The sequence below is a fragment of the Eleutherodactylus coqui genome, chromosome 1 (genome assembly GCF_035609145.1).
Source record: "Eleutherodactylus coqui strain aEleCoq1 chromosome 1, aEleCoq1.hap1, whole genome shotgun sequence".
In the NCBI taxonomy this organism is placed as follows: Eukaryota; Metazoa; Chordata; class Amphibia; order Anura; family Eleutherodactylidae; genus Eleutherodactylus; species Eleutherodactylus coqui.
The window spans coordinates 477028028-477100116 of record NC_089837.1 but is presented as its reverse complement, the minus strand read 5'-3'; the positions used below and the strand labels follow the sequence as shown (position 1 = coordinate 477100116).

Genomic DNA, 72089 nt, shown 5'->3' with positions numbered 1-72089 from the left:
CGTCCACATATGGGGCATTTCCGTGTTCGAGAGCAACTGGGTAACGCATCATGGGGTACGTTTTTTCCTTCTGCCACTGGTAAAAAATATAAATCTGGGCCTAAAGCTGAACATTATGTGAAAAATGTGATTTTTTTGTATTGAACTCAAACTGTTAAAAAAATTCCTCAAATACCTGTGGGTTCAAACCGCTCACTACACCCCTTAAAAAATTCCCTGAGGGGTGTAGTTTCCAAAATGGGGTCAGTTGTTGGGGGTTTCAAATGCACTGGTACCTCAGGGGCACTGCAAACACTACATGGGCTCTGAAAATTATTCCAGCAAAATCTGCATTCAAAAAGCCAAGAAGCGCTCCTATCCTTCTGAGTCCTGCCATGTGCCCATACAACAGGCTACGTCCACATATGGGGCATTTCCGTGTTCGAGAGCAACTGGGTAACGCATCATGGGGTACGTTTTTTCCTTCTGCCACTGGTAAAAAATATAAATCTGGGCCTAAAGCTGAACATTATGTGAAAAATGTGATTTTTTTGTATTGAACTCAAACTGTTAAAAAAATTCCTCAAATACCTGTGGGTTCAAACCGCTCACTACACCCCTTAAAAAATTCCCTGAGGGGTGTAGTTTCCAAAATGGGGTCAGTTGTTGGGGGTTTCAAATGCACTGGTACCTCAGGGGCACTGTAAACACTACATGGGGTCTGAAAATTATTCTAGCAAAACCTGCATTCAAAAAGCCAAGAAGCGCTCCTATCCTTCTGAGTCCTGCCATGTGCCCATACAACAGGCTACGTCCACATATGGGGCATTTCCGTGTTCGAGAGCAACTGGGTAACGCATCATGGGGTACGTTTTTCCTTCTGCCACTGGTGAAAAATGAAAATCTGGGCCTAAAGCTAAACATTATGTGAAAAATTGGATTTTTTCGTATTGAACTTAAACTGTTAAAAAAATTCCTCAAACATCTGTGGGTTCAAACCGCTCACTACACCCCTTAATAAATTCCCTGAGGGGTGTAGTTTCCAAAATGGGGTCAGTTACTGGGGGTTTCAAATGTACTGCTACCTCAGGGGCACTGCAAACACTACATGGGGTCTGAAAATTATTCCTGCCAAATCTGCATTCAAAAAGACAAGAAGCGCTCCTTTCCTTCTGAGACCTACCATGTGCCCATACAACAGGCTACGTCCACATATGGGGCATTTCTAAAAACTGCGGAATCTGGGTCATACATTCCAAGTTTTGTTTCTTTGCTAACTCCTACTGTTTTATATTAAAAAAAAGGTTTTATATTGAAAATCAGTAGAAAAAAGGAACTGTTCTAATTTTTGATGCACTTTCCTTTAATTCCTGTAAAACATCTAAAGGGTTAATAAACTTTCTAAATGCCATTTTGAATACTTTGAAGGGTGCTGATTTTAAAATGGGGCAATTCATGGGGGATTCTGATATACAGGCTCGGCAAAACTATGTCTGAACTGCATTGGTCCTTAAAAAATTTAGATTTTGAAATTTGCTAGTAAATGTGAAAAATTACTGCTAAATTTATATACTTTGTGGAGTCTGCAAAAAGTAAAATAACACTTAAAAAATGATTGCTGTGTAAAGTAGGCCTATGGGAAATGTTAATTAATAACTATGTTGTGGTGTTTGACTTTCTATCTTACAAAGAAAACAATTCAAAGTTTGAAAATTGTGAATTTTTCCAAATTTTCAGTAAATTTGGATTTTTTTTCCAAATAAGGACAAAATTTATTGATGAAATTTTTACACTAACATAAAGTACAATATGTCACGAAAAAACAATCTCAGAATCACCTTGATAAGTAAAAGCATTCAAAAGTTATTAGCACAGAAAGTGACAGATGTCAGATTTGCAAAATAAGGCTTGGTCCTTAAGCTCAAAATAGGCCATGTCATTAAGGGGTTAAAGAACCCAGAAATTTAACAGAATAAAAGGAAACAGAAAGCTTTTTGCTCGTCTTCCGTTTTTTAAAAACGCCATTGAAATTATTGGTGGTAAAAACTGAACCATTTAATTCCGCTTAAATTCCATCTCTCTGGTCCAAGTATGGATCAGAGAGGTGGAGAGCCTGAACGCAGGTTAAAGACTAGTGTGAATGAGCCCTAAATCAGCAGTTAGACCTTCCGGTGAACTGCGGCCGTAGAGACTTTATACAACTAACTTCTTTTTGGATAAATTAATTTGTAGATGGGTGACGGAGATATTTTATAGTGTACATATACAGTAGGTAATTCCATTTGCACAATGCATAACTCTGATATCACACTGGAAATGGTACTTTTTAATGTATCATATAATAAAATAATATATTTAATAACTTAAAAGCTTTAAAAACATTTCTAAATTTCTAAGTAGAGTGAAATGAAAAAAAAAGAAATGCAATTCTGTCATCTTTTTGGTGAATCTTGTTTTTACAGTGTACACACTAAGATAAAAATGGTACAAAAACTTCATTCTACGGGTCAGTACAATTACAAAGTTATCAAATTTATATACTTTTTTGGCTCTTTTTTAGAAAAAATTAAAATATCTTTGGAAAAAAATGAATTTCTTTTCTGGCGTCCCTTCTGACTGCCATAACATTTTTATTTTTCTGTTCATATAGTTGTGTGAGGGCTCGATTCTTGTGGGATGGCCTGTAGTTTTCATTGGCACCATTTTGGAGTTCATATGACTTTTTGATCACTTTTTTAAAAGTTTTTTTTTTCTTGGAGATTGGGTGACCAAAAAAAAGTGCAATTCTGACATTGTGTATTTTTTTTTCCCCTGACAATGTTCGCCATGCATGTAAAATAATGCGTTACTTCGATATATTGGACTTGCGGTGATACCAAGTATGTTTTTGTTGTCTCTTTTTTTTTTATAAATATGGTAAAAGGGTTTTTTAAACTTGTATTACCTTTGCATTTTTTCTAATGATTAATAAAACTTTTTTTAAGCCAGTTTAACATATTTTTAGTCCACATAGGGGACCTGAACTTGAGATAGTTGGATTGCTCATAAAGTATAATGCAATGCCATAGTATTGCATTACACTGCGTTTTGATAGGCAGCCTATGAAGACATGCCACAGGCATGTCTTGATAGGGTACTAGTTATGGCAGCACAATGCTGTAATGGGCAGAAGTGGGAATACCGCTTTAAATCTTTAGGATAGGCCATAGCCCATGAATGTTTGGAGTGAGGGTATGAACTCTTTAATTCCCTGAGGGTTATATAGCCTAGTTTCAGTGTGACGAGATGCTATATTTAGAGGACAATTATCAGTGTTTCCTGTGAAACGTTCCATGATGGTTCATTCTGTACTTTGCATTTCTTTACTCTATCTTGTTATGCTTGAAAAATAATTGTCAAGGTCTTCCTAGTCATTTTCTCACACATTTTTATTTTATCCACTGCCTATAATCTAGACACATTCAAAAATGCTACTGAGATAAACACAGCATGTAAATACAGTTAACTTCAACCTGATATTAGGCTCTCATATCCCTAAAATTTCATTTAAGAATCGATTTAATGCATCATATTTTAACTATCATAGACAGGCCGGGCTCACACATGCGGGTTGGGTGACCGCGGAGTCACGCAGGCGGTCATGTGCACTATACTTTTCTTTGTTTATTTGTATTTCCCACACCATCGCTTAGCGATGATGCGGGTACCCACAGCCCATACGCTATGCTAATTGCACATGGGCTGCGCGTTGGGCGGACATCATTTCCGTAGCAAAATAGAGCATGCTGCAATTTTTCTTCCACTCGTGGGATACGCAATTCGTATTTGTGAGTGTGAACGAAAAATTGAAAATGCATGCCCGCATTTTACTGTGGATCGTCCGGGCAGACGGCGATTGCGGAATCCACAATACAAATTCGCCCATGTTAGCCCGGCCTGACCCTGATGAACTGTCAGAGGAAATAAAAACAACTATTAATGAAGTAGCAAAACACCAGATAACTTGAAAAAAAACAGGTGAAAACACCCAGGCGGCTTACTGATGAAACAATCACCATTGCAAATCAAAGACGAAAAGCCAAGGCTGCAGTAAACAAAGACGAAGTAAGGAAGCTAAGTGCTAATTTCCAAAGAGCAGCTAGACGTGACAAAGGACAATACTGGACAGACCACTGCAAGGAATTAGAAGAGGCTAAAACTGCAGCGCCCGAGAAGCATGCCCACAGCTGAGGAGACAGCAGAGTAGAGAAAGACCTTGTCACGGGGCTCTACCATCTCCTCTGAGGGTAGCTCAGGACCCAACCACTTTACTGCTGAGGAAGATCACAGGGATGGTAACCGGAGGTTACCTGTAGTCCAATTGTCACTCGTGACGCCACCATTCCGTCCGCAGCAGCAGATCTCTCAGATGTAATAAAGTAGTCCACACACAGGGTATTTTCTGAACGAGAACCAGGAACGGTTGATTCTGTTCGTTTACTTAAACTCTTGAAAGTATATTTAACCCCTTAACGACGGCCCCATCGGGAAACTACGTCCTCAGAAAGTGGGCCTTAATCCTAGAGGACGTAGTTTTATGCATCCTCTTTGGATTGATGCCCACTGGCCTGAGGACGTGACAGCTCCATGCTGTCGGTGCCCGCAGATAGCCGACAGCATGGAGCTGTCATCCCAGGATGCCGGCAGTCCCCCCCGGTATTGCGATCGGCGCTATAAAATGAATAGCGCCGATCGCAAAAAAGTAAATAAAACAGTGAAAAAAAGTAGTAATTCAGCTGCTATGATGGATCGGATCCATCACGGCAGCTGAAAATACTCACACGGCTTGTCGGCGGTGTCCCCCGGAGATCTGGTCCTCCCGGACCCGCCGGCGGCCTTCTGCGCATGCGCGCCTGACGATGACGTCACGCGCACGCGCAGAAGCCCGGGTGTCCCCGGCAAATTTAAAATCTCCTGGCTCCCGGCTCCTGAAGGTAGCCGGGAACCAGGAGGTGTTACCGGGGACCACTGTGAGCGGTCCCCGGGCCCGCGATCACCGCTATCCATTGCGATAGCGGTGATCGCGAAAAAGTTTAAAAAGTAAAACAAAAGTAAAGTTTCACCTCCCCTCATGGATCCGATCCATGAGGGGAGGTGAAGATACTCACCCCCGGTCCTCTGCGATGTCCCGATGTCCCGGGACCCGAAATCCCCGTCTGCGCATGCGCGCCCGATGATTGACATCGGGCGCGTGCACAGAGGGGCTCGAGCCCCGGGAAATTCAAAATTGCTCTGCTCCTGGCTGCCATGTGTAGCCAAGAGCAGAGGGATGTCACCAGGGACATGATCACTGTCATCCAATGGATGACAGTGATCATGTAAAGTAAAAAAAAAAGTGCAAAAAGTAAAAAAAAAATAATAAAAAAAGGGGTAAAAGGTAAAAAAAAAAAAGTGCAAAAAGTAAAAAAAAAAGTTTTAAAAAGTAAAAAAAAGCCTGCGTTTCATCTCCCCCCACAGATCATATCCGTGAGGGAGGATGAAATGACGTACCTAAGGCCTGCGGATTTATCCGCGGACCTCAACCCAGCTTCTGCGCACGCGCCCGTCACCAATGTGGCAGGCGCATGCGCAAAAGCTGTGGTTTTTTAAAATCTCCCTGCTCCTGGCTACAAAACTTAGCCGAGAGCCTGGAGATTTCACGGAGGGCCGCGGTGAGCGGTTCCTGATCACGTGTTCGCCGTTATCCAAAGAATAATGGCGATCACGTAAAAGTTAAAAAAAGGTGAAGCTTCATCTCCCCTCACTGATGCGATCGGTGAGAGGAGATAAAAATTTTTACCGGAGGCCTCCATATTTGCACCCCGACGCAATCTTCTTCCGTGAACTTTCCCGTATTCTGCGCATGCGACCGCTGGCAAAACACCGGACACATGCGCAGGAGTCGGGGAGCACAGGAAACGTAATATCTCCTTGCTCCCAGCGACCAACGGTCCCCGAGAGCCTGGAGCAGTGACGGGTGGCCTCGTTGAGCGGTCCCCGGTCACGTGAAAAAATGGTAGCGATCTACCTTTGGCCGGTCTCACATGACCGGATAGGAATTACGGATTCCGCATGCGTCTGATCCGCGGTAATACGCAGATCAATCGCATTGGATTACACAATTCCGCTCACATTAGCGGGTTGGAATTGCGTAATCCACTCACAGAAAAGAGAAAGCAGTAGGTTCTATTTTACCGCGGATATCCGCAACATAGAGCCCATTGTGCTCCATGGTCGTGGATATACCCGCAGCCCATACGCCCGTATACCTTGTATACGGGCTGTGGGTACCCGTGTCATCGCTAAGCGACGGTGCGGGAAATACAAACAACAACAAAAAAAGTGTACTGCGCATGACCGCCTGTGTGAGTAGGCAGTTATGCGCAGTACATTACGCGGCCGTACGCAGGGTCACGGCCGAGCTCACAGATGGGATCCGCTGCGGGCCTCCGCAAGCGGATTCCACCTACGGCTGCCTGAGCCCGGCGTTATTCAGACCGCTACCTGTAATACGCAATTTACAAGAAGCCCCTGGAACGCTCGCCTTCCTGCAGTTCCAGGAGCAGCTTGTTGAGCGCCTTCTGTGTGAGACCGCCGCACCTCATCAAGCTTACGGAGACTCACAGAGCGCCACTTTTTACACCCCATCCCTGCCACTGAGGTCAAAAAATGACTCCCAAAAAGCATGAGAGGAGGGGGGATACCCGGTTTTATTGCCCCATGTGCCCATCCCAACCAGCCTCCATAATTACCCGTCTTTGGAAATACTACACAGTTCACATTATTACTTTTATCTAAGATTTGGGGAACGCCGAAAAGGGCGTGGAGGAGGGGGGGGGGGGATTTTAGGGAGTCAATTTTTATTCCGTACAAATGAGCAATGGGGCCTGGAATTTATTCAGTTATGCCCTGCAATCCAACTGGTGTTCCCTCCATTATAGGCCTTGCCATGTTTCCTGTAAGTAGATTAGGGCCACAATGGGTATGTTTTTGAACACGGGACAAACGGGGGGGATCCAGTTTGGGGTGAACGTCTTCATTCCTATGTACACTGTACAAAAAAAAAAGTTTTTAAATTGACAAAATTGCCAATAAAATGAAAATTGTAATTTTTTTCTTCTGCTTTGCTGAAATTTATTCAAATACTGTGTGGTCAAAATACGCAGTACACCCCTAGATGAATTCGTTAAGGGGTCTAGTTTTTAAAATGGGGTCATTTGTGGGGGTCTTTATAGTTTTGGACGCTCAATGACTCTATAAGTGGGCAATGGGGCCTGGAATTTATTCCGTTGTACCCTAAAATCCAACGGGTGCTCCTTCCATTATAGGCCTAGCCATGCGTCCTTTAAGAAGATTAGGGCCACAAGGGGTATGGTTCTGAACACGGGACAAACAGGGGTATCCATTTTGGGGTGAAAGTCTTCATCCCTATGTGTGCTGTACAAAAAAAAACAGTTTTTAAATTGATACAACTGCCAAAAAAATGAAAATTGTAATTTTTTTCCTACTGCTTTGCTTAAATTTATTCAAAAATTGTAGGGTAAAAATACACAGTACACCCCTAGATAAATTCGTTAGGGGGTCTAGTTTTCAAAATGGGATCATTTGTGGGGGTTCTCTGTCGTTTTGGCCGCTCAAGGGCTCTACAAGTGGGCAATGGGGCCTAAATCACCTTCATGCTAAATTTCTGTTCTGAAAGCCACCGACTACTCCTTTCATTTTGGGCCCCGTTGTGCATCCAGACAAAAGATTAGGGCCACAATGGGTATGTCTCTGAACACGGGACAAACAGGGGTATCCACTTTGGGGTGCAAGTCTTCATTCATGTGTGTGCTGTACCAAAAAAGCAGTTTTTAAAACGACAGAATTGCCAAAAAAACGAAAATCACAATTTTTTCCTTTTGCTTTGCTTCAATTCATTCAAAAACTGTGGGCTCAAAATGGGCAGTACACCCCTAGATAAATTCATTAAGGGGTCTAGTTTTCAAAATGGGGTCACTTGTGGGGGTTCTCTTTGATTTTGGCCGCTCAAGAGCTCTACAAATGTGCTATGGGGCCTAAAACTCCTTCAAGGAAAATCTATGTTCTTAAAGCCACCGACTACTCCTTTTGTTTTGGGCCCCATTGTGCATCCAGACATAAGATTAGGGCCACAATGGGTATGTCTCTGAACACGGGAGAAACAGGGGTATCCATTTTGGGATGAAAGGCTTCATTCATGCGTGTGCTGTACAAAAAAAGCTGTTTTTAAAATGACAGAATTGACAAAAAAATGAAAATCACAATTTTTTCCTTTTGCTTGGCTTGAATTCATTCAAAAACTGTGGGGTCAAAATTGTCAGTACACCCCTAGATAAATTCGTTAAGGGGTCTAGTTTTCAAAATGGGGTCACTTGTGGGGGTTCTCTTTGGTTTTGGCCACTCAAGAGCTCTACAAAAGTGCTATGGGGCCTAAAGCGCCTTCAAGCAAAATTTATGTTCTGAAAGACACCGACTACTCCTTTCATTTTGGCTCCCGTTATGCATCCAGACATAAGATTAGGGCCACAATGGGTATGTTTCTGAACACGGGAGAAACGGGGGTATCCATTTTGGTGTGTAAATCCTCATTTTCATGGGCTCTATAGGAAAAAAATATGTCTTTAAAAGGACATATTTGCAAAAATATGAAATTTTATTTTTTGTCCCCTAAATTGGACTAATTCCTGAAAAGAACTGGTGGGGTCAAAATACTCATGACACCCCTCAGTGAATACACTAAGGGGTGTAGTTTTTAAAATGGGGTCATTTGTAGGTGTATCTATTATTCTGACACTTATGAGCCTCTGCAAACTTCGCTTGGTGCAGGAAAACAAAGTGCTCCTCAAAATGCTGAAAAGTAATGTTAAATTTGTACGTCCTCTAAATGGTTAAAAAAAACACAAAAGTTTTTCAAGTGTGCATTCAGAATAAAGTAAACAGATGGAAATACATATCCTATCAAAAATTTGTACAGTATGTTTGGACATATTTGAGATATTACGGTTGAAAATGTGAAAAAATGACAATTTTTTCAACATTTTTCCAATATTGGTACTTTTAATAAATATACACAAATTATATCGGTCTCTTTTTACAATCTAAATGAAGTACAACATGTGGCGAAAAAACAATGTCAGAATCACTGGGATATGTAAAGCCTTTACGGAGTTATGCTACGTTGAACGACGCATGTCAGATTTCCAAAATTTGGCTCCGTCACTAAGGCGCAAACAGGCTTCGTCACTAAGGGGTTAAATAAAACAGTCTTGAGGGTCATTCCGTGTCAGTTCAACCAACGCTCCCGGTCGACCATCTCAGATTTCAATGAAACTTTGCACAAAGATAGACCCTGACCCTAAACTAAGATAGCCAGAATATTAGGCTTCAAAGTGCTTTGGTTCACGAGCTACAGGTCTTAATCTAGGGGGTTGTCTTGTGATTACAGCGCGCAACCTGAAAAAAGTGGCGATTTCAATCCATTGCCAAGCCAGTTCCAATGACTCTAGAGCAATGAAACTTCACACACTAGGAGAACTTTTGGTGCTGAATCCAGCTAAGCTCCTCAGACTGCCACTCTTATCATCATTCTGCCACCATTGCATGTCAAAGTAGCTGAAAAGTTCTATCACGCAAAATAAAACTCATATTTTAAGCAGTAATAACTCATAATCAATGCAATCCAACTCAGCCATGAATTTATCAATGTGTACTCCATAGAAATGTTTCTCATTATTCACATTATGGACCCAAAAGGATGCATAGCTCTTAAGATACAATGAGTCAAAAATGGCAAAAAACACTTTTTTGCTAATTTTTTCCTTTTTCAAAAGCGAAAATCGGAATGTACTCCATTTTTATTTTTTTTCATTTTTGTTCTATTTGGAAGATAATTTTTTGCTCTACAAGATTCGATGTTTTTCATTTTGTTCCCAGACCTTCTAGATGGGAAAATATCAATGCCTGTGAAGGTCCTATGCACTCGCGGAGGTCAAATAATAAAATAAGTGTAAGTTTTGCATGGATGTATAATTAGTTTAGAAATCATGAGAAGGTAAATTATTTTTGGAATGAGACAACTTTTTGTGCTCAAGAAACTTATGTGATCAAAAATTGCATGGCGAGTTCAGGTGAGCCCCAAGCTTTGGCCTAAGATGGTCAGAATATCATTGAGCGTTGCATAATGATTGTGGTATATTACAGTGATCACTGGGCTTATTTAGCACTCTATCCATATTGGATACTAAGATTATCTAAGGCTAGCATTTGTGTAATAAATAACAATATGGATAGAGTGCTAAATAAGGCCAGTGATCACTGTAATATACCACAATCATTATGCAACACTCAATGATATTCTGACCATCTTAAGCCAAAGCTTGTGGCTCACCTGAACTCGCCATGCAATTTTTGATCACATAACTAGTTATTTATTACACAAATGCTAGCCTTAGATAATCTTAGTATCCAATATGGATAAAGTGCTAAATAAGCCCAGTGATCACTGTAATATACCACAATCATTATGCAACACTCAATGATATTCTGACCATCTTAGGCCAAAGCTTGTGGCTCACCTGAACTCGCCATGCAATTTTTGATCACATAAGTTTCTTGAGCACAAAAAGTTGTCTCATTCCAAAAATAATTTACCTTCTCATGATTTCTAAACTAATTATACATCCATGCAAAACTTACACTTATTTTATTATTTGACCTCCGCGAGTGCATAGGACCTTCACAGGCATTGATATTTTCCCATCTAGAAGGTCTGAGAACAAAATGAAAAACATCGAATCTTGTAGAGCAAAAAAGTCTCTTCCAAATAGAACAAAAATGAGAAAAAATAAAAATGGAGTACATTCCAATTTTCGCCTTTGTAAAAGGAAAAAATTAGCAAAAAAGTGTTTTTTGCCATTTTTGACTCATTGTATCTTAAGAGCTATGCATCCTTTTGGGTCCATAATGTGAATAATGAGAAACATTTCTATGGAGTACACATTGATAAATTCATGGCTGAGTTGGATTGCATTGATTATGAGTTATTACTGCTTAAGATATGAGTTTTATTTTGCGCGATAGAATTTTTCAGCTAATTTGACATGCAATGGTGGCAGAATGATGATAAGAGTAGCAGTCTGAGTAGCTTAGCTGGATTCAGCACCAAAAGTTCTCCTAGTGTGTGAAGTTTCATTGCTCTAGAGTCATTGGAACTGGCTTGGCAATGGATTGAAATCTCCCCTTTTTTCAGGTTGCGCGCTGTAATCACATGACAACCCCCTAGATTAAGACCTGTAGCTCGTGAACCAAAGCACTTTGAAGCCTAATATTCTGGCTATCTTAGTTTAGGGTCAGGGTCTCTCTTTGTGCAAAGTTTCATTGAAATCTGAGATGGTCAACCGGGAGCGTTGGTTGAACTGACACGGAATGACCCTTTATACAGAAGCAAATTGTAGTGGTGCAGCAGGGAGGATTCTCAGGGCATTTGTATAATCCACAGTCTAAGTTATCTGTGAGATTTCTCTCCCGGCAAACTCTCTCTCTCCTATCATAAACTCACGTTCCTCACGCTTAGTAGCGGTTTTCCATTCCTCTGAATGCATGCGGTACCGGTGCTGTACACCGACATGTTTCCATCATGTCTGGGCTTTCACTCTCTCTGCACATGGAGGCCATAGGTAGTCTATTTGCAGGGCCAGGCCCTGGTGGGAACAACAGGCCACCTCTCTGACTCTTCCATATCTCTTACATTCTTGAAGAGTCTCTTGCGTGGTATTCAGCAAATATATATATCCAACAGCATCACATGACACATACAAAATTATACATTTTTCAGACAGAACATACCAGACATTAGCCCTTTCAGTCCTGCAACCATCCAATACACATAAATCAAATGCACTCCACAAAGAAGACACTGACAAGACAGTGAGTGATGTGAGACAGACATAGAACATTCTGGAGGGAACCCCAATAACTCTGGACCACTACAATACCAAAGGGCATATCAGAGATCTTTTTGCCTATGTAAAGGCCAAAACTACTTATGTTGTAAAAAAGGCAGGAACCAAAGGCAAAGATGGGAAAAAAATGCAGGAAGCAGTCAGAAATCAATTGCATAAGTATAAAGAAGAACTTCATGCTGGAATCAACCACTCTCTGCCAAATGCAGAGGAGAATATGGCAGAGCAAGAGCCTAACATCACAGAAGCAGAAATCGAATGGGCATTAAAACAACTTCCAAACTGCAAAGTACCAGGAACTGACAATTTGCAAACAGAATTGACCAAAGCAGTTCCTAAGAGGAAACTACTAGCTCTATGTCAGAAGATCTGGGAAACAAAAGTTTGGCCACAACAGTGGGTGAGATCTGTTTTCATCACAATACCCCCAAAAAAGGGATGCATGTCACTGCTCCAATTACCGAACAATCGCACCGATGCCACATGCAAGCAAAGTTCTGCTGAAGATTATTCAGAAACGAATAGCAGCACTCATGGAATACAAAATGCCTGATGTGCAAGCTGGTCTTCGAAAAGGCAAAGGCACTCGTGATCATATCACGAGAATACCAAAAAGACCTCTACTTCTGTTCTATTGAATGCACCAAGGTTTTCGGTTGTTTAGACCATAAGAAGCTCTGGATTTGCATCAAACAAATGGGTGTCCCGACACGTCTCATTGAGCTCATAAGATCAATCTATATCAATCAGGAAGCAACACTCCATACACCATTTGGGGACACAAACTGGTTCAAAATCAGAAAAGGAGTGTGCCAAGGGTGCATTCTGTTACCATTACTTTTTAACATATATGCTGAGGCAGTTATGAGGAAAATCAGAAATTGGTGTGAAAATAGAAGGTTGGAACATAAAAATCTACTACATGCTGATGATACCACCCTTCTTGCAGAAAGGCAAGATGATCTAGAACAGTTAATAATGGCAGTCAAAGAAAGAAGTGAGCTAGAAGTTCTCTTCTTGAACATCAAAAAGACAAAGATCATGAAAACGGCTGGAAATGGTATAACCACCATCAAAATTAATGATGAAGAGATGGATGCTGTACCAGATAACATATTCCTGGGGTCCAAGATAAATCACAATGGAGAATGAAGTTCAAAAATAAAAGAAGTATAGCACTGAGTTCTGTGGCTTTGCTAGGAATGGACAAGATCTGAAAAAGTATGGACACCAGTTTCAGAACTAAGTGCTGCCTAGTAAATGCAATTATTTTTCCATTACAACTTGTGCTTGTGAAAGTTTGACACCTAAAAAGGATGACAGGAGGAAGTTAGACGCTTATGAATTATGGCGCTGGAGAAGAATGCTTCGGATCCCATGGACAGCGAGAATCACTAACAAGGAAGTACTAGATCGTGTCAAGCCAAGAACGTCCCTAGGTGCGAAGAGTTCAAAACAAAAGCTATCTTATTTTGAACACATCATGCGAGAAAATTGACTTGAGAAGGTTATTATGCTGGGATTTATCAGTGGTTCACGCAGAAGAGGTCGTCAAAGAACTCTCTGGTTAGACACAATCATGGCAGACACTGGCATGACTATTTGCCAGGTAAATGAAGCTGTACTTGGTACACAAAAATGTCGAGAGTTGATCCATAGGGTGACCCAGAGTCTGCAACGACTGAATGGTTAATCACCATCCCTAAAATGTAATATTGATCGTATATTAGTAAATCAAGAGGTAGAGAGGTCAGAGGGTGGAGATTGTTCTTCAGCAAGCTGAGGAACATAAGGGAAAAAGAAAAACTATACTCATTTGCGATTTTTAACTCAAGCCTCAGAGCACTGAAAGCAATGGGATAGTATTGCGGAAGTCTGCCACAGCTGTGACAGCCGTGGCAGAGGATTCCTTCATCCCCGCGGTCCCGACAGGGATGAAGGAATCCCCTGCCATAGCTTTCACAGCTGTGTCAGGGGAGCACGATGTACTTCCTATGTTTTCAATGGGGCTGGCGCTGCTGCTGGCCCCATTGAGAACAATGGGTGATAGCGCAGCTTTTTCTTAGTGCTGTGAGGCTTCGAAGAAAACATCGCAAGTGAATATGAAACCAATGAAAATCATTGGTTTCATAATCATGCGTTTTTACTTGCTCTCGCATCGCAAGAAAAAATATCGCTAGTGGGTAGGAGCCCTAAAAACATTCTCACATGGCAGTCTTTGGGCCAGTATTTTGTATTAGTAAACTAAAACTAGGATTGGAACCTTCAAAGAGAAAGTTTAATGGAAAGATTTGCATCTCTTCCATATTTTGACCCACTCTTGGTTTTGGCTTGCAAATATTGATGCAGAATACTGACCCAAATACTGCCATGTGATCGGAATATCGCCTTGAGAAAATCGCAACTTTTTCCCCGTGATTTTGAGCTTCAGCGCTGCTCTTTCTCACTAAAACATCGCTGCCGCTGACGATTTTCTCCCACGTTTTTCTCACGTGATTTTTTAGCGTGTAAGTCAATAGGATTTTCTAATGTTAAAAACGCATCACATGAAAATCGCTAGTTTGTGCTTTGCAATGCGATAAAAAGGAGGCTCCACAGGGAAGCATGGGAGATTAAAAAATCACACATTGCAGAAAGATAGAACATGCCATGATTTTTTTTCTTGTAACATCACATGAGAGAAAACATCGCAAATGTGAAGAAAACCATTGAAAATCACTGGCTTCATAATTCTGCGTATTCATCTCACTCATACATTGCTCAAAAAACGTGCGATTTTCTTGCAAGTGTGAAGGCATCTTTAGGCTAGTTTCACACGGGCGTCTTTGTTCCCGCGATTTTTGGGCATCAGCAATGCTCTTTCTTTTCAGAATAATCTTGCATCGTATTGCTGCCACCCGCAATAAACTCACACTATAAAATTGTGCGACAAAAGCACAATTTGGTGGGCGCCTTGCTTCAATCATTAGCAGAGCTTTAAACTAGAACAATATGGGAAGGGAAGTGAAAGGCCACGTAAAAATATACAACTAATTAATACATTTGAGAACCTTGCTATTAAAAGTGGAAAGAAAGAACAAAGACAAAAGATTCAGAAGGAAAGTAGAGGAACAAGAGACACCGATCACAAACTAAAATGTTTCTACACAAATGCACAGAGAATGGGAAACAAACAAGGAGAACTGGAGCTCCTAATGCAAAAAGAAAAATATGATGTCATAGGCAACATAGGCAAGGAAATTTGGTGGAATGATACACATGATTGGAACACAAGGCTTCAAGGATACAATGTATTTATAAGAAACAGACCTGAAGAAAGGCGAAGAGTCGTTGAGTTGTATGTTAGGAAAACATTAATCTCCACAGAGATTCAAGCTTCAGAGCATGGTAGTTCTGTGGAAACTGTTTGGGTAAGAATACAAGGAGAGAACAACAGAAAGGTCACCCTTGTGGGCATTTGCTATAGGCCATTTGGACAAGCAGAAGATATGGATGAACTCTTTATATATCAGATGGCCAAGCTCTCAAAAAAGTATGACATAGTGATCATGGGAGATTTTAACTATCCAGACATTTGTTGGGAATCTCTCTCTGGTAAAAGTAATGGATCCAACAAATTTTTATCCGCTCTTGCTGACAATGTTATCTTCCAAAAAGTTGAAGAGAAAACAAGGGGATCTGCTATCTTGGACCTAATTCTTACCAACAGGGAGGGAATGGTTGAGGAAGTAAGGGTGGCTGGGACCTTAGGAGGCAGTGATCATGCTATCCTTGAATTTTGGATAAAAAGAGGAGGAAGACCTGAGAAGACTCAGACCTCAAGGTTGGATTTCAGAAAGGCAGATTTTAATGAACTCAGAAAGAGGGTAGGAAAAATTCAATGGCGGGATGTTCTTAAGGACAGAAATGTCCCAGAAGACTAGAAAAACTTGCGAAATGAGACTCTCAAAGCACAATCATTACCAATCCCTAAAAGAAGGAAGAATGGAAAGCATTTAAAGAGACCAAGATTGATGAACACAAAACTTGCACAAATGTTAAAAAGGAAGAAAAATATGTTTATCAAATGGAAAGAGGGGGGAATATAATGCGGTCTGCAGAAACTGTAGGGCAAGTGTCAGAAAAGCTAAAGCTAATAATGAATTGAGGCTTGCAACAGAGGCCAAAAGCAATAAAAAAGGATTTGGGGGGTATGTCGAAAGCAAAAGAAAAGTCAAAGATGCTATTGGATGCTTACAGGATGAAAATGGTGAATTGGTTAAGAATGATGTTGAGAAGACCGAACTTTTAAATTGCTATTTTGTATCTGTTTTCTCTCAAAAAGTAGATAGAACATAAACTGATCTTCCCTGTGCTATTGGAGGAATAAAAGAATGCAGGCTATCTATAAGCAGAGAGATGGTGAGGGAACACATAGCTAACTTAAATGAATTCAAGTCTATAGGTCCAGATGAATTACATCCTAAGATACTAAAGGAAGTAGCAGAGGTAATTGCTGAACCACTCACCATAATCTTTGAATACTCCTGGAGAACAGGAGAAGTCTCAGAAGATTGGAAAAGGGCAAATGTTGTCCCTATCTTCAAAAAAGGGAAGAAGGTGGATCCAGGAAACTACATGCCTGTGAGCCTGACTTCTATACCCGGAAAGATCTTTGAACAAATCATTAACCCCTTAGTGACGAAGCCTGTTTGCGCCTTAGTGACGGAGCCAAATTTTGGAAATCTGACATGCGTCGTTCAACGTGGCATAACTCCGTAAAGGCTTTACATATCCCAGTGATTCTGACATTGTTTTTTCGCCACATGTTGTACTTCATTTAGATTGTAAAAAGAGACCGATATAATTTGTGTATATTTATTAAAAGTACCAATATTGGAAAAATTTTGAAAAAATTATCATTTTTTCACATTTTCAACCGTAATATCTCAAATATGTCCAAACATACTGTACAAATTTTTGATAAGATATGTATTTCCATCTGTTTACTTTATTCTGAATGCACACTTGAAAAACTTTTGTGTTTTTTTAACCATTTAGAGGACGTACAAATTTAACATTACTTTTCAGCATTTTGAGGAGCACTTTGTTTTCCTGCACCAAGCCAAGTTTGCAGAGGCTCATAAGTGTCAGAATAATAGATACACCCACAAATGACACCATTTTAAAAACTACACCCCTTAGTGTATTCACTGAGGGGTGTCATGAGTATTTTGACCCCACTAGTTCTTTTCAGGAATTAGTTCAATTTAGGGGACAAAAAATAAAATTTCATATTTTTGCAAATATGTCATTTTAAAGACATATTTTTTTCCTATAGAGCCCATGAAAATGAGGATTTACACACCAAAATGGATACCCCCGTTTCTCCCGTGTTCAGAAACATACCCATTGTGGCCCTAATCTTATGTCTGGATGCATAACGGGAGCCAAAATGAAAGGAGTAGTCGGTGTCTTTCAGAACATAAATTTTGCTTGAAGGCGTTTTAGGCCCCATAGCACTTTTGTAGAGCTCTTGAGTGGCCAAAACCAAAGAGAACCCCCACAAGTGACCCCATTTTGAAAACTAGACCCCTTAACGAATTTATCTAGGGGTGTACTGCCCATTTTGAGCCCACAGTTTTTGAATGAATTGAAGCAAAGCAAAAGGAAAAAATTGTGATTTTCGTTTTTTTGGCAATTCTGTCGTTTTAAAAACTGCTTTTTTGGTACAGCACACACATGAATGAAGACTTGCACCCCAAAGTGGATACCCCTGTTTGTCCCGTGTTCAGAGACATACCCATTGTGGCCGTAATCTTTTGTCTGGATGCACAACGGGGCCCAAAATGAAAGGAGTAGTCGGTGGCTTTCAGAACAGAAATTTAGCATGAAGGTGATTTAGACCCCATTGCACACTTGTAGAGCCCTTGAGCGGCCAAAACGACAGAGAACCCCCACAAATGATCCCATTTTGATAACTAGACCCCCTAACGAATTTATCTAGGGGTGTACTGTGTATTTTTACCCTACAATTTTTGAATAAATCTAAGCAAAGCAGTAGGAAAAAATTACAATTTTCATTTTTTTGGAAGTTGTATCAATTTAAAAACTGTTTTTTTTTGTACAGCACACATAGGGATGAAGACTTTCACCCCAAAATGGATACCCCTGTTTGTCCCGTGTTCAGAACCATACCCCTTGTGGCCCTAATCTACTTAAAGGACGCATGGCTAGGCCTATAATGGAAGGAGCACTTGTTGGATTTTAGGGTACAACGGAATAAATTCCAGGCCCCATTGCCCACTTATAGAGTCATTGAGCGTCCAAAACTATAAAGACACCCACAAATATCCCCATTTTAAAAACTAGACCCCTTAACGAATTCATCTAGGGGTGTACTGCGTATTTTGACCACACAGTATTTGAATAAATTTCAGCAAAGCAGAAGAAAAAAATTACAATTTTCATTTTTTTGGCAATTTTGTCAATTTAAAAACTTTTTTTTTTGTACAGTTTACATAGGAATGAAGACGTTCACCCCAAATGGATACCCCCGTTTGTCCCGTGTTCAAAAACATACCCATTGTGGCCCTAATCTACTTACAGGAAACATGGCAAGGCCTGTAATGGAGGGAACACCAGTTGGATTGCAGGGCATAACTGAATAAATTCCAGGCCCCATTGCTCATTTGTACGGAATAAAAATTGACTCCCTAAAATCCCCCCCCCCCCCCTCCACGCCCTTTTCGGCGTTCCCCAAATCTTAGATAAAAGTAATAATGTGAACTGTGTGGTATTTCCAAAGACGGGTAATTATGGAGGCTGGTTGGGATGGGCACATAGGGCAATAAAATCGGGTATCCCCCCTCCTCTCATGCTTTTTGGGAGTCATTTTTTGACCTCAGTGGCGGGTATGGGGTGTAAAAAGTGGCGCTCTGTGAGTCTCCGTAAGCTTGATGAGGTGCGGCGGTCTCACACAGAAGGCGCTCAACAAGCTGCTCCTGGAACTGCAGGAAGGCGAGCGTTCCCGGGGCTTCTTGTAAATTGCGTATTACAGGTAGCGGTCTGAATAACGCCGGGCTCACACAGCCGTAGGTGGATCCCGGCTGTGACCCTGCGTACGGCCGCGTAATGTACTGCGCATAATTGCGTACTTACACGGGCGGTCATGCGCAGTACACTTTTTTTTTTGTTGTTTGTATTTCCCGCACCGTCGCTTAGCGATGACGCGGGTACCCGCAGCCCGTATACAACGTAGTTGCGTATGGGCTGCGGGTATATCCATGGAGCACAATGGGCTCTATGTTGCGGATATCCGCGGTAAAATAGAACCTGCTGCGTTCTCTTTTCTGCGAGTGGATTACACAATTCCAACCCGCTAATGTGAGTGGAATTGTGTAATCCAATGCGATTGATCTGCGTATTACCACGGATCAGACGCATGCGGAATCCGTAATTCCTATCCGGTCATGTGAGACCGGCCAAAGGTAGATCGCTACCATTTTTTCACGTGACCGGGGACCGCTCAACGAGGCCACCCGTCACTCCTCCAGGCTCTCGGTGACCGTTGGTCGCCGAGAGCAAGGAGGTATTAAGTTTCCTGGGCTCCCCGACTCCTGCGCATGTGTCCGGTGTTTTGCCGGCGGTCGCATGCGCAGAATCCGGGAACGTTCACGGAAGAAGATTGCGTCGGGGTGCAAATATGGAGGCCTCCGGTAAAAAATTTTATCTCCTCTCACCGATCGCATCAGTGAGGGGAGATGAAGCTTCACCTTTTTTTAACTTTTACGTGATCGCCATTATTCTTTGGATAACGGCGAACACGTGATCAGGAACCGCTCACCGCGGCCCTCCGTGAAATCTCCAGGCTCTCGGCTAAGTTTTGTAGCCAGGAGCAGGGAGATTTTAAAAAACCACGGCTTTTGCGCATGCGCCTGCCACATTGGTGACGGGCACATGCGCAGAAGCTGGGTTGAGGTCCGTGGATAAATCCGCAGGCCTTAGGTACGTCATTTCATCCTCCCTCACGGATATGATCCGTGGGGGGAGATGAAACACAAGCTTTTTTTAACTTTTTAAAACTTTTTTTTTACTTTTTGCACTTTTTTTTTTTTACCTTTTACTCCTTTTTTTATTTATTTTTTTTTACTTTTTGCACTTTTTTTTTTACTTTACATGATCACTGTCATCCATTGGATGACAGTGATCATGTCCCTGGTGACATCCCTCTGCTCTTGGCTACACATGGCAGCCAGGAGCAGAGCAATTTTGAATTTCCCGGGGCTCGAGCCCCTCTGTGCACGCGCCCGATGTCAATCATCGGGCGCGCATGCGCAGACGGGGATTTCGGGTCCCGGGACATCGGGACATCGCAGAGGACCGGGGGTGAGTATCTTCACCTCCCCTCATGGATCCGATCCATGAGGGGAGGTGAAACTTTACTTTTGTTTTACTTTTTAAACTTTTTCGCGATCACCGCTATCGCAATGGATAGCGGTGATCGCGGGCCCGGGGACCGCTCACAGTGGTCCCCGGTAACACCTCCTGGTTCCCGGCTACCTTCAGGAGCCGGGAGCCAGGAGATTTTAAATTTGCCGGGGACACCCGGGCTTCTGCGCGTGCGCGTGACGTCATCGTCAGGCGCGCATGCGCAGAAGGCCGCCGGCGGGTCCGGGAGGACCAGATCTCCGGGGGACACCGCCGACAAGCCGTGTGAGTATTTTCAGCTGCCGTGATGGATCCGATCCATCATAGCAGCTGAATTACTACTTTTTTACACTGTTTTATTTACTTTTTTGCGATCGGCGCTATTCATTTTATAGCGCCGATCGCAATGCCGGGGGGGACTGCCCGCATCCTGGGATGACAGCTCCATGCTGTCGGCTACCTGCGGGCACCGACAGCATGGAGCTGTCACGTCCCCAGGCCAGTGGGCATCAATCCAAAGAGGATGCATAAAACTACGTCCTCTAGGATTAAGGCCCACTTTCTGAGGACGTAGTTTCCCGATGGGGCCGTCGTTAAGGGGTTAAACAGCATGTATGCAAGTACTTGGATAAAAATGTAGTAATTAACCAGAGTCAGCATGGGTTTGTAACAAACAAGTCATGCCAGACGAATCCAATTTCCTTCTCTGACAGAATCACGGACTGGGTTGATCAGTGAAATGCGGTGGATATAGTATATCTTGACTTCAGTAAAGCATTTGACAAAGTATCTCATACCATACTTATTGAAAAAATGACCAAATATGGGATTGACAAGGCAACTGTGAGGTGGATTCACAACTGTCTGAGTGATCGTACTCAAAGAGGTCATAAATGGCTGTACATCTAAGTGAAAGAATGTATCAAGTGGGGAGCCACAAGGCTCTGTCCGAGGCCCAGTGTTGTTCAATATTTTTATAAATGATCTGGAGGAGGGAATTGATGAAAAACTGATCAAATTTGCCAAAAGCACAAAGCTAGGAGGGATAGCTAACACTAGGGAAGAGAGAGAGTATTCAAAAAGATCTAGAAAAGCTTGAATAGTGGGTGGCAACTAACAGAATGGTATTTAACAAGGAGAAATGCAAAGTCATACATCTGGGCTAAAAAAATGAAAAAAACACATACAGAATGGGAGGAATTGGGCTAAGTAGCAGTACATGTGATAAAGACTTGGACAGGAGCATAACTATAGAGGATGCAGGGGATGCGGTTGCACCCAGGCCCAGGAGCCTTAGGGGGCCCATAAGGCCTCTCTTCTCCATATAGGGAGCCCAGTACTATGAGTAAAGCATTATAGTTGGGGGCCCTGTTACAAGTTTTGCATCGGGGCCCAGGAGCTTCAAGTTACGCCTCTGGACTTGGGTATACTAATAGATCATAGACTGACCATGAGTGAACAATATGATGCAGCAGCCAAAAAGGCAGACACAATTCAGGGATGTCTAGTCTAGATCACGTGAGGTAATTAATCCCCTCTACTCTTCCTTAGTCAGACCTCATCTGGAATACGGTGTCCAGTTCTGGGCACCTCACTTTAAAAAAGACAGAGACAAACTGGAGCAAGCTCAGAGAAGAGTTACCAAGATGGTGAGCTGTCTGCAAATCATGTCCAATGAGGAACGGTTAAAGGATCTGGGAATGTTTAGCTTGCAAAAAAGAAGGCTGAGAGGAGACTTAATAGCTGTCTACAAATATCTGAAGGGCTGTCACAGTGCAGAGGGATCAGCCCTATTCACATTTGTACAAGGAAAGACTAGAAGCAATGGGATGAAACTGAAAGGGAGGAGACACATTAGATTTTTGAAAAAACTTTCTGACAGTGAGGGTGATCAATGAACGGAACAGTTTGCCACGGGAGGTGGTGAGTTTTCCTTCAATGGACGTCTTCAAACAAAGGCTGGACAAATATCTGTCTGGGATGATTTAGTGAATCCTGCACTGAGCAGGCAGTTGGACCCGATGACCCTGGAGGTCCCTTCCAACTCTACCATTCTATGATTCTACAATTTTTATTGCGAAAGTCAAAAATCACTTTCTAATGTTAAAATCGTCGTTGTCGTTAAAATGTTTGTTGTCGTTCGATGCGATAAAAAGGAGGCTCCATAGGGAAACATGGGAGATTAAAAAAAATCAAAGAAAGCAGAAAGATAGAACATGCTGCGATTTTTTGTTTTCTCAACATCGCATAAGTGAAAACATTACAGATGTGAAGGAAACCGTTGAAAATCATTGGTTTCATAATCCTCTTTTTTACTGACTCTTGCATCATGTGAATATCGCACGATTTTCTCGCCCGTGTGAAACCACCCTCATGTAAAAAAGCAGATTCTGGAACCAATTATTTACAATGGTTTCCTTCCCATCTGCGGCATGCTCTATCTTTCTGCGTTGTGATTTTAACATTAGAAAGTCCTATTGACTTTCGCAATACAAAAATCGAGCAATTTTATCGTGGGTGGCAACAATCCGATGCGAGATTATTTTAAAAAGAAAACATTGCTGACACACAAAAATTGCGGGAACAAATACACAATTTTGCAGCGACTTTCTGACAGCACAATCGCCCGTGTGAAACTAGCCTTAGGCCGCCTGCAGACGGCCGGGTTGGATCCCGCTGCGAGAATTCGCACAGCGGGACCCAACCTGAGCCCCTGCAGAGAGCAGCGCGTCACTCACCTGCTCCCGCGGCTCCGGATCTTTCATGTGCCGGCTGTCGGGCAGCCGGCACATGCGCAGGCCGGAGCCGGCAGCAGGGGAGTGACATTTCTGACAGAGCATGCTGCAATTTATTTTCCGCACAGACAAATCGCGGCCATCTGCAAAGGATTGCGTGTTGTAATGCAATCCTATGCAGGCGTGTACGGGCCGAGATTCTGCGGGTAATCCCACCGCAGAATTTCCGTCCGTGTGCAGGAGGCCTTAGAGAGAGAAGAGCACCCAGAGTTTACAGGAGTAAAGATGACATAGGCAGCATCAGACATGAGAGAGCAGGGATGCGTAAAGATAGAGCATGCCACAATGTTTTCATGCCCCGCGATGTGGTGCAGGAAAACAGCACTCGTGTATATGACTCCACTCAAAAGAATGGGGTTCATATTCGCAACGAGATTCGTGCATCTCGCAATGCACTTATCTTCCATGATTTTCTCGTCCCTGTGAAAGCGGCCACATACAGACATTCCTGTTAATGAAGGAGGGAGAAAATTACACACAGACTGTATTTCAAGGGGAAAGCAGTACAGGAGTAAAGATATACTAATGAATGAGAGCTAGTGACGGCAGCAGTATCCTAGATACACAAAACTCTCTCCCAGCATGTATTACTGAGAGGGCTATACTCATATAAAAAAGTCTAAAACTAGGAGCAAGTTGCAAACTAATTATTAGGGGGGTCTGTAAATTAATGAAGGAAGGAATATTGCAGCCTTAAAAGCATTCAAAAGATTGTTTTGCATAAACTGTTAATAGACACTAATGTCCATTAACAGCTTATCACCTTCATTTGCATGTAAATGAGCTACGGGAGCTGTTTGCTGAGAACAGCGGGTGGTCAGTTCTCTGCATGCAGCTCCTTTGTCCTGCTGCAGGGGTTTCTGCTGAATACAATGTAATCAGCAGCTCTTGTGGAGAATACTGCATTATGGACAGCAAACACAGCATGCAGTCTGTGTTATCTACTCTCCGGCTGAACTATGGATTTTATGCTCACCTAAAAATCATGATTCAGCCGAAGAGTGAAAGATGGGAGCATTTACACACAATGATTGTCGCTCAAACGATGGCTTTTGAGCTAATGAGTGATAATCGTTGCATGTCAATGGGCCTTTAGTGCAGCTTAACTCAATGTAACACATTAATCAGTTATAACATTAAAACCACTTGCCTGATATTATGTAGGTCCCATTCATGCCACCAAAGCACCTCTAACCCATCAAGGCATGGACTCCACAAGACCTCTGAGGAACCGTTAATACAGGATAGAATATTTAGCAACAGCATTGTGGAATATACCCAACTGCAGAATATTCAGCCCCCAAATCCACACTCCTAATGTGCTGATTTTAGTGCGAAATTGAAAATAGCAGAATCCTGCTGACAATTCCGCTTTTGTGGAATATTTCGACCCATGTGAAAAGACCCTCAAGCTATCCTGGGGTATCTGGGACCACGATGTGTGCAGCAGTTCATCTAGAGGGGTTATCTGAGTTATTTGTTTATATTCCTGCTCCACGTGATCAAAAATAATAAAAAAAACGCTATATTCACGTGTCCCAACTCCCCGTCTGTCTCATACCACAGCTCTGTTCTGGCCATCAGGGCTGTGTTTATAGGTTGCACTGAGCCCATGACATCCCCTACCTGGCAGCCAGAACAGAGCTACAGAGCTGGGCATACAGAGAGTCGGGAGAGGAGGGTATAGTGTCTTTTATTATTTTTGGCCATGAGGAGCAGGAATTAAAAAAAGAAAAAAATAACTCAGACAACTTATCGGTGAGGTAGAGCCTTCATGGGTCAGACTAGTTTTTCTAAAACAGTCCACAGATGCTTCATTAGATTGAGACCCGGGAATTTGGAGCCCAAGACAACAACTTGAGCATGTTCCTAAAACCATTCCTTACCTATTTTCAATTTTTGCAGTATGGCAGGGCACATTATCCTGAGGCCATTACATTTAGGGAATACTATTGTCACAAAAAGGTGAACCTGGTTTGCATCAGCATTTGGGTAGGATCCAGAGGCGTAACTTAAAGCTTCTGGGCCCCAATGCAAAACCTGTAACAGGGCCCCAACTATAATGCTTTATTCATAGTACTGGGCTCCCTATATGGAGAGGAGAGGCCTTATGGGCCCCCTAAGGCTCCTGGGCCCGGGGGCAACCGCATCCCCTGCATCCTCTATAGTTACGCCAGTGGTAGGATCTACATGCCAATGTAACATCCACATTATTGCCAGTGACACTTCTGCTGCCTTCTTTCCTCCTTTGCGTTGTGCATCCTGGTGCCATTTTTTCCTGGAGGTAAGTGACGCACATGCCTGACCACTCACATGATGTAAAAGAAAACTTGGCTCATGAGGCCAGGCCACCTTCTTCCACTGCTCCATGGTCCAGTTGTGATACTGACATGCCCATTGTAGACTATTTCTGTGATAGATATTGGTCAATGTGGGCATTCTGCCAACTCCTTACCAAGCTATGATCCGTTGTGTGTGTTCTGTCACCTTTCTATCATAGCCGGCATTACTTCTTCTATGGGATGACAGGAACTAGTCTTTACTCCTATCTGCAGCAATGAGCTTTGAGCAGCCATAACTCTCTTGACAGTTTACTGATTGTCCTTTACCAGTTACACCACACTATGCCTGATGCTTTGGTGATGCTCTGACCCACTTATCAACCCATCACTACCGTGTTTCCCCGAAAATAAGACAGTGTCATATTAATTTTTGTTCAAAAAGGTTTAACTTTTTTACATGTATAGCTGCCTGGACACTATTTAAATTGACTTTTTTAATTAACTTTTAGCAGGGCTTAATTTTGGAGTAGGGCTTATATTTCAAGCATCCTCAAAAAGCCTGAAAAATCATTTTGCATCCTCAAAAATTCTGAAAAATCATGCTATGTCTTATTTTCAGGGAAACAGGGTATTTGGTCCCTGACAAAGTCATAAGATCCTTACACTTGACCATTTTTCCTGAATTCAAAATATCAAATTCAAGAGCTGAATCTTCACCTGATACCTAATATAGCCCACCCTTTGACAGATGCCATTGTAACGGGATAAACAATGTACAAAGCCTTTAAAACAGCCTTTTGATGACAGATGCTGATTAATAAATATTGTTTGTAGCAGTCAGCATATTGCAGTAGTACTGTACATATTGTACGCACAATACTACTTAATCTGTATATACACTACTTTCCCATGTGAAGTACCGTAGTTGATAATGCATTGAACACAATTAAGGTCTAGATAAACATGTCACAGCTGAACTTCCTTATAGATAAATGCAAGGTTCTTTGTTAAGAAAATGGAAATGTCAAGTATTCTTGTGACATTATGTAGCATCACTGCAGTTATTTATACTATAGGCTTGTTCTCCAGGCCATTTTCTGTTCTATACATGGAAGTGCTCTACACCCCTTCTCAGACTTACAATATGTGGTGCAAGTGAGCCATCTCTTAAGATCCACTTTCCAATAGATTCCACTGATTCATAATGGGTCTATCAATATTATTTTTTGTTAAAGAGCAACAGAAAAAAGTAGCAAAAGTTATTCAGGTCCTATCGCCTTTTGTTACGGACAACAGTTTTCAATAGGAGCTATTTGCAACATTTTACCAGTGTTTGTAAACATCGTTTCTGCGGGCAGAGATCGCGTATGTATGAGGGTGTACTCACATGCCCACATATCACACACACACGGTCGGGAGCAGTGTCACTCTATTTTTTTTAATTCCCCGTGCTGTTTCATAGTGGGGTTGCGTATGAACCACCGCCCATATGCAATGTTTTACGTATGGACAACGTTTGCATACGCTGCCTATACAAATGTATAGGACTCATGCTGCGTGGTACGCAGAGAAATACTGAAAACAAAGATCTGGTACCGTGTCAGCCAGTAGAGTAAAATGTGATTGTTCCCAGCAAGAGAAACCAAGTAATCTTGTAGATATGATACCTTTTAATGGCTAACAAAAATACATGATGTTACAGTGAGCTTCCGAACCAACACAGGGTTCTTCTTCAGGCTTAAAAAAAAAGCCTGAAGAAGAACCCTATGTTGGTTTGGAAGCTCACTGTAACATCAAGTATTTTTGTTAGCCATTAAAAGGTATCATATCTACAAGATTACTTGGTTTCTCTTGCTGGGAACAATCACATTTTACAGAGAAATACAGCATGTTGTGGTCTATTTCTCATGGGTATCTAAACGCTCATGTGCATGGATCAATGAAAGTCCATTGACTCCATTCACAGGGTATCACGCGGCCATGCATCACGTGCAAAATAATGCCCATGGACATGAGCAGTTACAAACAATTATTGCATGCAGCCTTTTTGTGTCTTTGGGGCTGTGGTCATTGATATAAAATGGAGAGGCTAGTGGGTGTTGGTATTGCCTTGTCACCGTACATTGCCTACCTTCTGTCTGTACATCCCCCAGCCCGCACACTCCGATCAGCCAACACAAGTAGAATAAACGCCCCTCTAATTCGATCCTCACATGCTCGCCTCCAGGACCTCTCTAGAGCAGCACTGGTTCTCTGGAACGCACTTCCCCAAAACATCTGGACAATCCCTGACGCACGGAACTTCAGATGTGCCTTAAAAACGCACCTCTTCAGGAAGGCATACCAAATCTCCTGACCTAATCCCCCCCCCCCCCACAACATGCCCCATGCCACTTTTCCTTTAGCTCCCTACTTTGCCTATCGTACACAACTTCTGCCCCTGTACCTCCTTATCACCCCCCTTGTTTTGTTTCCTAATAATTAAATACCACTCATCATTTCCGAATTGTTTGTATTCCCTTGTGCCTCATCTCCTGCCCCTGTACCTCCTGTATCACCCCAACACCGTCTGACTCCAAATAATTCTATACAACATGTAGTAGTCATACTGTTTGTGTTTCCCCCGTGTTTTGAAAGCACTGCTGAATAAATTGGCGTTATACAAAAAAAAATTATATTATTATCTTAACTACTAGCCTTCGTAAATGTACGCCAGTCAGTCATGGTTGGTGAATGGAGAGAGTTGGGGAGCCAACCCCACTCCATACCCAACAAGTGTCATCTGCTTTCAACAGCTGACAGCCAACGGCAAAAGCCATTATTGAAGTTAGCTGTTAAGCCCTTAGATCACGTGTCAAACACAAGGCCCGCGGGCCGAGTCCAGCCCGCTGCCTCGTGTTATGTGGCCCTCGGCGTGCCTACGCCGCTCACCACTGCAGCAATTACCAGCTGGGGTGCTGCAGCTCCCCGCTGGTAATCACGTCAGCAGCGCTGATCCCGTCGTACACTGACGTCAGTGTGCAGCCAGGATCCTCCTCCCCTGTGTCCCCTGCTCTTCAGTTCCGCAGGAGAGGACTCGGGGAGGAAGTGTTCCGGGCTACACACTGACGTCAGTGTGCACCCGGGGATCAGCGCGAGAAGAGGAGGTAAGTATATGGGTTGGGGGGGGCTTGTTATTGTTACTGAGGGGGCTTATTACTGGGGGGGGGTTCATTATTGTTACTGAGGGGGGGCTTATTACTGAGGGGGGCTTCTTATTACTGGGGGGGCTTCTTATTGCTGAGGGGGGCTTATTACTGAGGAGAGGGGCTTCTTATTGCTGAGGGGGGCTTATTACTATTACTGAGGGGAGCTTATTATTACTGAGGGGGGCTTATTATTACTGAGGGGGGCTTAACGTTGCTATGGGGGTATTACTACTGAGGGGGTTAATATTACTAATTGGGCCACTTTGGGGGTCGTTATTTTTACTGGGGCCACTATCGGGGTCACTATTAGGGCTCATTCACACGGGTGTAATTGTATTTCAGTCACGCAAATACGCTGCGTATTTGCGCTATCGAAAATCGCTTAGGCCTGTATATTTGCGTTTGCAAAAATGAACGCACGTGGGCCCATTGAAATGGTGTGCAAATATGCAGTGAATACATAGGTGTCCTGCGCATTCACCACGTATTTGCGCAGCCCATGCACACGGGCGGAAATTCCGCAGCGGGATTTCCTGCAGAATTTCCGCCTGTGGAAGCTGCCATAGGATTGCGTTAGAAAACGCAATCCTATGCAGACGGCTGCGATTTGTCCACACGAAATCTCGTGCAGAAAACAAATCGCGGCATGCTCTATTTCTGTGAATAGAAATGTCACTCCCCGGCCGCTGGCTCCGCTCTGCTCATGCGCCGGCTTCCCATTACAGAGCTGGAGCCGCGGGAGCAGGTGAGTGCCGCGCTGGTTCCTGCAGGGGCGCGGGTCAGGTCCCACTGCGAGAATTCTCGCACCGGGATCCGACCCGGTCGTCTGCAGGCGGCCTTACAATCGGCCCTTTGAAGGTCACCATAAGCCTGATGCGGCCCTCGGTGAAAATGAGTTTGACACCCCTGCCTTAGATGCTGCGACAGTCAGTTGGTACCAATGGGTTCACATGGCACAAAATAGGGGTCACACAGAGCAACTGGATTTCATCTGCCATTTTACAAAATAGAAGTAATAGCACTGTACTGCTGTACTACATTTCATAAATTGTATATTCTATATTTCACCTAGCAATAGTAAGCGGTTTATACGATGACTGGTTGATACATTCCAACCCAGCCAGCACATGCTAGAAAGCCAGTGCAATAAAAGTGTTTGCCAATAGATGTTGTAGTTGGTCTAAGTCTGCTAAAATTGATAGTAGTGAATGGATTGTTTGCAGTAGACTACGTCTGGGCATGTGTATTCGGTACTGAAGCTACTATATGGAGTCGAGCTATTTAGTAACCACTAATATGTTGGGTCTGACTGACTAAGGCCTCATGTCCATGGGTGGGTTGAATTCTGAATGCGGAGCCCGCAGCGGAATCCGACCTTACCCTGCCCACGGCCAAGTACCCTGCGTGCCTATCCATTGATCTTTATTCTGTGGATGTGTGTGGAAATGCCGGCCAGCGCGCCGGCGCACATGCGCAATACAGTTTTTTTTTTTTTAAACTCCTGCTTTGCCGCATAAACTACAGCTCGTCCGCAATATCGGTTGCATACGGGCTGTAGATCGGTCGGCTTTCATTGACTTCAATGGAAGCCATCCGCATGGAATCCGCACTAAAATGGAGCATGCTGTGAATTGTTTTCTGCATGCAGAATCTGAAAAACAAATCCGCATATGTAAGTTCAAGCGCGGACGCCCATGGTTCCCTATGGGTGGCTTGAACTGCGCATCTTCAGTGCAAGTTCCCCATGCAGATTCCGCAATTCAACTCCGCCCGTGGACATGAGGCCTAACAGTGATGGGAGAAGCAATGCAATGTGGACAATGCCCCGAAAGTTTTGTGTTACTTTTTTTAAATTCGTGATCCTAACATTCCTGATTGTACACAGAATAGAATCATAGATACTTCTCCTCAGCTTCCATCCCTTCACCACATGAGGGTTGAAGGTACCCCCATGTGGCCGGCACTCTCACTACACTCTCAACCGTTGAAGAAGATGGAACTTCAGAAAACTCTCTCTAAGCACACCTTGCACTCATATTTATATCATACAACACCATGTGACTAGACAAACTTGTTACATTTTCCAGACATATCCCAGCCAGTCACAGACATTAACCTCTTACATGCTGCAGCTGTGCAATACCTATAACTAAAGACCAGACAATTTGCACAGTGCATCTACACTGAAGATGTGACATGTATGACTATTATGGAGGGGCCAGATATATAGACATCGGGCCACTACACATAAAGAACAGGAATTTTTCTATGGGAGTGCACACACAGTGACTACAGAAAAGGGTCAAACTGGTTGACCGAGCGCCGACTTCCACCATTGATAGCGTTGGAACAGGGAGTTAGGTAAGTATAAAAAACACATCCCCGGACTCCTTGTTGCTTGTCCTTTAAGCACCATAACTTAGTTTATAGTTCTTATAGGATTTCTTCAAAGGGCCTCTGTCAGAAGCTTTGAGCAGCATAAACTATGCTATGGTGCTCAAAGGTGAGGGAACTGAGAGTCCTGAGGGAGGGAACTGGGAGATATGTTTTATACTCCCCTAGTTCCCAGTTTCTGCGTTGCGTTCCCGCTAACTTGGCACACACATACAGCTTTACTCTATTCAGATGGCTCATAGAGATGAATGAGAGAGCAGATGTACAGAGCCATCTGAATAGAGTAAAGCTGTATGTGTGTGCCACGTTCGCGGGGACGCAGCGCAGGAACTGGGGAGTATAAAACATATCTCTCTGGACTCTCAGTTCCCTCCCCTTTGAGCACCATAACAGTTTTTCTGCTGCTCAATGGTGCTGACAGAGGCCCTTTAAGCCCAAGTAGTTGGCATTGGTTGAGTAGAATGGGCTTTAATTTTTTTTCAGCCACCTGCAAGTTTTTAAAACTGTAATATTCCAACTTTTAGAATTCTTTCTTTGCTTTTATTCTTCCTACAGAATTGGAATAGAAGTTTGGAGTCTGTCCTAAAGTCCTTAGCTACCAACTCTTCTCTTTATATCCAAAGTGCGGAATTCTCTTTTTCCAACTGAGGATTATTATAGAAATATGGCAAGATGATCTCTTGGTTTCTTTGGAAATCAATTGTCACTTCTGGCAAAAATGTAGCCTCTAGTTTCAGTACAATCCTGTCATCCATAATCCTGAGATAAGGTTCTTTAATGGAAAGAGCTTGAATCTCTGCAGGTCGCCTGGCTGTACTTGTGGCAATAAGCTGTTTTAAACTAAGGGTTCAAAGGCATATTTAGATAGGCCTTGAAGGACGAGAGTTAAGTCGCCTTGAGGAGTGAGATGTACCCTAATCCTCATTATTTTCAATACATCACCAGATTGTCGATTTCTCTGTAAAGGATGAATGTGATACGTGTGTTTTACACACAGATAGGAGTCCAGCTGCTGGTTTAAACACTTTCAGCACTCACATACATTGTGTTTATACACTATTTATATAAATATTAGAGATGAGCGAGCATACTCGCTAAGGCAAACTACTCGAGCGAGATTCAGCTGCCGGGGGGGGGGGGGGCGGGGGAGAGCAGGGAGGAACGGAGGGGAGATCTCTCTCTCACTCTCTCCCCCCCACTCCCCCCTGCTCACTTCCGCAACTCACCTGTCACCCGCGCCGGCACCCGAATCTTTAGAGACGAGTGGGCAGGTACTCGAATAAGGCACTACTCGCTCGAGTAGTTTGCCTTAGCGAGTATGCTCGCTCATCTCTAATAAATATCCTTAAAACCCCTATTTTTGGAAGAAACTGCGCTTCAAAACCTGTGCAAAAAAGAAACTATGTCCCCATAGCAAATCTTTAATTTTTCAAGGCCAGAATATGGAAGAACTATTCATCATTGCACTTTGAGCATGCTCGGAGAGGTGAAAACATCCTCTGCCTGTTCAAACATCTCTGGAACTCATGCTCGGGCCATTCATCATTACTGGGTCACACTTGATCGAGCACGCTTGGAGGGCGTTTGCTATACTGCATCCAAAAGTAGGGATGAAGACACATCAGAAATATGGTGGTGTCTCATGTCCAAATGTACAGTGTTGAAATGGATCCAGAAAAGATGTAGAAGTTAATTGAATAAGTTGTTATTTTCACTTTTTATGGAAGCCATTTTTCTGTTGGATGATTATTGAGAAGCAAGCAGTAGATGGTAAAGCCTCGGTAATATGTTCAATGTGGTTGGTTCATGATGGATTTGTTCATCTGCTGGAGCACAAGCTCCCTGCACTCCGGTAGTTCACATGATTCACTCGCTTATTGGACGTACAACTCTAAAAAACTCAAAAGTGTAACGATAATTACGCCTCTTATGAAAGTCGTGCTGTGATTGGTTAGTATGGGCAACAAAAACAGTTTTCTCTTGAACACAGGTTTCTAAATCACCACTATACATTGAAAGAACTCAGATGTTCGCCTTGTATTGTGATACTATGTAAACTTGTGAGACCTTGTAACTTGGTTTCATGAATGGCTCCTAGGAAGGAGATATGAATCGAAAAGTGATTTGCCATAGTCACTTTGAGAAATGCACAGTATACGTTAGTTTGCATGAAATTGCTCACCTGGAGAAAGTTTCTCTAGGTGTTGTGCAGTGAAGCTTCAAGATATATGCTGAAAACAAGACTGTACGTGACTAATGCAACCTAGACAAGTAACCACAAATAAGGACAATACATTTATCAGAGCATGTTGCAAACGGGAAAGATTCAAAACAGCCCATCAGATCCATGCTATTCTGATGGAACAGAGAAAGAAAGTTGCGTCAAATGCCGCTTTGTAGCTAGTGGCTTGAAGAGATGTGTTGCAGCTTGAGAACAATTGCTTAGGTCCAGTAATAAAAAGAAGAGGCTACAGTGGCCTAAGAAGTACAGGAGCTGGACCACTAGTCAATGGAAAAAGGATCTTTTCGCAGATGAATCAAAGTTTGAGTCCAAGAGGTGAAAGTTTGTTCATCTTGTGACAGGTGCTATGACTCAGCCCACAGTAAAGCATGGAGGTGGCTCTGGGGACGTTTCAGAGGTGGTGACTTACTAAAAATCAAAGGAATCATGGAATCCAAGTACTCCCGCGTCATCCTGGTACACTATGCCCTCTGTTTCAGCACTTGTCTTATTGGTCGTGGTTCAACACTACACCAAGATAACAACCCAAAACATAATTGACAAAGAATGACGACAGATGCTGGAGAATATGGTTTGGCCACTTGAGAATGCCAATTGTAATCCTTTGTCATCATCCGGACAGGTGTGTTCAAGATGTACAAGTTACGAGACTAAATTACCTTTGGGAGTTGTGGGCTGCAACTGTAGCTGAAACGTAAGACAAATTTACCAGGAGAATGCCTCTTGCTTGCACTGCTGTGATCGCTGCTAAGGGTGCATGCACACAGGTGATTTAAAGGTTTTGACTGAGATTCTAGGGCGCAACTGGGATTGGACAGCAAACCAACAACCTGTCCACATGCTGTATAATATGCTGAGCGCAGCACATTGACTTGTGCTATTCTCGTCCAAAAATCGTTCAGAGTTAAAAAAAAAAACAAAAAAACATTCGCATGCACCCATTCAAAAATCATTTGTGTCCATGTAAGAGAAAAATGTAAGGAAATCAATGCTAAATTCATTTGTTTATGAGCGCAATGCGAATTTATTTGCCTAATTAAATCCATATTCCTCACAAACTACAGTGGCTTCTTTTGTTCATTTCTGAATAAAATGTAAGATTTGGGTGGTGTATTGAAATTAATGAGCAATAGTGTAATTAAAGGTTTTCATCTTGAAACCTCTTATTCCCTCTATGGTGGCTAAATTAGTGCTTAAAAATGCACTCAATGCAGATATATGTATTCTAGGTCTAAAACCAATCTCCAGGCCCTGTTGAAGAAAGTCTTATATCTGATGTAGGTCTGCTTTAGATTGTTCTGGAAAAAAACATCCCCAAACCAGGAGCAAAACATCCTCCAGATTATTAAGATATATGGCTGAAGTATTCTTTTTAGGCCTCGTTCACAAGAGCGCTGTTTTAGCACAGTATAGGTGCGCGAAAAAAATCGAGCCTATACTGCGCTAAAAATCACACGAATGGGCAGCTGCTCACTGAAGCAGATACGCTTAAAAATGGGCAGCTGCTCCAGGAGCAGAAGGAGAATAAGCCCCACAGGGCTTTGGGATTTCCCCATAGCAGGGAGAGACAGGGCGGGCAATGGGCGATCAACCCATAGCCACAGTCTCCGTCTCTCCCTGCTATGGGGGATTAACCCATAGCCCCAGTCTCTGTCTCTCCCTGCTATGGGGGATTAACCCATAGCCACAGTCTCCGTCTCTCCCTGCTATGGGGGATTAACCCATAGCCCCGCTCTTTCTCTCCCTGCTTTGGGGATCCCCAAGGGATATTTCCATAGTGCAGAGAGAGTGGATGGGGCTAAAGAGAGGGGGAAGGGCTATAGGGCTTCTCACATGGATTCTCCATAGCAAAGATAGAGGGGGTGGGGCTAGAGGGTGGATCCGTCAGGCCCCACCACTCCTCCTATGCTCTCAGGGAAGCCCTGTAACCCCACCCACTCTCTCTCCACGCTATAGGGAAATTCCTTGGGAAGAGAGGTGGAGGTAGTCCCCTACTGCCCTCTCCTGCAGGGGAATTGCTGAGCAGCGGGGCTGTAGGAATACCCCACTGCCTACAGCAGGACATTTAAAATGTGCTACCCAGAAGTACATTTTAAATGTCCCATTGTAAATTCATGTTAGTCCCCGCGAGGATTAAGGGAACCCTCAGCGCTTCCCCTCATCCCTGCAGGGACTAACGGAGTTTACAACAGGACATTTAAAATGTCCTGCTGTAAGCATCGGGGAATTCCCTCGGTCGGCAGAAATCTTCTTTTCCTGCGCAGGAGTTTCCATAGACTCCTGCTCCCATAGAAGTCAATGGAAACTCCTGTGCATCACCCACAAAAGATAGGTCAGATTGTATCTTTTCTCGCAGTATGGACATTAGATTTGGGCATTGTAGCCACACATGTCGTATCTTTGATTGGTGCGATGATTAGCGCATCTAAGATTCCTTCATGTGAACGCTTCTATAGGAAACCATTGGTTCTTATGGAACGCTCTTATCGTGCGCCTCTAATGCATGTAAACAGTGCTCGTGTGAACAAGGCCTTACAGCAAGCCTGAAGAGCGAAGATTACTTTGTCCCTTTCATTTAGGATCACCCGTTCAGGATACAAACTGGCAACTGAACAGAGTTCTGGTGGATTAGGGACTTTTCCCACAGGACGGCATAGACCGCTCTGCACGCCGCAGTAAATTCTGCACCTAAATTCTGCAGGCTTCCTGCAGATTTTGATGCAGAATTGAAAATGACTTAAAACCTGCCTGAAATTTTGCATCAAAATCTGCAGTCAGACCTCCGGATTTTGGTGTGGAATTCCGCAGCTGTGGATCTGGCTTAATCTTGTGGCGTAATTCCGTCCCGTTTGAAAGGTCCCTGAGGGCTCCTTCACACAAGTCTATGTGCAATTACAGATCCTTCAGCGCAACGTGTCTGAGATACGAACGAGCTAGATCACATATCGGTGCATTTTAAGGCCGGTCTCACACAACCGGATTCTGGGGACAATCCGCAGTAAACCGTGGACATCAAAAGACATGTATTTTTGATTATTCCTTCACACTTGCGGATACAAAGTGTGTATCCCACGACCAAAAGAAAAATAGCAGCATGCTCTATTTTACTGTGGATTCGACATGGACAGCCTCCATTGAGGTCACCAGAGCCGTTCGACCCTCTGCGGTCATCCACAATACAGGTTAGTGCCGTACACAGGGTAACCAGCCAGGCTAACAGCCGGAATCCACTGTGGGCCTCCCACCTGCATAATCCGACCTGGTTGTGTGGCCTCACTGTACTTTTTGTGCATGCAGGGCAGAGTTTTTTGCGCATGGGACACTTCCACGCCCCAATTTAAAAAGCTATTTAGCCTGATGAGCTCCAGATGTATTCTTTTTTTCAGGGAGTTCTTCAGCATATTTTGCGCGTATTGAGTGTGCATTTGCGCACCTCCCGTAGCCTAATATGGGGACTTTTGGTGTGCAAATGTGCACAAAAAATAGATGCTGCTGCTTATTTTTCAATGTACGCAAAAAGGAAAATGAGACCAATTCATTAAAAACCAACGGGTTCTATTCTTTGCGTATTGCACGCACAAATACGTCCGTGTGAAGGAACCCTTGATGTAAAAGATCATGTCTGGGTAGAAGCAGTACCCCTTTCCAATCCACTGTCTGACCACTGAAGACATTATGATTTACGGCTGTACAGCTCTGATGTTGGAAGACGTCCGCTGGGGTTCTCTTACTGTATATTGCCAGCCTCTCTGCTGTCGGGCCTATCCAACATGTCACCTAATGCAGTACTGACTTTAGCCAGCATATAGCGCTGTTGTATAATGGCAGAAAAAGAGTAAGCCCCCTACGAAAACGAGGATGCAAATTGGATTGTAAAGGGTTAACGGCTGCTCTAAAGCTAGCTTCTTCAGCAGGGGCAACGGCTTCATCTTGTCCAGGATAGAACCACTCAGTACTGTAGTCTCCAGTTATTTTGAAGGACTCTTAATATTATTGAAATAGAAGGAAACCTATGCATCAGATTCACTATCCATTTTTTAGATACCGTTTCTACTCCTCTGGAATCGTCTTTCGGATTTAAGGGGAAAAAAAAAACAAGAAGTCTGAGTTTTCTGAAGCGGCAAATGGGTCTATTTCTGGAGTCCTCGAAAGATGAGTAATGTCTAGATAGACATTAGATCTAGATAGACTCTCTCCTGAATCCAGATGCCGTCTGCAGAGAAAATCAGCAAACTTTTCTGAGCATTTGAGAGGAATGGTAATGGAGACGCTATTTTCCTCTGCCCACCTAAAATAATTTTCTGCCAGTCTTCGTAATATTAGGGTTTTTATACCCCCTAATGTTTTATGTAAGAAACAGGTCATTACATTGTCTGACATTTTTACTCGTTTTACCAAATGAGTCTTTAGAGTTTCCCCTTACTGATCCTACAGCAGTATTTACATGACCGATATTCTTGTGTTGTGAGGCGCACAAAATTCACAAGAAAGTAGACCCAATTTTTCTTTCACAGTGATGCTGCGAAACAGAAAAAAAAAAATTGCAGGATGTCCTATTTTTTGTTTTTTTTTGTGGTGTCCCGACCATCACACAGACGGAGTTTCCATGTACTGTGCGATTTAAGTTGCCTCCGAGAATCTCAGGCATGAATCACTACAGACACACCCCAACTCACTGTAGTTTTAGCACCGCTGACTGAATTCAAAGACCCAAAACAAATCTGTTTTGGAGAAAGCCCCTCCGCCTTTTTGGCTGGCAACAGTTTGTATAGGGATTGCCGGAACCAAATGCCAAGAAACTCCTTTGTGATGTTTCTCCTTCTAAGGCCACCAGTTCAGAGAAATCTTTACTGAAAGGAATTTTTAGGTTTTTTTTTTGGCCTTGGAAGATAGAAGCCAGTTGGAAAAGTCTGGAATAAACTTGACTCCAAGTCAGATTGCATGCAAGCAGTTAAAAGACCTAGTAAACTAATGACTTTCCTCATGGAGCTACATTTTTTTTTCTTCCGAATCTCCAAAATCTTTTGTATTATGTCCAAAACCTTTTCCTGCAGAAAGGAAGCGGCTTCAGCAGAAATGGTTTTGCAGGAATTACTTCTGAAAAGTATGTTTATTAGCAATGCTAACTCTAAGAACTGAAGGGGTGACATTTTAAGTACAGACCCAGCTTCTACCAATAGGACAAAATCATCTAAAGACGGTGTAATACCCTTTCTCTTTAGAGACGCAAGCATCTCCACTATGACTTTTGTTAATACCTTTGGGGCAGCCAAGAACTCAACGACATTGACAAACTGAAAGTGAAGAACCTCTATGGGCAACGTTACTGCAGTCCTGAGAAACTTGAGATACTATCCTAGCCTAATTTCCAGGGTATGTGTCTTAAGTTCAGAGAATATAAAATCTTACGTAAACAAAACCCTTTGCTCCAGGGATAATAGCCAATTTTATATAGTGAATTACCATATATACTCGAGTATAAGCCTAGTTTTTCAGCACTTTTTTTTTGTGCTGAAAAAGCCCCCCATGGCTTATACTCGAGTCAGGGGAGGCTTAAAAAAAAACAAAAAAAACTCCATACTCACCTCCCAGCCGGCGTCTGTCTCTCCAGCGGAGGTGCAGCAGGCTGCTTGAATTCTCTTTGCTATCATCCCCCGCCGTCCTCTTTGCTCGGCTCTGTCATCCCCCGCCGTCAGCGCTATGTAATTAAGAGCTGTGATTGGATCGAGTGCCAGCCAATCACAGCCGATGCTTGATTATTCACAGCCAATCCAACTGCTTTGAAATTCTCCTTGCTCGGCTTTCAAATCCCCTGCAGTCAGTGCTGTGTAAGTAAGCGCTGTGATTGGCTGGCGCTTAATCCAATCACAGGGCTTACTTACACAGCACCGACAGAGCCAAGCAGAGAGGACAGCGGGGGGATGACAGCAGGGAGAATTCAAGCAGCTTGTCGCACAGACACAGACCCGGCTGGGAGGCGAGTATGGAGGGGTTTTTTTCACCTAGTATATACTCGAGTATAGCTCGGCTTATACTCGAGTCAATAAGTTTTCCCAGTTTTTTGTGGGGAAACGTATTGTCTCGGCTTATACTTGGGTCGGCTAATAATCGAGTATATACGGCAACTTACGTTACAGGGGGCTCTTCTGGTTTGCGGAAGGTCACAGTACTGTTCTTCTGAAGTACCAACCAGTGGTCCACAATCAGGATGTGTAAAATATGTATTTAGTTTAATAGGGATAAATTAACAGATCAAACAAGTATATAAAACAAACGGGGCGGACAGTATTAGGGGTGCAATGCATTTTGAGGGAAACTCAACCGCACATGTCTATATGATTAGCAAAAGCGATGTATAAATAGAGCATTTGAACTTTTGGTAGGCAAACGGGGTGTGTGTTTTAAATTCCTGCCATGGCATTCAATTTGGCAGGCAAAAAGACAGCAAAAAAAAAAATGTTTATTGCCGTAGATAGTCACATTCCGAACCAGAAGTAGTCGTGCGCTGCAGCAATAAGAATTGTGCAGAAAAACTAGGATTAATCTGACTGTTAATCCCTTTTCCATGAGTCCATCATGACAGCACACATGCAGGTTGCCCTCTGACCTGGCTGGACAGGAAGAGGAGAGTTCAAAAGACCACCTCTTACCACCATTCTCCATTGGCTTCAAATTAACACAACTGTCCGCTCACACAATTTTCCACTTGCAGGGAAAAAAAACCAAACAAAAACCAGCATGCTCCATTTTTGCGCAAACAGCTTCCAGAGAAGCCAATGGAAGATGTCCGACCTACGGCACTTCAGCAAATTGACAGGCAGGAATTTAAAGAAAAAAATAAGTTCTCTGTATTGTCCATGTCCAACAGCAAACTGTGTGGGCAATCCAACAGTACAGAAGCAGCTAAATGACAGGTATACGCAGACGCCGGCCACGCACAGGGTCAGATTCCGCTGCAGGCCCCCGCATGCGGAATCCCACCTGTTCGTGTGCAGCCTAAAGGAGAGCCCCCTGTAAAGTTAGTTAATTCACGTCTTTATATTAAACTGATCATTCCTGGAGCACCAGGTTTTGTTTACTCACTTGAGATTTTACATGACCGAGACATACTTCAGAATCCCCACCAGTAGATGTTCTTGTGACCAGAGAATTGTTTGGGGACAGCTCAAAATCAGGCATCTGACAGGCTATCCTTTCTTGGTATAGCCCAGTCACACCAGGTAAGTCCCCTCCCTTTTGATTATTCCTTCACCTTTACCTCTTGGACATTGACCTTGTTTCTAATTGTATTGAGTTCAGAGAACACGCCTCTATCTCTGAGGGAAGTAATGGAGCTGGGGATTTTAATGACTATTTGGAATTTCCTGTGTCCTATAAATTTTTTAAACCTATTACAATAAATCTAAAAAACACCTTAATAGCTCTGTCTTTGCTGATCTTTAATTGGGACTCGTGCACCTAGAAAATATTCTATTCCCTGAAGAAACTTTTGAGGGATGTTTTGTAATCGCACATCTGTTTGGAGGGGGACGACGACAACTCTGTTTTAAACCCTGCTGAAGTATGTTGAGGGTCATCTGTTCTCAGGCCATTCCTTATTTCCCCCCTACTCCCACTTTGCCATCACTGTTTATCCAGAACAAACCAGGAGATAATAGTCACCCCTCCCATCATATTCCAGATTGTGTTGTATAGATGGATGAAAGGATTGAAAGTCCAAACGCGTATTCTCCACAAAAATTGATAAAGCATAATGTGTCTCCAGAGGCCACCACACCCATCCAGGGTTTCATCCATAAAGCTCATTTTACTGAATTTGAAAGTGCTTCCCTCACAGGCAGCCAAAAGGAAATGTATCAGATTAGAAAAACATGGCTGCTTTCTTCCAAAAACAGCACTATTGTTGGCCATGAACTTATGTCTCATACTGCAGCTCAGATCCATTAAAACAAAGTCGTCTAAGCTACAGTAATGTACACAACCCCATGGTTCAGCCCACTCTGGAGCTGGCAAAGGCATGTTGCCAACAAGTACCATCACTTTTACAAAACTCGTATCAAAACCATCTGCTCATGGCATATATATAGTTCCTAAACTTTTACTGGTCCCAGACTACCTACCAAATCGCACTTGTAGAAGTGTTCATACTGTGAGGAAGAGAAGTCGCACCACCCACAGGCAAGAACTGAAGGTAGTGGACAAGTACATGTGTGAAGGATCTTCACATTTGCTTAACACTCACCTACAGGGAAAGGGTAGGATGAAGTTGTAGCACAAGAGTACTTCTAACTCCAAACATCTCAATCTAGTTAACCCCAAGCCAATATATAAAACATATCCAAGCTTCACACCACCAGGGAGATGTCTTACAGAACTGCTAGCTGCAAGGACAGGAAATGCTGGTGCGAGGGGCCTTTGAGTTTATTCTTGTCCCAATAGGGATCAAGGGTCAACCTCCATGTGGTGTAGTAGCAGGGAACGCAAATAGGAAAAAAAAAAATAATTTACAGAATCTCCTCATTTGAACATATTCAGCTCATCTACAATTTAAACAATACAATGATATAAAGACTTCTAGTCTACATGGGCCTGGATATCACTCATGTTCTCCTTCCTTTTCACAATACCATAGTTGAATGGCAGTTAGGCAAGAAGGTGGAGTATAAGCGATTCCTCCATCTGTCAACCAAAGATGGAGGCAATGAGCAGGAAACATACATGTATTCTTTGCAAAATTTGTTTGAGACGGGAGCTGCAAAAAAATAAAAAAATCCTCCAGAATGAAACACTGACCAATGTATGTCACATCTACTCTTATTCAATTCAAAGGTTACTGTTCCTTTAATAAATGCATGGATTTCTGTACTATTGTCTAAATCTTTTAACCCTTTCAAATTCAATTTTGGATTCAGGGTTTCCTAGGGGGCCCTTTCTCTTTCTGCCATTATACAATGGCGCCATCTGCTGGCTAGAGCCAGTACTGCGGTATGTGACATGCTGGAGAGGCCCTGACAACAGAGCGGCCAGTAATACCCTGCAGGACGTTTTCCGACATCGGAGCTGTACAGGCTTCAAAATCGGAATGTTGAAAGATGTCAGTGGATTGGAAAGGGTAAAAGTAAAATGTAAAAATATGACCATCTGATGCGATTAATACATAAATAAAATAATCATAAGTCTCTTAATAGTTTATTAGAAATAATGCAGACAATTAAAAAAATCCCCATCAATTCCAATACAACTTAGGCATTTCACCCAATTAAAGAAATAAAGAACAAACAAAACAGTATAGTGTATTAACATTGTTACTCTTTCCTTTTTAATATATACTGTGACAGTGCAAATACAATTTGGTCTAAATGTATAGACTGATGAGAGAAACAATGTACAGCTGTCTACACTCTTCCAAGGTGGAAATGCAAAGGGTCAGACCAATTGTACAGGACTCATGGTTACAAATGGGATAGGCTCATACACCTTACTTTGCATCCAGAAACCCTAAATCATTGTATATAGAAGTACAACCACTGCAGGACACTCGGGACTACTGGTTCAGTAAGATCGGATGGAACCAGTACTGGGAGCACTCCTGATGTCAAATTTTAAAGATAAGCAATTCCCTTATAAATATCAATTGTAATAGATCTGTGAAGAACTCAAGATTCCAGTTGTAAATAGTTCACCCTCTGTCAGTGACCGTGAATGAACTACCTTGGCTGAGGACACTACGGTTGGATACACAATGTACTTCAGAGAATTATTATTTAGTGATGTCATAGTGGTTCTGATTTTTTTTTTTTGTAGTTTTCAATTCAGCATTTAATTTTGGAGAACACATGCTCTCATGTAAACCGGGAGTAAATGAAGACTTATTATAACCACATGTGATTAGGGATGCACAATACACGCAAATGTATTATGGTTAAGACAAATTTAAAATAGCAGCTCCTTAGTATTAAGGTTTGAGTATGTCCTGTACAATTGTAACTTCTACCACCTGGTAAGCGCCATTCGGTGATACACGTACGAGGCTGACTGGAAGTACTCTGTATTTACAACTTGGGTATCAGCAACTGTTGCAGAGTGTGTTGAAATATTCTTTCCACCCATTCTCCCACCCTCCTCCCGCATTTTGTTTTCTTTTAGGATGTTCTATTTTTATTCCAGGTCAGGCATTTCTAGAAGAAATAAAAAAAAGACAGGTTACAAAATTAATCCATACATTTTAAGGGTTTTTTCAGCCACTAAGCATTTAATAATAGTCTTTCCATAAAGTTTACCTCCAGTACCAAAGTCTCCAGCTTCTCACCGAAATACACTGAAAGTTGAGAAGGGCCAGAAGTTTTGATTCATTTATTCGGCTTGAGTGTCAGTCTTGCTGCTCAGAGCAAACTGCTCCCCTCCCTACTGTGTCAACACATCATACAACCAAAGGGCTGTTATTTGCATTGAACTAAAAAAAATGCTGCAATTTGTAAACTGGAGGTAAAGTATGAAGACTTTATGATATGTAATCTAAGCAGCCAGATAGCCTCTTTAGACATGAAAGTTTAATACAGTTAGACCAGCTGTCCACGGCCGTTGCGGCGGGGGATCACTGCGGAGAATCGCGGCATGCCACTATTTAGATCCCGCGAACGGAGCATCGCTATGATTTTCTGCTCGTGGACGCCATGGCTACGCTTTCCATAGCAACGCGTTACGCGCGGCTGGATTATCGCAGAGGGGATCGCACTGAAGAAACGCCTGTGGACAGGCAGCCTTAAACACGAGAATGAAAATATAGCCAATTCTGTAACAGGCACAATACAAAATTTGGGGTGTTTGTGTGTATAATAGACTAGAACTTACTTTCATCATCGCTGTCTGGTGAATCCTAAAAGAAGAAAAACAAAAACACAACATTTTAGCACTTCTGACAAATACCCTGCAGAATAAGTGATGCATGCAATTTTAGGGGAAAAAAAATCCTGCGGGTGCATTCACACGTTGCCAATTTGCTGTACATTTTATCAGACTTTGGTGCAGATCTGCAGCAAAATCAGACAGACCGCATCAAATCAACAACGTGTGAATACACCCTTTTGGTAGGTGCCTTTATCGGTCTGCCTGCCAGCCGACTCAATGCTACACTAGTTCTAGACTAATGAACCATGTACACGTAACTGGCATAGCTCAAAATTCTGTCAAACGAAAGAATTTGAATAATCGTGAAGTGCAAAGTACAACCGCCCCCAAAAATGCTCACTATTCATTTGTAAGTCGTTATCACTAACGTTGTCACCATAAAGCCCATCACTGGCTTCTTGTTCCGTGTAAATGCTCCCTGCTCAGTGCTTCACGAGAAGCCAGCGGAAAATTGTCTGTCTAAACGCTTTGCACAAGCACCAACATCCAGAGCGGTGACGTCAGCGGTCAGAAGATGGCTCGTGGAGTCGTTAAGCTGACTGTCGTCCCGTGTAAAAAGGGGCATTAGGATGAAGCTGCTGAATTCAGTCTTACAGATGAGATGCCCTCCGGCATGCGGTTTGTATGGAGGGGGATTGGGAGCTGACAACTCACACCAGCTGGCAACAGCCACAATCAGCGCTCGCAGACTGCAGCTGTTAACCCTTTAAAAAAAAAAAAAATCTGATCTATTAAAATAAAGTATCATTTGTCCCACACAAAAAATAAGTGAAAAAATTCTGACATTGACCGAAATTTGCTTGATTATATTCAACATCTACTCTCATAGGGAAACACCGAGGTAGCAGGCCAAACAGAATTTTACCTTGGCCTTACTTGTGTATAACCACATTCTTACAGACAATTCAAAAACCAGCAAAAAAACCCCCAAAAAACAAAAACAGCGATTAAAAAAAAGCAAAAACACTAGTGGAAATGCCTTATACGGTACGATAAGACAAACTAAGATCCCAACAAACTTACATCATCTGCACCATCTACTTCTGGTAAGTCTACATCTTCATCTCCTCCCATATTGTTCATCATCTGTAAAATATAGCAGGCATGAGGCCATCCCAGGCATTGGAGGTTGTATGAATGTCTCAAAACAAAGAAACTAGATGAATATTTCACTAACCTCTGAGAAGCGGTCAAAATTGGACATGTCTTCATCGGAGTCGTCTTCCCAGTCTTTCCAGTTGTTAAAGTCCACACTAAGCCAATTGAGCTGTTAAAAATATATAACCAATGAGTTTCAAAACTTGGAATAAAAGCAGTGACTTATTACAGTTCAATACACATAAGAAATGTGAGGTTAGTGAAAAAAAAAAGCACTACCTTTGCCTTCTCTTTTGTCAGTCTCGGCCAAGACTGGCCAGATTCTGCTTTCCGTAAACAACACAAGACAGATCTGTCTGTTCTTTTATGTTTAGACTCCTGTCAGGAGAAGAGAAGAGCGTGAGCCGAGCGAGCTACTGATTCACTCCCAATGCTGACAAGTGGAGGCAGCCATGCACTTCAGTGCGGTATTCCGCACAACTGTTTATGGAACAATCTCCCAACTACAAAGGATGTGTTACCGCCATCTATTACATTCACAAGCTAGATTTCTAAATATCTACTTCCAGTTTACAAGGGAGATATCAAATCTGTGCCGAAACCTCCGCTTGGAGGTTCTGTCGTGGATTCGATACAAAATACAAGAAAAAGCGCTGCATGTAGTGTTTTTCCTCTTCCGGTAAAATGGCAAGCAGCTGAGCGGAAGCCAAAACGGAGCCCTTTATAATCAATGGGGTCTGTTTCCGTTACAACATGGACCGGTTCAGCCAGGGATTCCCCTTTCCTGCTTCCCGAACGGAGCAGGAAAACAGAACCCCACGCCGCCGATGTGAAAGCAGCCTTATTCTCTCTTTTTGCATACAATAAGAATGCAAGAAAAGCTGAGGAGCGCAGACACATTGTGTGGTGAGAAAGTGAACCATTCTGTAATGAACGTCAATATTAAAAACCTTAGATTTGGCATAGTCACCATATAGTTCAACGGCCACACAATACACGGCACCAAGCATATACAAAACCAAGTCCTCAGGTGGTGATCTCAGCTTGGAGAGCAGTCGGGAGATGGAAAGGGTATTTCACATCTGTCCACATTTGATGGAAACTCACCATGCTTGAAGACGGGTTGGCGTTTCCCCATCGTTGCTGGTGTACATTGCTCTCATGTGGTGACCATGTACAATTAACTTTAACCCTTTCCAATCCAATGTCAGGCCTGCCCTGACATTTTCCTCCACAGCTCCGATGTCGGGCCTGACACCGCAGTGCAGGCGTGTATCTGCGCCCGATCATCAGACACATGGGGTGCAGATACACTCCTGCACTGATCCTCATCAAGGACCCCCGAGAAGGCAGAAAGGGTTTTAACCCTTTCTGCCTTCTCCTTTACACATTACATAGCGCTCAATTAGTGCTATGTAATGCACGGAGATTCCGGCCGGCGTTCATGTGACCTCCGGTGTCACCTGACCCCCAGCTGTCACATGATCGCCGAGTCGGGAGCCTGAATGGAGAATGCGGAAGTATTATTTCCGCATTCTGCCTGATCATGTGACCGCTGTGTGCCACCTGACCCCAGCTGTCACGTGATTGCCAAGCCGGGAGGCAGAATGCAGCAGCAATACTTCCACATTCCCCCCCACGGTGTAGTGAGCACCTGCACCCTCCTGAACTCTGTCAGATCAGGAGGGTGAAGGGAAAATTTTTTTGGAGCTGGGGAGAATGGATGAGAAAAAATTAATTGATTGGAAAGGATTAATATTAGATACTTTAGAATCTGTCAAGAGATTGACCTTTTCTTGCACTGGGACTTACAAGTGGTCTTGGCAGATACCATCATTTACACAGATCAGGTGGTGACAGAAAGGTGCCGTTTGTAACAGTTTAATATACAATAAAAGGAAAAACAAGAACTCACATTTGGATCAATAGACTGATACAGGTCGACTTCATTTAAGTATTTAACGTTATCAGCTCCTCCCAGACAACTACAAAATGAAGGGGAAACAAATGAATACAAGTGTCTGAAACGGTTAGGCATTTCCTCCATTTAAGCAATTAATATATTCATGTCAGGTTTTACTTCAATGAACCTATAAAGCCAAATCTATTACCAGGGCTCAAATAGTGAAGAGCATTCATGAAATCACTGATCAGTATTTTAGTAGTTTACCTTCAATTTTACCAATGTGTGTGTTCTCAGATAATGGCATAGAAGACTATGAAACAAACTCAAATTGAGTTTTCTGCAGGGTCTGATTTTCACGAGACCGGAGAATCCCCGTTTTGTGTACGCAGGCCATGCACTAGACAATACAGTTCAGCTTTGGCAATAAAACAAGGTGTACTTACCCGTCTTCAGCCCCACAATTCCTCTGCCAGAGGCCGCAGTGTCACCGCCTGCTCTCCTGGCATCAGCATTCACATACTGGACGCTATGATGCCGGGAGATCAGAGAGCCGACGCTGTGGCCTCTAACAGGCAGCGGTCTCCTGACTTCCGCTGTCACAGACCAGAGGAATTGTGGGGCTGAGGATGGCAAGTTCGCTTTCATTTTCAGTCATTAGGCTCTAATTTTAAACTATAATTTTGTAACTTGACAACCTCTTTAAAAGTGTTATAGTCACTTTACATACATAAAGTGTAACCAAACTTTCTTAAAACTTTTGACATTTTAAAAAGTTTTGATCAGTGGGGATCTGCTCACCCAAGCGCTATGCCTCCTCTGGCCAGCTGAAGATTGGCTCAATCGTCTGAGGAAGATGTCCATGAACCAGACTCAAAATACACCAGCTATGGGATGGCGTTGATTTATACTATAAGTCCTGACAGTTTCTGGCATTATAGTAAATTTAATGGTTTGTGCGATTCTGCCCATTCATCAAAGCTCGACCTACTTGTAGAAAAGTCAAAATCAACTTTTCGCTAAGTCAATGAAGTGTTTTTATATCCCCCCCCCCCCCCCCCATCTGCTGCAAATTCAAAGTTGGGTCAGGTTTTCCTCAGCGGACAACTGCTAACTACCGATTTCCCATTTATATCAATGCAGCGAGTTTCTAGTCTGTTGGTAAGGAGCATCAGAAAAAGAAAAAAACAAAAAAAAAGTAAAAATGCCAAAAGGAACATTTCCCTTTAGATTAAGCTCACATATGGCAGAATTGTCCCAGAAACCTCTACGACTATCCCTTTCATGTAAGTCAAGCAACTGCTGCAGAAACTACCCCATTCAGACGTATGGAACAGTTTAGTTGGAAATATTTCTTCAACAGAGCTGTTGTGATTGGTTGCAAAAAGCCCCCAAAAAGTTGTCTGCATGATTGATCACTACATTATCTGACGTCTGCAGATCTGAGCCCCTTCATTGTCAGCATGGGTGGAGACCCCAGAGGTCGAACCCCCAATTGTAAAGTTTTTATGAGATGGGAATAACCCTTCGTTCTTACAGCTCTTTGGAATCCCAAAAGGTTGGAATCCACCGATCAAAGTGACCGCTTATCCTAGTGACACGCCATCACTTGTAAACCGGAAATTAACCCTTTAAGTGTGTATGACCAGCTTTAGTGTGTAACTAGTGTATGTATTACAGATTTCTAAGTGAAATAATGGCAGAATTTATTGCCCTTGGCATTTAACCGGGTGTGTACAGGTCCTCTGAATGGCTGTTGCTGCAAGTGTCAAGAGGCATTGTAACTACAAAGCACACAGATCACAAGGGGAATAACTAAGCGCCGGCAGAGCGGGAAAACCACAGAACATTGTTTGATAAGCATGAAGGTTGGACTGGGAGGCAAGCCAGAAACAGCAGCATGGCGGACCGCTTTATAAAAGCTCTTGTAGTATTGCACACTGGTTTAATGACAAAACTAGAAGCCAGTGGGCTCCAATGCAAGTAATGCGCCGAGAACAGACAAGAAGAGCAGATCCATTTTCCAGATCTAAATTCCTAAGAGTAAAAACCGCCAGTAATACTACAGAATGCCAATTTACTAGACAATCAGTAATGAGCACAAGACAACTGGTTATTGTAATGGGTCACAGTAGCACTCGTCAAGCATCACATCCTGCAGCTTAAGGCCCATTTACACGCAAAGATAGTCGCTGAGGTCTGAAAGATTTAGTGAGCTCTTTGCATGAAGTGTTAGGGGCCATTAAAACTATCATCTTCTTTTACATGTAAAAGGGCCTCCACGAACTGTTTGCAGAGCCCAGCATGTGATTAATCACAGGCCAGGCTGTGCAGACAGCTGAACTGTTCTGCTAGCGGCCGCTGGCAGATTACCTTGTTATCTGCCAGATCCCGTGGACATAACACTCTGTTTTCTACTGACAACGGTTTGCTTTACCTGTCAGTAGCCGAACTATGGATTTTAAGTTCACCTTAAAATCATTGTTTAAACGAAAAGTGCGCGATGCCTGCGTTTACATTTAACGATTATCGCTCATTTTCAGTTGCTTGAACAAATTTGGAGTGATAATCATTACATGTATATGGGCGTTTAGGTGCTGTCCAGACTTCAATTAGTTCTATTGTTTAAAGTTTCTACTTTGCATACAAGTACAGTATATAGTAAAAAGTAGAATAAAAGCATATGCTGAATATGAACAAAGCCCAAGTCCCATGAAGGAAAGTTTAAAGTGAACCCATCAGCAGGGTCATGCTGCAGGAACCACGAACTGTATGAACCCGGGACAGTCCATTTAGCCCATGTATGTTTAATTCTGTAATGCTGCTGCAAACATACTAAGAAGTTTGACTGAGCTCAGGCAGAGAAGACAACTGGGAGAAGAGTCATCTACATATGGGCATGTGGCAGCCTTTACTGGTACTCTACACTGGAGGCAGGTGGCTGGCACTGGTATTTAAGGAGCTTTTTTTAGTCCTCCCTGTATATAGGGGTAAGTAGCCATCTGGCACGGCTTGTTGTAATAAGACCCTTCCTTTTATGTGATACCAGCAGTTAACGAGGCGATTACTAACAGGTCCTCGTCACAGCGATCAGAAGGTGCGCTCACCCACAGCACTTACCTGAAGCCTAGTTTATCTTTTTGAAAGTCTACTTTCACTTCTTTGCTGTCCTCAACGCAAAATTCAATAAAGACATAATCCCTCCTATCGTACCACTTTGCAGATGCTGATTGCCTGTGGACAAAGAAAAAATTAATTAAAGACATTCACAACAATTGCATAATACTCAAACAATGCGGCAAAGAACAACATGTTCTGGGAGAGCCCCTCTGGGGAGCTGCTTCAAAAGGGAGCTTGTCCGGTCCTAGGAGTCCCATAAACTAAGTTTATAGGCTCATACAGTAGGTTGGGGGCCGCTATTGTTACACTCACCTGCCGCCAGGTCCCAGCGCTGTCAGCCGCAAACTTACCGCTGACTCTAAACAACGGACTACTTCAGCGCACGAACAGAGTCTCTTCCTTACAGGGAGCGGCGGGTCTGTAGGCTGGTAAGACACCACCCCTGGACTCCGCAGCCCCCAGCCCTATGAGCCCACAAACTACATTTATGGGCTCATAGGACCCGACAGGTTGTTGTGGAGTGTAATATTTTATGTGCGCGCTTTTTGGAATTTAAAGTGACCCTCTAATCCTAAACTTAAGTTTGACTATGTGTTAAAAGCTTTTAGTCCCCATACCTGGTGCCCATGTTCCTCCACTTCAGTCACAGATGCATACGGCCAGCTCCACTAACTTTATCCCATGACTGATCTCTTTTAAAAGGGGTTGTACAGGGTTAAAAATAAAACCATGGCAGCTTTCTTCCAAACACAGCACCACCATTTTCAATAGGGTCGTGTGTGGTATTGCAGCAAATGGGAGTTAAGCTGCAATAGCAGACAAATTACAAAGGGTGGCGCTGTGTTCAGAAGAAATCTATGTTGTTCTAACATTTTACAGAATCGAATGTGTTCATTAAAATGACAAACTACCATACTTTGCACTAAAAGGACAAAATTGTATAAGACAGAATTTTACTGGAAAGCCAAAAAGCAAACTAGAAGATACTAAACCCGGCGCAATTTGCAGCATTTTATGTTGTTTATGAAACAAAATGCATTTCTATGACAAAACTAGTGCAACCTATTGAGAGATGGGCTGCTATAAGCAATGGACGCCAGAAAACCCGCTCAAACCGCGGTAGAATCGTCAAATAAGACAGATCTAGACCTGATAGTTCAGGAATCCACTAACGGTGCTTTTAGATGAGCCAATTGTCGTTTGAACGGTCGAGTGATGTCACCGCCAACTCGCTCACGTTCATGCAGCCTGTTTTAGACAGATGCTCGTTGGCTCGTTCAGATGAGAATCATTCAGTCCCTGTATAAGCGAACGAGAAGGACTGGATGAGCGCCGCTTAAACCGAACAGCCAACGATGGTATTTATCCCTGCAGAAAATGGACAAACGAAAGCGAACGATTCTTCTTGGCCGTTGGCTCGTGCTTCAACCGACTGAACCTTTTTAAAATGATCGTTCCATCTACCCTGTTTCCCTGAAAATAAGACATCCCCTGAAAATAAGACATAGCAGGGGTTTTTTTTGAATTTTTGAGGATGCAAAATGATTTTTCAGGCTTTCTGAGGATGCTTGAAATATAAGCCCTACTCTAAAATTAAGCCCTACTAACAGTTAATTTAAAAAAAGTCAATATAAATAGTGTCCAGGCAGCTATAGATGTAAAAAAGTTAAACCTTTTTGAACAAAAATTAATATAAGACACTGTCTTATTTTTGGGGAAACATGGTAAAAGCGTCCTAAATCACATGGGGTAATGCCAAGACAAGAACTAGTCAGAAGATGACCTTTAACCTCAACAGGTGGAAACTGTAATAGCAGTGAAAAAAACCCCCATGATTTCAGACTACCACAGAAAAACAATGGCGCTGTCTAAAACACCTTCATTAACTGGGTTGCCACCAGCTTCAGTTCGCCCTCTCCACACCATCGCAGCACTGGATCCCAGGAGCCCCTCACATAGGCGCTACATGGAGAGTGAATGACGCTGCAGTAACGAGCACGTTGCACCTTATCAGAGGGAGGAATCCAACAACATGCGGGCGGTCTGGGGAATCTCAACTCGCCGAGGTTCCCCTTAGAAGCCATCACAGACACAGATGGCTGTGCAGGATAGATGCCAAGAATTAGGTTTCCACACCGCACCCCTCCATGTTACTGTAACGGCAGCAGCTCCACCAGCAACTTACGGTACTTTTACACCGGGCAATTATCGTCAGAGTAATTGTGTGAAAGTGATTTTTGTCGATCGCTGTCCCATGTACAAACCTCCAGTGACCGCGTACCGAGCGAGAAAGGTCTCAGGAGTCGCTTTGCTTCAGATCACTGAAAGCTAGCGACTAACTTCTCCCCCTGTGTAAACAGGAGTCGTTCAGTCTATGATTGAGGTAAGATCTCCGGCACGCTCTGCTTACACTCACCGTCGTTGGGACAGCAGTCAGGCGCTCATGTAAAGCTTGGGTCCACACGGGCTGACTTACCAGTGGACACGGCAATAACATGGACATGCCACGGCGCAAGTGAATTCCCAGTGCGGGCTATTTCTTCAGCTTGTAGACGAGATTTTCAAACTCTTGTCCAGTTTGCTGCTACTGTAAATGCAGTGGAAACTCCTTTCCGCGTGACCCCCCACCCCCAGGATACTTTTACACGAGCCAAGTGAAGGGCAAAAATGAGTGACTGTCATCCCTTGTAAACACAGGACTGACAGTAATAAGAGACAAATTGCTAATTAGCCGCTCCCTGCTTGGTTTCAAGCTCACTGAAAATGAAACGACTAGCGAGTAACTTCCATAAACAGGCAGTCGTTCATCTTTGAATGGCTGCCTGTTCAGTGAACGGAGGCAGCCGGCAGAGGCCTCGCGTCCACAGGTGGATCGGTGTCCACATACAGCAGCCCGCAGCGGAATCCGACCCCGCCCACGGCCGATGTCACCGCTTACCCACCCAGGTTTTATTTTCTTCACTGTGGATGTGTGCGGAAGCGCAGGCTCAAAAAAAAACAACTTATGGGGCTCCAAACGTCAGGGAATGGAGCGCGGTGTTTTATACTCACCCCATTCCTGCGCTGCGCCAGCAGCACGACTCCTCTTAGTAGTCTGCTTACTGATTCATCTCACAGTTTAGGCTGCTTTTGGAGAAGGCATGTTTTTTTTTTTTGCGGGACAAGTATTTTTGAAAGGCATCCTTTTTGGACGTATATTATGTATTGTATATCTTATTTGTTTAGGGGGATCAGGAAAAAAAAATTAAATTCTGACATTCGTTTTTTTTTAATTATTTCATCTTTATGACATTCAATGCGCAAAATAAAGAACACGCTAACATTCTGTGGCTGAGCGCGATGCCGCAATACATGTTAATACCGTTTTTTAACGTTTGCTATTTTTGTACACAATTTTTTTTTCAACATTTACTTTTGTGTTGCCCCATTCCAAGAGACATAGCATTTTTAGTTTTCCATCTACGGGGGCTTGTTTTTTGGGGGATGAGCTCTAGCCCTCATTTATCCAGTTTTGGGGAACATAACATTTGTTTGCTTTTATTCCCTTTTTTTTTTCTAGAGGCAAAATTAACAAAATCTGACCGTGCAGTATAAAAGATATGGCAACTTCACTCTGCAGGTCGGTCCGATTATGTAAAAACCAACCATTTTTTCCTTGCTACTTTTCCATTTTTTTTAATTTTTTTTTAAAGTATTTTCCATTTATTGCTACATTCAAAAGACCTTTATTTTTTTTTTTGTCAACAGTGCTGTGAAAGAATTTTTTTTTTTGTGGGATGAATTGTACTCTAATGGACCATTTGTTGATATGTGCGACATTTTGAACACATTGTATTTCGTTCTGTTGTAAGGCGAGAGGCAAAATTAGCCATTTTCGCCAGGTTTTTAGTATTTCTTTTCACAGTGTGCACTGTGGGGGTTAAAAATGTACTTTGTTCTCTGGTTTATTATGAACACAGCGATTCCACTTATGTGATTTTTTTGTATTTGTGTACATAGTAAAGGTGTAAAGGTAGGGTTTGGATATTTTTATTTTAACTTTTTATTTTTGTCTTACTATTTCAGCCTCATGGACCACTGTAGCTGGCAGATCTGAAGGCTATATCCAAACCTCTGGGTGCCATAGCAACTCATCACGGTAGGGGAGATGGGGAGGTTGGTTGGATGGGTGACAGAGGAAGTTCCCCCCCTTTTACATGCAGCAATCAGACAGTTGTCATTTTTTAGCTTGAACTGACAACTGTCTGATCAGGTTACAAAATACTTCAGTATTGCAGTGTACTGTAAATTTACTGGCACTCTATTAAGTCCTGCAACCAGACAGGGCTTAAAGGGGTTGTCCCGCGCCGAAACGGTTTTTTTTTTTCTTCAATAGCCCCCCCGTTCGGCGCGAGACAAACCCGATGCAGGGGTTAAAAAAAAACAAAAACGGACAGTGCTTACCTGAATCCCCGCGCTCCGGTGACTTCTTACTTACCTTGTGAAGATGGCCGCCGGGATCTTCTCCCTCGGTGGACCGCAGGTCTTCTGTGCGGTCCATTGCCGATTCCAGCCTCCTGATTGGCTGGAATCGGCACGTGACGGGGCGGAGCTACGAGGAGCCGCTCTCCGGCACGAGCGGCCCCATTCAGCAAAGGAGAAGACCGGACTGCGCAAGCGCGTCTAATCGGGCGATTAGACGCTGAAAATTAGACGGCGCCATGGCGACGGGGACGCTAGCAACGGAACAGGTAAGTGAATAACTTCTGCTTGGCTCATATTTAATGCACAATGTACATTACAAAGTGCATTAATATGGCCATACAGAAGTGTATAGACCCACTTGCTTTCGCGGGACAACCCCTTTAATAGACAGAAATCCATGGCTGTCCTGAGGGCCTTTATAAGGCTTCAGGCTGACATTGTAACCAAACAGCAGTCTGCGGTCTCATCGTGGCCGAGTCACTCAGGTGATAGATGACACTCCCTCAGTCGGGCCATTTAAATACTGCAGTTAGTATAGACAGTGGCATCTAAAGGGTTAACGAAGACACTCGCTTAGCCCTTTTAAAGCATATTGAAAGGGGCTGCCAAGACAACCCATTTAATTAAGATACCTTTACATGGGGTGATCGCCCAAATTATCGCTGGAAAGTGAATTTGGGCGATAGTTTCCTCACGGACAAGAAGCTGCCGACAGGCCGCAGAGCGAGAAAATGCTCACTTGTCAAGAGCCGTTTTGTTTTTAGGTCACCGAAAACCAAGCGATTATTGGGCCGTGTAAACAGGAGTCGCTCAATCTTTGAGAAACTGCCTGTTTACTGTGAATGGAGGCAGGCAGCAAGGAAGATCCCCCGGCCCGCTCCGCCGTCATTCAAATGCACGTCTGCATCCTTAAGGCTGGGTTCACACCGGGTGGAATCACTGTGCAGACTTTCTCCACGGAAATTCCACCTGCAATTTTAATCCTAAAGTGGATGAGATTTGCGCACGCTGCGGAGAAGCCGCAATGAAACTGACATGCTGCGTGAAAGTCAAAGCCGCGGCATGTCAACTTTATCGCAGTTTCCGCTGCAGCCATCTCTCCTATGGGGAAATCTTGCAGAATTTCCGTGCGGTCCTGGTGCGGATATCGCGCGAGATTTCCATCCTCCGTGACCGCAGCTCAATGGCGAGGCCACATGCAGATTTATTGCAGAAGTTTCCATGCCTGTTCCATCTGAATTGAGCTCGCCACAGAAACAACCCCCTGGAGAAGTTTTTGGGGGGCTGAAAATTCATTTGTGTGAACAAATCAGAAGAATGTGGGGGGGGGGGGGGGGGGGGATGTGTGACTATGGCCGCCTGCATTACTAATACATCTGTGCTTAAAGGGGTATTCCAGTGATTCAAAGTGAAAGTTACACGCTTCATCAGGTGAGGGATTACACGTAATCGTACAATATACTGATAGAACTTGCAAATAGGAACGAAACCATTGAAATTCATTGGTTTCATTCTGCGTTTTCACTCACATCGCGCAATTTTATCTCACGTGTGCCCTTAGAGTAGAAAAACGGAGAAAGCCGCATCCTGTAAAATCCTCCTCGATTTGAACAGACCTTCTTGCTTCCGTTCACTTCTGTTCTGCTTGGTTTGCTTCTGTGAAGTAGAACCCGCGGTGTAGTCTATACGGCGCAATTTTTTTTCTCCACGCACGGGTTTGAATGTGCTGAAAAACGTAGTGACCTGCTACTTCCCGACACGAAAACCAGTGTGAAATCTGCACACATTTGCCCGTTGTGAACGGCTCACCCTGCATGTGGCTCCACCGGCATACGAGTGCAGAGGAGGAAGCTGCGCAGAAAGATCTAAAGTGGATTCTATCTGTGTGAAACCTGTTTGTAACCTTAGAAGGCGGAACGAGAATCTAATTGCACTGATTAATCCTAACTCGGCACGTCACCCCGCTTCGGTTTTCTTCTGCTGTTGCGATTTATCAAAGCCGCGGTGCGTTTTTTACGGCGCATTTATCACACCATTTGCACTTCTATCGTACCGACATAAAACTACACGGAAACCTCCAAGTAAACCCAGAGCGATTTAATAAACATGTTTTACAACAGTTGTCATAAATACCCATGTGTTATCACATGTGAACATACCGCAACCACGTTCACACGGCGGAATGTGCTACGGAATTCATGCCAATTCTGCATCGCAATGGAATGAGAACCCGAGCCCAATATCCTGCACTACATGATGCGCCCCATCTGGACACGAAGTCCACGCAGCGGTATCGGCACGCAGCGGTATCGGCACGCAGCGGTATCGGCACGCAGCGGTATCGGCACGCAGCGGTATCGGCACGCAGCGGTATCGGCACGCAGCTTAGCGCCACTGACTTGGGCTAGTCCGGATGTGGATCCACGGCAGCTGGAATGCAAATCCACACTGAATCTTTATGACTTAGATTTGGCGTGTGAACGTAGCCTTGGGGTGCAGATTTTGATGCAGATCCACAGATTTTAATAGGATCGACATGAAAAAAAATAGTAAATTTTCTGCAGCAGAAATTACATACATGTGAACGCAGCCTTATTGCCTCTGGGCGAAGTGTTGGCGAGATGTAACAAGCACCGGTGGACACTCTGCATATGGGCAGAGAAACTGCTTAGGTGGTCGACCAATCGCTAATAGGCCGGCTGTACGTCTCCCTCTTGACGCTGAGAAGTGTACTACCGAGCTGCAAGCATTCAATGCTGACAAACCAGCGTCTGCTCGCTGATTGTTTGGCCTTGCCTGTTTGTCTGGCAACCAAGTGATTGGAGTCATGTTTGAGGTTTGTATAAACGGACCATCATCCCTCTGAGTCAGTGTCATGGCAGAAACCCGGCCTCACCTCCCCTTGTAGACATTAGTAACTCGCAGCGTTGTAGCATCGCAGCCCATTCGCTCTGCTGGCAGAGATAGCGTATGGGCTGTGATTGGCACTGTGCATGCCCAGGATTCTGGCGTCACGAACATGCACAGTGTGACTTTTTTTAAATCCCCTATTAAACTCGTATTAAACAATGCCCTCTCACACGCATTGTCTCCTTGAAGCCCCAATGCAGGTGTGAACAGAAGAATGGAAATCCATAGACTCACTGCCTACATGCATCAGGGAAATACGCCCATGTGAATGAGCTCTACGGAACAGGTAGCCAAGACGGACGCATGCACAGTTGCAAGATTTCAGCCCGGATATCAATACACAGGTGGCGGCAGCAAGGAGTTGGAGGGGCCAGGTTTGTGTTGTGATCTGCCGTCTTGGAGGGATGATGGCATCGCCCCGGCTCAAAACGATTCATTTGCAATACTGTGTGCATGACTTCCAAATAATGCCATGTGCAGACACAGATCCCGAGGAATCGCTCAGATTGTGATAGCAGGAGCCGCCAGACGGATCTCCGCTGTCAGCCTGACAGACAGGCTGACCGCGGAGATTCTTGGCGATTCGCAGCATGCTGCGATTTGCCAGCCACGAGCGGAGAATCCCTATGCTTCTCCACTCGTGGACAGGGGGCTGTGCTCTCCATAGCAATACTATGGAAAGCGTGCATTACGTTCCCCGCGGGGAACGCAACTCAAAAGCGCCGGTGGACAGATCCGCACCGGAAAGTCTACAGTGTATTTTGCAGATTCTTTCCGCAGCATGAGGTTGAGATTTTAGAATCTCGATGCGGAGGGGTCCACACAGAGGATCTGGGGTAAATCCACCCCGTGTGAACGCAGTCTGAAGGCACCTTTACACGTCGGGCACATAAGCACTCCCCAGCTGTACCAGCGACTATCCCAGCAAAGCTTTCCATAAGATAGTCATTGAAGCGAAGCGGCCGGGGATCGTTCACAGTGAACAGGCAGTGGCTCGGATGCAGCGCCTCCTGTTTACACTGACCGAGAAGCTGCTCAGCAGTCGTTCCACATCAGTGAGACATAATGACGACCGAGTGCTCCGTGAGGGTACAAGGGCCGACAACCGCTCAAAATTGGTCATTTGAGCAATTATTCGGGCTGTATTAAAAGTACCTTTAGGCCCGATGTCCACGGGCGGCCGCCCACAGGGAAGCATGGGCGTGCATACAGACTTGCAGTTGGCGCGGGCACCTCATCTGGTCACCAAAGGAGGGGGGGAAAAAATATTCCAGGAGGTTCTTTATAAAAAAAACTACCTCCCTCCTCCCAAGCAAGCAGGTAACTGTGGCCCCGAGAGCCCTAGGACAGCTCGCCAAGGGACGGCAGCGTCCTCCGGGGTCAGTGCCGCCCCCCCAAGAGCCCCAGGGCATCCTTTCTGCAAGGCGGCAACCCTCAGGCTGGGTTCACACGGGGCGTATTCCCGTCGGAAATCTTGTGGTTTGGCCGCAGCAAAAACCGCAAGATTCCCGCCGCGGTTCAAGCCGCGGCGGCTTTGAAGCCGCCGGGCTGCGTGCTTTTCCGTTGCGGCCGGCGCTCCATAGAGGAAAGCACGGCCGCAGCGGAATGAAAAAAAGAATGGACATGCTGCATATTATGAAACCGCGGCTGCGGCGGTTCCAGACGGACTTACCGCAGCGGATTGGCCGTCTCATGTGGGCGAGATTTCTGAGAAATCTCGTCCACATGGCTGGCTAATCCCGAGATTAGCGGCCGCGGGCGGATCTGCTGCGGCAAAACCGCCCTGTGTGAACCCAGCCTCAGGAGTCAGCGGCCCCGAGAGCCCCAGGGCATCCTTCCTGCAAGGCGGCAACCCTCAGAAGTCAGCACCCCGAGACACCCCGGCTGCTGGGTGGCGGCATCTTCAGAGCTCAGCAGTCCCAAGAGCCCCAGGACACCCCGGCTGCTGGGTGGCGGCATCCTCCGGGGTCAGTGGCCCGAGAGCCCCAGCACACCCCGGCTGCTGCGTCCTCAGGGGTCGGCGGCCCCACTGCCTCCCCGCAGGTGACGGAGCAGAAATGGAGCTGCGCACTGCAATGAATGGGCGAGTAAGCGGATTACACGCTGAGCGGAGACAGAAGCTTCTGGAGAGAAGGCCGGGGAGGAGGGAGCGGCGGTGCTTCACCTCACCCTGAGCGCCGGGAGACGGGCGGACGGCTGCAGAGGGGGAGCCGCCATGGTGGGGAGGCTGCGCGGGGCACGCGAACAACGACTCAACTCCGCCGGTTACTGATGCCGCGGCACCGCCTTACCGAGGGGCGGCGCCCCCTCCCGGCCGCGGCCCGCTGCCCCTCCGCATACTCACATGTTGCTGCGCTTCTCTCGGCTTTCCGCTCCACGCTGCTTCTTCCCGTCTTGTCCGCCGCCGCTGCACGCCGCTCGGCTCCTCCTCCAACTCTCTCGGGCCTGTAACGTGACGTCACCGGTGGGGGGAGGAGCCTGCGCCCGGCCTCACTCTGAGGAGGAGGAAGCGCGCGTGCTATCGCGGCAACACAAAAGATCCAGGGGGCGGGGCGTAGAGCGGAGCGCGGGAAACCAGCCTGCTAACCCTCCTCCCTCACAACGGCTGCCGGAAGTGGGTTGTGCGGCTGTCATGGCTGCCGGGTCGTCTCATAATAGTATCACCCGCTTATTTTCCTGACACACCAGCACATTATACATGGAGTGTAAGGCGCTGGCGGGCAGAGCTGTTCTCTGTACGTCGTAGAGAGCGTGTAAGAAGCAGCACAGGGTTTATGACCCGCTCACCCGTAGAGACAGCGGCCCCTTATTGTGGGATTATCAGGAACGTTGTTTTATCTAAAAAAAAATGTAGTCAAGTTTTTTCCCCCTTGTTTTCTGGTGTTTTTATTTAATTTTAGACAGAAGTGTAGTTTTTGGATTGTCCACTAGATGTCAGCAGATGAGACTAATGAAAGGGCATGTCGGCCGCTAAAGGAAGTTTTCAACCCCATTCTTCACAGGGATGTATGTGTGCGCTCAATACGAAAAGCAGCCCCCATTGAGGCTTACGTCCCTCACCTGGCAACCGCTACAAAGCGTTTCGGTCACCAATTAGGTGATAACGGAAGTCGGCACAGATCGACCCAGACCGCCTTGATAACTTTTTTCAGCCATGATATCTCAAAAAAGTTAGTAACACAGATCTGTTTGGCGCCGCACTTTTCCAGCATCCTCCCTACTTTTTCTTAACCTATGCAAATCCCCAAAATATTGATCCTAGACGTTAACCTTTTAGACGCCGAAGTCAATGCTGACCGTGAGCTGGGGCTTCCTCTGTCTCCCAAACAGCCACCATGATGGGGAACCGTTCAAGTGACATGGCGGTCTGCGTCCTCGTGAAGGCCCCCAGGCCTGTCCTAAATTTCTTCCTATTAAGCCCTGCCTATGGCAGGACTTAATGTCTATTCACACGGGCATATTTTCTGTCCGTGTTCAGTCCATATTTTTTACTGAGTACGGACTCAATGAATTAAATTGGTGTATTCAGACATGCATTTTCGTGTGCGTTAAAAAAAAAAAAAAAATATTCAGCATGTCCTAATTTGGGCCGTCTCCCAGCTGTTAGTCCTCCATGAAAGTCTACAGTGAGAACGGATTCTACATGCCTATTCACTGTATTTATATATGTTGCCAGGAGACAGTGAACAAATAGTGACATCAGTTGGGCCTTTTTGCTTTTTTTTGTGCAGTGTAACCCACAACACGAATGCAACTCCCCCCTCCTCTCCACCCCTTGCCAGCTGTCTGCAATGGGAAAGGGTGGGGTGGACCAGGAGCTAGTGTGCTAAAGTCCCGCCTCCTTGCTAGTAGCTCCCATAAGCTGGAGAGGGGGAGGGACTAGCTCTGCTAAGCTCCTGCCCCCTCCCCTTATCGTAAGCCAGCAAGGAGCTGAGAGGGTAAGGGGGTGGCAGTTTAGCAGAGCTGAAATCCCATTCCCCGGCTGACGGTATCCCGGGGCTGTGGCATATATGTGCCTTGGCCGTCTAAAACGGGAGTTGCAGCCATGACTTGGTCACGGCTACTTCCCATTCATGTGATTTTCGGCCGTGCTGTGGCCATGAAAATCATCGCGCCTGTGTAAATGAAGCCTTAGGCTGCATTCCCACGAATGTATATCGGCTCGGTTTTCACGCCGAGCCGATATACGTCGTCCTCATGTGCAGGGGGGGGGGGGAGGATGGAAGAGCCAGGAGCAGGAACTGAGCTCCCGCCCCCTCTCTGCCTCCTCTCCGCCCCTCTGCACTATTTGCAAGGAAAGGAGGTGGGGTGGGGCCAAGTGCTGAGAATTAGCCCCGCCCCTATTCTGCCTCCCCCCATTGCAAATAGTGCAGAGGGGCGGAGAGGGGGCGGGAGCTCAGTTCCTGCTCCTGGCTTTTCCATCCTCCCCCCCTGCACATGAGGACGATGTATATCGGCTCGGCGTGAAAACCGAGCCGATATACAGTCGTCTGAATGCAGCCTTATACACATCATACCGGGGTTAAGATCACAAACAAGAACCCACCAATTAAAATAACTGGCATTGCTGTTACTGGCTGGAGACTTGGTAGTTTGCAGCTCCAACAGGATACGTTTCCTCTGGACTGTGAACCTCTAGCAGGGTTCATACACGTCATCGAAAACCTGGAATTTGCTGAAAGTCGTGGAATACCTGGAAATGTCATGGAATTTTCTGATTTGTCATGGATTTTTGTTTTTTGTCATGGAATTTTTTATGAGTCTTGCTAAAAGTCGAATTGGTGTTTTTTTTTACACCCGTATCACTGAGATTACTTTTTCTTGTATTTAAGTTAATTGACTGCAGTTCATACGCTAACGATGGGAGGACGGCTGGGTGATCAACAGAGTCAAAGACGCTGGTTTGGCAAAACATTCCAAGCTGTTTTCTGGAGAGTAAAGTCTTTTAAAAAAAAAACTTTGGGCAAACTGGCTTAGGCCTCATGTCCACGGGCAAAATATGATTTAAGATCCGCAGCGGATCTCCCGCATGCGGATCCGCATCCCATAGGGATGCATTGACCACCCGAGGGTAAAAACCTAGATAAATACCCGCGGATGGTCAATAAAAGGGATTTTAAAAAAAATGGAGCATGAAAAAATCTGGACCATGCTCCATTTTCGTGCGGGTCTCCCGCGGGGACGGCTCCCGCGGGCTTCTATTGAAGCCTATGGAAGACGTCCGGATCCGCGGGAGACCTAAAATAGGAATTTAAAAGTATTTACCCATCCGGAGCGGACCGGGAAGGTCTGCTCTTCCTCACGGCCGGATCTTTCTTGCTTCGGCTCGGCGGATGTGCCTGGCGCATGCGCGCGGCACGTCGACGACGTGCCGCCGGCGTGACGAATTCATCCGCCGGCCGAAAAAGAAGATCCGGCCGTGAGGAACAGCAGACCTTCCCCGCCCGCTACGGATAGGTAAATTCTTTTAAATTCTTATTTTCAGCCCTCATGTCTGCGGGGCAGGAGGGACCCGCTGCAGATTCTACATGTAGAATCCGTAGCGGGCCTGATTTTCCCCGTGGACATGAGGCCTTAATGTAATCCTGTTGTAGTGCTGGTGTAGAGTCTGTAATGTTTAGGGAACTACTGGCAGAACAAGAGTTCACTTAGGCCCCCAGTCCACGGACGTGTATTCGCCGGCGGTAATCACGCCGGCTGACGCTTTCCATAGCATTGCTATGGAAAGTGCTGACCCCTGTCCACGAGCAGAGAATCATTGCGATTCTCTGCTCGCGGCAGGCAATTCGCAGCATGCTGCGAATTGCCCCGATTCTCTGCGGCCAGCCTATCTATCAGATAGGGCTGACCGCCGGAGATTCGGCGGCGGCTCCCGCGGCGGAGATTTGCCGCGGGACTTCGCAACGCCCGTGGTTAGGGGGCCTTAAACATTACAGATTTTCTTAAGCGTTTCTTGTAAAACTCAGTTTCAGGCTTATTGACATGGACGTATATCGACCAGGTTTTCACGCCCAGACGATATACGCTACCCCTTTGTGCAAGGGGAGGAGGTGGGGCGGGAGCTAATGTGCTAAGCTGCCGCCCCCTCTCCGCCCCTCACCACTGTTTGCAATGGAAGAGACGGGGTGGAGCTTAGCCAATCCTGCTCCTTCTATTGCAAACAATGACAGGGGGCGGGAGCTCAGCACACTAGCTCCTGCCCTGTCCTGCCTCCTTCCCTTGCAGAGAAGGGCAGCGTATATCGGGCGGGCGGGAAAACCTGGCCGATATACATCCATGTGAATAAGCCCTCAAAGTGTATATACTGTGTACTTAATACACAAAATTGCAGCGATATCGCAACTGTATGATATTGCTACATTTTTGCACGGCAATATCACAATTTTGTGTCACAAGTTTGTAGCGCTCTTTTCCCAGGATTTTTAGTGGGTGGGGGGTGGGGGCTTGAAATATAAGCGCTGCACCGAAAATAAGCCCTGGCTGCATTTTTAAAAAAAAACATCACCTAAGAGGCGCTTCAGCTCCGCATCTCCTTGGCAGCTCCGGCAGACTTGCTTGTAGTTTTCAGTCAGCGCCACCTGGAGGTTTAAAATCCCCACCTCCAGGAAGCACTGGCTGTGATTGGTTCTCGAGCGCCGCCGCTCAGCCAATAATGGCAGCGCTTGATGAACCAATCATCCTCCCCTGGAGACAGGGATTTTGAATCTTCAAACCAGGTGGCGCTGACTGAAAACTACAAGCAAGTCTTCCGGAGCTGCCGAGGAGACGTGCGGCGGAGCTGACAGCGCCACTTAGGTAATGCATTGTTGTGTTTTATTTTTTTTATACAGATAGGGTTTATTTTAGGGCTTTTACAGTAGGATTTCGTGTGATGCAACACAAAGGAAGGCTCCATAGGGAAACATGGGCTACAAAACATAGCAAATCGTGGGCTGTATAGCCATGACACGATTTTGTATTCTCGCAATGTAGCAGCCTACAAAACATCGCTAACGTGAAGGAACCCGTAGGAAAACACGGGCTGCACATACATGTGATTTGTAGCGCTGTTGCAGCGCATAAAAATCAGTCAATTTTTTTCGCCTGTGTGAAGCCGACCTAAACCTTTCATTGCATGTATTTCGAGTTCCACGACTCGGGAGGTGGAGTCGGCTAACTACACTCTTCTGCAGCCCGCAGCCCTTCAGACTGCACACCCCAGCCGACAGTTGGGATTGACAGTTACTGACTTGCTGAAAAACATATTTGCATGCAGCGCTTGAGAGGTGACAAGTTCAGGGCCATGCACTTATGATGGGGGGGGGGGGGCGAACCTAAAGGTTCCTTCACACTGACAAATAATGACAATAATCTGTATTTGTATAGCGCCAACTTTCAAATAATATCGCATCGCTGCCGCCTGCAATTTTCTCGTATGATAGGCGGCAAAAGGTGTTGCTAATGTTAAAAATGCATTGCACAAATATTGCAAGTTCGTGCGTTGCTATACGATAAAACTGAGGCTCCATAGGGAAACATGGGCAATAAAAAAAAAAGGCAGAAAGATAGGACAGGCAGCGATTTTTCCAAATCTCGCAACTTCGCAAGACAGAAAACATTGCAGATGGGAATGAAGCCATTGAAAAGCATTGGTTTCATAATTCAGCATTTTCTCGCACTCTCGCTTCACTCAAAAATCACACAATTTTCTCGCAAGTGTGAAGGCAGCCTAAGTGCCTAGCGACGACCCTGAGTACAGCACAAAATACAATCTTACCACAGTACAGTGACCATATAGCAGTGTATACCAACTCTACACAGGCAATCTGCAGACCACATAAGTTATTATAGTACCGTTATATCCACTCCATCTGGTCCAGACCACTGTGACAGCTTCTCCTGGCTACAACTTTTGTTCTGCAGAATGTGACACACAGATATCTTTGGCTTGTCACTTTTCTAGCACCTTCTCTACATTTTCCACCCCTTTATACATTTTCCCCATTTTTAGTGCCCCTAATAGAAAAATGCCACCTGTGCTTTTCTAGACACTAATAGCATTCCTCTTTTGTGCCCCCTGTAGGCCCAACACTGTAAGTGCTACTTATGGTAAAATCATGGCAGTTACTGCTCTCAGTGATTCCCAATGGCTATGGATTAAAGATTTTGGCCTCATGTCCACGGACAAACTTGAATTGTGGAAGCTGCGCGGGTAACTGCAGTTCAATATGCACCGTGCAGAAGAAAGAAGATCTGGCCTCGGCGGCAAAAACCTGCACAGCAGCCGGACGGGTAAATAAATTTCTTTTTAGGCCTCATGGCTGCGGGTATGGGTGGAAACCGCAGCAGGATTCCACACTTGGAAACTGTGCATGCTCGTGGACATAGACGTGAAATCTATTGATTTTTACACAAGGTTTTTTGCATACAGTGAGGTCATGATGAAATTGTGGTAATGCTGCAAATTTACTAGGCCTTCTCAACGACTATATTTTGGTTCGAAACCCTAACCTAAATGATAACCATAGTGTGCTCTACAACCTATATGAAACTAGACCTATAGATTCTGCAGGTTGCATCCACATTATCCAAGAGACACATCATATTGACAGATGTTGAAAGAGTCAGACGCTCCTAAGGATATAAGATTCCCTACAATGGTACTGTGTGATCATCAACACAGGGTCAGCTCTCAAAGTATTAGTGTGGCCTATAGCAACCAATCAGATTCTAGCTTTCAACTTCCCAGAACTTTTTTAAAAATGTGAAACTTTCTATAGTTGGTTACTATGGGTAACAGTGACACTTGGGACGTTTAAGGCATTATGCCGGGATGTTTTATGACATCTGTTAACCTGCTCCATGGACAATAAGCCATAAATGGCAGACTTTATTCTGCTTATGTTTTCCAAGATAACGCTGATCATAAAAGTAAATTTAGAATTTATCAGAAAAAGGGAGTCATTACAATAAGTTTCGACATTTTCACCTGCCGCGATAGTAAAAAAGCAGAATATGAAACCAATGATTCACAATGGTTTCCTTCCTATCTGCGATGTTTTCACTGATGCCATGTTGAAAGATAAAAAAAAAATCGCGGCATCCTCTTATCTTTCTGCAATGTGTGATTTTTAAAAAAATCTCCCATGTATTCCTATAGAGGCTTCTTTTTATTGCATCACAACTAGAGATGAGCGAGCATGCTCGTTCGAGCATTAGCATACTTGAAAGTACTCGTTACTCAAGCAAGCACCACGCGATGTTCGAGAAAATTTCACCCTCTCCTCCCCACATGATTAGCGGCTTTTTTAGCCAATGAACATGCAGGGAAGGCTTTGGCACCTCCTGCTATGACTTGCCAACCCTGTGCACTTCTATAGCTGTGATTGGCTGGCCAGATCAGGTGACCTAGGATCATAAAAACTCAGGTCACCTGATGCCTCACACAGAGGCTGGATTAGCTGAGGGACAGAGCTGCTGTGAATGAGGGAGAGCATTAGTGTAGGTTAGAAGGAGCGTTTAGCAGGCATCCATCTTCAAAGAACCCAACAGTCCTTTTTAGGACTACAACTCCACTTTTGTGCATCATCAGTTTGGCTGCCTGGGACCAGTAGTGTGCACAAAGCATTCACAAGCATCCCGGCTGTATACTGCATACTGTTACAGGTTCTATACAGTATACTGCTACTGGTGTACACAGACTATATAGGAACTAACCAAACTCCTCTTATTTTTAATTTTTTAATTTGTTTTTGGCTGAAAGCATTTGGATAATAGGCCCAAGTGTGTGTCCTGTCCATCCACACTATATAACAAGAAGGTACTTATTTTACACTGTCTATTTTTTGTTTAAAGCGTACGTAAAATACCCTTAGTCTGTGTCTTGTCAATCCGCACTATATATCAAGACTGTACTCATTTTACACTGTCTGTCTATTTTTTGTTTAAAGCATACGTAAAATACCCTTAGTGTGTATCCTGTCAATCCGCACTATATAACAAGACTGTACTCATTCTACACTGTCTATTTTTTGCTAAAGTGTACGCAAAATACCCCTGTGTATGTCCTGTCGATCCGCACTATATAACAAGACTGTACCCATTTTACATTGTCTATTTTTGGCTTAAAGCGTACGTAAAATACCCTTAGTCTGTGTCCTGTGAATCCGCACTATATAACAAGACTGTACTCATTTTACACTGTCTATTTTTGGCTTAAAGCATACGCAAAATATTTCACAGTTTGCGTAGCATTTTGACGCAGTGCATTATACAACATGATCAACACTAGGGGTAAGGGTCAAGGACGAGGATGTGGACGTGGATGTGGGCGTCCGCGTCCGAATGAGGGTGTGGGCAGAGGCCGGGGTCCTGGGTGGGGTGAAACAGTGCCTGCTGTTGAGGAAGAAGTAGAACACCACCAAAAGCCAGACTCCTACTGTACACTGATGAAGGGCAATAACCCGGAAACAGCTGTATGTACATGGAGTCTGGCTTTGCTTTTAATTCCCAGTCATTGTAACAAGGCTTGTATAAAAGGTCTGACTTTGACTTGAAGGAATGCTGCCTTTCAATATGCTGGCACTGAGATACAATCCCCCTCCCAGGACGCAGGCACGAGCGTCTCCCGCCCTGCACCCACCCCTTCACCTGCATGGTCCTCCACTGCCTCCACCAATGTGTCCCAGCGCAGCTTTCTGCTGTCCATAAAACAATCATTAGAGCGCAAGCGCAAATATGCAGCCACCCACCCGCATGCTCAATTACTAAACATGCATGTCTCCAAACTGCTGAGCCTGGAGATGCTGCCATATAGGCTGGTAGAAACTGACACTTTCCGCAACCTCATGGCGGCAGCTGTCGTTCGCTACTCAGTTCCCAGTTGCCACTATTTTGTCATGGAATGTGTCACGGAATATCAACCGTGCCCTCACCAACACGGTTACTGGGAAGGTCCACTTAACCACCGACACGTGGACAAGTGCTGGCTGGCAGGGACACTACATCTCCCTGACGGCACATTGGGTTAACCTGGTGGAGGCTGGAACCGAGTCTGACCCTGGGTCTGCTCACGTGCTACCCACACCGAGGATTGTGGGTCCTACCTTGGTCATGGTTTCTCTGGCTTATTATGCCATCTCCTCCAACCCCCCTTCCTCCTCCTCCACCTCTCAATTACCACATGTGAGCACGTTGCCTTCAGTCAGTAGCTCGAGGTGCTGTTGCACTGCCGTGGGGAAGCGTCACCAGGCCGTGCTGAAACTCCTGAGCTTAGGTGAGAAGAGGCACACCGCCCATGAGCTGTTACAGGGTTTAACGGAGCAGACAGATCTGTGGCTTTCGCCGCTGAACCTCCAACCAGGCATGGTCGTGTGTGACAATGGGCGTAACCTGGTGGTGGCTCTGCAGCTTGGCAGACTAACACACGTGGCATGCCTGGCCCATGTGTTCAATCTGGTGGTTCAGAGCTTTCCTCAAAAACTACCCCAATTTGTCTGAGCTACTCAGCAAGGTGCGTCACGTGTGTGCATATTTCAGAAAGTCCACCACAGATGCTGCCATCCTCAGGACACTGCAACAGCACTTCCAGTTGCCAATTCACCGACTGTTGTGCGCGCTGGAATTCAACTTTGCACATGTTGGTCAGAGTTTACGAGCAACGTAGAGCCATTGTTGAATACCAGCTGCAACATGCCCATCGGAGTGGTAGTCTCCGCGCTTCTTAAAAGAGGAGTGGGCATGGATGTCTGACATCTTTCAGGTGTTAGGAAACTTTGAGGAGTCAACACAAATGGTGAGCGGCAATGCCACGATTATCAGCGTAACCACCTCACTGCTTTGCCTGCTGAGAAGGTTGCTGCAAAGCATTAAGGCCGACGCTTTGCAGATTGGGTGTCGAAGCTGGACACGTGACACGAACTTGCGCTGTACGCCTTGAAGGTGCTGGCCTGCCCTGCCACTAGCGTGTTATCAGAAAGGGTGTTTAGTGCTGCTGGGGGGATTATTACGGATAAGCATACCCGCCTGCAACTGACAGCACTGACAGGCTTACACTTATTAAGATGTACAAAGCCTGTATTTCCCCAGACTTCTCTTCTCCACCGGTGGAAAGCAGCTTAACATAAAGTATCTTTAAGCTGAAACTGGAGACCCATGCACCCTCTATCACCCCAAAAAAGGGGAGAAGTAGCTTGGTCTATCCTTCTCTGATCTTCCTCCTCCTAACCAGCATGTCAGCACGCTGAACAACTAATTCTTCAGAGGGCCAAAAGGCTCTGTAAAAACTATTTTTTTGGAGGGCTGCCTCCAGGCTCTGTCAAAACATTTTTGTTCTGAGGGCCGCCTCCAGGTTCTCGCCCCTAATTTCCAAGAGGTTCACCACTAGAGTTCAGCAAACATGCTGGTTCCAGCTTCATACACCCACAGAGTCCACAAATGTATCCCAGCGCAGTGTCCAGCTATCTGACACTGAGACAGAATGAATTGTCCTGGTCTGGCCACTCTAATTTCTTCATAGTACATGCTGTCTTTTCCTGGGGCACTGGTTAAAAAGCCCCTCGGGGAAAGGCAGGGGCTAGGACAGGCGGTAGTTTGCCTGTCGGTGGATTGCCACCTGGATCCCATTAAGCAAGTACGAGCTCTATGTTAAAAAAAATATTTCAGGGGTTCACCTGCTCTCTGGGTAAATAAATCTTTCAGGGGTACAACTATATCTTTGTACACAAATTTTTCAGCGGTTCGCCTATACTCTTCGTACACAAATTTTTCAGGGGTTTGCCTATACTCTTGGTAAACAAATACACTGCACTCTCGCTCAATAAATCATTCAGGTTCTCACTTGCAATCTCGATAAAAAAAATGTCTTCTTTTTAAAATGGGTTGTTTTCTTCATTAAAAATGTAGAAGTACTGGCGTCTGAGTCCCCCCTATGCTGGCATTTGTGGCTAATGAAATGCTGCGACGGAGGTGGCATGGGATGGCACTTACAATCATACATTAATTTGTTTGCGATTTGTCAGCTATGAAGTACAAATTTAGAAGGGTCACACGGCGTACAAAAACGTATCCCAACGCGATGTCCATCTTTGGCCATCAATTTCTTTACAGTTTATGCTGTCTTTCTCTGGGGCAGTGGTTAACAAGCCCCTCGGGGAGAGGCAGGGGCTGGGACAGGCGGTAGCTTGACTGTCGGTGGACCACCACCTGAATCCCATTAAGCTGTCGCTCAAAAAATCTTTCAGGTTTTTGCCTGCACTCTTGGTAAACAAATCTTTCAAGGGTGCACCTATACTCTTGGTAAACAAATCTTTCAGGGTTTCACTTGCACTCTTGGTAAACAAATCCTTTTAGGGGTTCACCTATACTCTTGGTAAATAAATCTTTCAAGGGGTTCACCTGCACTCTGAGTAAAAAAATCTTTTGTTTTAGAATGGGTTGTTTGTGGCTCATGAAATTTTGTGACGGAGGTTGCATGGGATTAGAATTATGATCATACGTTAATTTATTGTCGGTCGGCTATCTCCCACAATTTCAAAGAGGGTCACTGCCAGGCCCTGCCAACCATCTGCAGTGTGTGTCTCCTGTTCCTTCTCATCCAATATGCACTTATAAATAGACATGAAGGTGGTGTGGCTATCAAGCGACCGTGTGGCATGAGGACAGCTGAACGCTGCACTGGGAAAAATTGCAGTACGCTGTGGACTACTGAGTAGGCGAAGGGGTGCGCCTTACCCCGTCTGGGATGGGAACAGCTGGATGCTGCGCTGGGAAAAATTTCAGTACGCTGTGGCCTACGGAGTAGACGAAAGGGTGCGCCTTACCCCGTCTGGGATGGGGACAGCTGGACGCTGCGCTGGGAAGATTTCAGTATACTGTGGACTACTGAGTAGGTGAAGGGGTGCGCCTTACCCCGTCTGGGATGGGTACAGCTGGACGCTGCGGAGAGAAAGAGACTGACTATCTTTCCTGGCTGGCGTAAAAGTGCCCAGCCGAAATGTGCAATTTTGTCCAGCTGGGCGCTGTTACGCAGCGTAACCACCTCCCTGTCTGATCTGAAGAATTGGAATCCAATGCATGAGATGGTAGCGGATATCGGCCGTCCGTGAAAACGGCAGCTGATATACGCTCGTGTGAAAGAGCCCTGAGGGCCATAATAGTGGAGGAGGTAGATGTGCTTCACAGGGTAGCATTGTATAGCTTTACACTATATTCCTAATCATATTTTTGCTTGATGAAATTAATATTTAGATCTCTATAGATCCCATAACGAGAGGAAAGCAGTTTTTCTTTACAGTCAAATGAGTCTCTTTTGATCTTCTAAGGCCCTAAGCCCTCCGTCCTTCCTTTCTCCATACTAAGCACAGATCACCCATCACCTCTGTCATCACAAGACACTCATCAGTTCTCATGACAGTCACAA

The 72089-nt window shown here is 44.6% G+C and overlaps 1 protein-coding gene across 1 annotated transcript; it reads right to left on the bottom strand.

Moving 5' to 3' along the window:
- Positions 1 to 42461: 42461 nt before the first annotated feature.
- PTGES3 (prostaglandin E synthase 3) lies at positions 42462 to 60189 on the bottom strand. Its single transcript, XM_066584745.1, has 8 exons — positions 60036 to 60189; positions 50318 to 50431; positions 47210 to 47279; positions 45574 to 45672; positions 45374 to 45463; positions 45220 to 45282; positions 44140 to 44164; positions 42462 to 43466 (listed from the first exon to the last, which is right to left on the bottom strand). Coding segments are annotated over exons 1-8 (483 nt in total). The 5' UTR covers positions 60038 to 60189; the 3' UTR covers positions 42462 to 43446.
- Between the last annotated feature and the right edge of the window lie 11900 nt (positions 60190 to 72089).

Coding starts and splice junctions, on each gene's coding strand:
- PTGES3 (XM_066584745.1), bottom strand. Junction 47,280..50,317: donor AAAGATAAACTAGGCTTCAG/GTAAGTGCTGTG, acceptor TTCATTTTGTAG/TTGTCTGGGAGGAGCTGATA. Junction 45,464..45,573: donor TGACAAAAGAGAAGGCAAAG/GTAGTGCTTTTT, acceptor TATTTTTAACAG/CTCAATTGGCTTAGTGTGGA.